Consider the following 72,089-nt stretch of genomic DNA (forward strand, 5'->3'; position numbering starts at 1 on the left):
TTTTTAAAACCTAAATTCCAACCTACTGCATTCCCTCGTAAATTCAGAATACTACAGTGCAAGCACACAGTATCTGAAGAAGCAAACCCAGATTTCCAAGTCATATCTCACATGTTTATTTACTCTTTCATTTTAGTGCACTGTCTTCAGTCACACAAAAAACCTCAACTCCTGGTTCAAATTAGTCTCCTCATTATTTTTTCAATAATATTTGCATGCCTAAGTAGCATTTAAGTGAAATACATTTAAAGTTTCTCCCATATCAGGTTGCTCAAAGACTGGAAAACATAATCTTCGCTTCCATTAGAAGGTGCAGTTGAAACTTGCTGTTCTACTTTCGTCTGAACTTCAACATTTTCTCCTCTAGAGATTCTCTCTCTATGTCTACATTAAAGTCCACTGAGGAGAAACAAAGCATTCTAGGTTATGGATTTCTATTGGTATGACTGAAAGGTCAGCAGACATACATTGACTGGAGAAGAGGAACTGTATAAAATGGTTATTGTGACTTGATGCTGTTTTTAAAATGTCATGAAACAGTTGTGTCAGTAAGAGACATCCTGTGAGGAAGGAGGAAAAGTAAAATACCACAGTTTGCCTTTTTCTTTTTTTTTAAACATTGTTTTAAAGGATAGAAGGAAGATGAGAATCATTAAGAAATATATACTGGATATAATGTTCTATCCAATATACCTGCTCTGAAAACATGAAGCTTCATATTAGCCAAAATGTGTTCTGTTCATGAATCTTAGTTAATTTTGTACCTGTGAAAATTAAATTGTATGGATTACATATGGAGAATTCAACAAAGCAACATTCCAAATGGAAAATTACAGATATAAATAATCCTTTCAGATATCAGAAGGATAAATGCCTGATTACATATTTTGTTGTAACAACAGCCAATTCTGTAAAATGAAAGACTTTTTAGTAGGGGAACTCTGTTATAGCAGAACTGGGTAACATCTCCTAAAGATAGGACTGATGCAGCTTTTCAAACCTTGCTGGAGGGAAGAAATCTTGAGAAGAGAAAGTGTTCTCTGCTAATTATGCCAAGAAATAGAAATAAGCACTTCCAGAAAATTAACACCATTTCTAAATCAGTTCATGGAGACTCTCCAATTTCTTGTTCACTGTGGCAGATTGATGTTACTTTCTTTGTCACTGTCAGTGGAAGGAATATACCTATTGCTAAATGCTGACAAGAAGGATAAGCTTCCCTCTTGTCTTCTTGAGCTGTATCTTGCAGAGCTCTGTTCAGCTGCTGGTCTGGCTTTAGACATTTCAAATGTAGGGCTGCTGGACACTATAAAAGACAGTATAAATCACTTGAAAGCGAAGCAGCTTTTCTGCTTGACCAGGGTAGCAATTTTTCTTTCAGTACCTGCAGCCTCTTCCCATAATAAATACAGCATCCTAAGACTTTCTTAGAAGTGCCATCTCCCGTCACAATAAATTTACCTGGTGCAGACCAAGTGATGTGGGCAAGGTTAGGACAGATGCTCTCTGCAGAGGCAATGGAGCCAAATCAGGTGCTGGTTTCAATACAGCTCGAGGCTTGTACCACAAGATGTTTCTAAGGAGTGCATATTTTAACAAATGCATTATGTTGTGCCTTGTATGATGTGATGCCAAATCTGAGGAAGGACTTTCCCTGTGGCAGGTAGTAGCATACATCCCTGCTGCAAGGAAAAACAGCTGAGAGAGAATTTCCAGCTTCAGGCAGAGCTTGAACATAGCCGTACCAGGGGCATCCCTCCATTCTGGATGAAATAATGATGCCTCACAAAAATGCCATATGGGTATTTTGTCTTCTTCGATTTGTCTGATTGGTTGACAAACATTTTAACATAGAATTAGGAAGACTGACATAATTATTCTGTAATTTTAGGAGCTATGCAAGAAATATGCAAATTCTGGGTTGGCTTCTACTACTATAACTTTGCTTTTATAGGCTCATCTTTTTATATCTTCCAGGCTGTTGCTCAGCAACAAAAATGACACAGAAGTTATTCACATCCATCTACTGGAAAAGTCTATCCAAAAGGAGACAAAAATAAGTTATTCAAAAAATCTGAAAAATCCCATTCTAAATGAACTATCCATCTATCTTCAGCTGCTACCATTCTTTTTCTTTTCCTTTTCTCACATCAGCTGTGCTCACCATTTTTCACTTCAGTGATTGGGTACACTTACAGGAGAGGAAGACCTTTCTGCCTAGGAGGAAAAAAGTGTTCCTAATGTTATTTGTTGTATTATTTCATCAAAGTAGATTGGAGGACAAAAAGGAAAGAGGTTTGGATCTGTTCAATGCCTAGCACTGTAATGAAAGTAAGCTTTTCCTTTACGTGTCCCATTTTCATATATGAAAACTGGGACTTCAGTATTACAAAGTCCCATTGGGAAATGTCACTAATTTGAGCTATTGTTTATTATTGGTAGCTTCACATCAGAAAAGAATAAAAACTACTGGACTTAATGTCTCCTCTAATAAACAGATATGTACATTAAAGAAACCCACAACAAAACTTGCAGTTACCACCAAGGCAGAAAGCATGACAGGAATACACTAAAATCCTATAACAATTAAGATTCTGTTTTACATTTGCAAAAAATGTATCATAATAAATCCTGTTTAAGTTCAAAACTTCTACAAAAAAACATTTTTCACTGTAAATTTTATGTTTTCTATCAAATAAGATAATAATAATTATAATATATAATAATAAGATAATAATAGCATCATTTGAACCTTTTTTTTGCTGTAGATGCTTCTGTTCTCTCTTCATATGTATACAAATAAGGAAACTTTTCTTAAATGTATAGAGTGAAGATAATGTAAATTTCAAGGTCCAGAGGTCACCTAGTCCAAACCCATGCTCAGAGCATGTTGGTGGGTTTTTATATCTAAAACTTGTGGTTTTAAGGAGCATATAATTAACCAAGAATTCACAAGATGAGTGAGCCAAAACTGGGAACCAAAAAATAATGTAAGACTTCACATTTCTGTATTCATTTAGCTTTTTTTATTTCATATTTTTCTGTTTCATTTTATTTTCATATTTTTTTCTATTACTTTTAAGTAACCAATCTCATGGTGGGTAGAGAGGTGGAGTAGATGATGTTTCGCTTCCTGGTTAACATGAATGATGTTCCAACGACCAGGAGACCTTCAAACTGCACTGGTTGCACTGGTTGAACTGGCATGCTAAAGGCCTTGGCCCAGGTGGAAACTCTGGGGCATGATGCAATAATTTAAACTTGCCCAGCCTTGTTCAGAAGATAAGAGAAGTTGACCTCCAAATACTCTTTCCAAAATAAACACCTTTATGACTCTTAAAATGTAGTGGTTTTCACAAAAAAATAATTTTATCTTCTTTCATAGGATGTAATTTCTCCAACAGCTGAGATTTTTAAGATATGATTGAGATTAATTTAGAGTACAAGAAAAATGCTGCAGTCTAGTAAACCTGGTACTAATGATAGTGTCAAATAATTATTTTAACCTCTGGAGTCATGGTATCAGTTAATGTTTTACTCAAAAAATGTAAGCTGTTAAGATATTTGTATTTGATATTTTGCAAATATTTGACATAACAGAACGACTAAAACTTAGAGGTCAGCTCTAATTATATACATACATACAGCTATATATGAATAAATCCTATACTAAAAATAAGATGAATAGCTTGTTCTCATCATTGTGTGTTGTGTGAATGCGTCAAGCTTTCCATCTCAGTCGAAATGCCACAAAGGACAGGGACACATACCACTGCTGTCAAACATCTAATATGGGAAAGTGATGTCCATGTTATTAAAAAACAGCAATAAGTATAAAATCGCTCTACATAAATTAAGACCTTGTCTTAGGTTTCCTAGGGCATTACCACATGGTGCTCAATGATCTAGGAGATCTTTTTGGTCACAGGTAGTTTACTAACTATAATTAATGTGTGAGGTTTTGGTTCAGCTGGCAAAGATTGGTTAAAGACTGGTTAGTGTGAAAATCTAGTGTGACAGATTGGAATCTTATATTGTACCTCATATGATGTCATGATTTGACCCCGGCCACTCCTTGCAGCCACTTGCTCACTGCCCCCAGTGAAGAGTAAAACTGAGAAAACTCATGGTTTGAGATAAAGACAGTTTATAGGGAAAGCAAAAGCTATGCATGAAAGCAAACAAAACAAGGAATTAAGTCACCACTTCCCATGGGTGAGCAGGTGTTCAGCCTTTCCCAGGAGAGCAGGGCTCCATCACACAGAAGAGAAATGTCATGATTCCAAATGTCTCCTCTCCCTTCTTCTTCCCCCAGCTTTATAAGCTGAGCAGGACACCATATACTGTGGGATATTCCTATAGTCACTTGGAGTCAGCTGTCCTGGCTGTGTCCCCTCCCAGCTTCTTGTTCTCCCCCAGCCCACTACTTAGTGGGGGGGTATGAGGAGCAGCAAAGGTATTGACTATATGTGAGCCCTGCTCAGCAGTAGCTAAAAACTCCTGTGATATCAAATCTGTTTTCAGCATAAATCCAAAACGCAGCCCCATATTAAGGGGAAAAAATCCTTGCTCATTCCTCTCCTGTGTAAATATACAAAAGTTAGTTTTTAAACTTGACTGATCAGCGCCATGCACTGAAATACCTGATAGACCCCTTTTCCAGAGCTACCTGGTGGGGTTTTTTTTGTTTTTTTGTTTTTTTTTTTGTATGGTATTTTCAAGCTGGAAAAAATATTTGCTGTGAAAAGGAAATCATTAGACATGAAATGTGTGCATTTGCAATTTATCTGGTTGCATCCTTCAGAATACTATTTCCAGTTTTCCACTGACATATAAATGGATTGCACAAAATTGCAGCATAGTATATCAGTACTAATTTGATTCTATTGTTCTGTTGGGTTTGATATTGGAAGTTAATTTATAAAGACTTTAATATTAGTCCTAGTTAAATTATGGTCATTGCTTCACCTACATCCTTTAGTTTCCAAAATAACAACTTATAGGTTCTTTGTAATGCTTTAAGAAGGATACATGGTGATGCTCTTACAAGGTTGTGCTTATGTGAGTGGTATAATTGTGGTCTTCTTAAATCACTCCCTAGAAGAAACACAAGACAGCAACCATCATCTTATCTTTCCTGCAGGATCTTTTCTTGAGGAGAAGGAGAATGAGCAAAAGACAATGGAGGGGAAATGGAAAGGAAAAGGTTGAAGCAGCACAAAACCTGTAGATTTTTAAAGGAAAAGTACGTATAAAGCTGGTACTAATTAAATATTTCCAAAACTGTGGTTTAATATAATTAATGATTTTTCCAGTAGACTTAACTGACAATTATGTCCCTGCCTTGACACATGTACATGAATATTTATATGCACAGTTACAACCTGTCATCAGCAGTTCTTCATATCCCACAGACATCTTGTACCACATGATATTCCATAGAGTAAGTATGAAAAAGAAGTTACATTTAACAGGAAGCATTTGTTCCTGGTTCTCCCCTTCCCTGCTAGCTGTTTCAGCTCCCCTAATTTAATCCCACTTTCCTGCAATAATATTGGCAACACCCACAAACTTCTGAGCCAGCACAGGGTAACAATTGCCTGGCACATCCTGCTCTTGCTGTGCCCTCTAGCCCAGGGAAACAGCTCTGTGTTCACCTGAGCCATGATGCCAGGATTCTGGAGTGTTAGAATTCCATTCTGTATCTTGATATCCACTAAGGATGTTGTAACTTAAATTGTGAGGGGGGAAAAAAAAATCATCAGTGGAGTGTCTCTCCGCTGCTCTCCCCTGTGGTGGTGGTTTTTGGGGGGTTTTTTGGGTTCTTGTTTTGTTTGTTGTTGTTGTTGTTTTGTTTTGTTTCGTTTGGGTGTGGGTTTTTTGTTGTTTGGTTGGTTTTTTTGTGCTTTTGGTTGGTTGGTTTGGTTTGGGGTTTTTTTTGTTTTAAATTTATTTATTTAATGATTGGTGTTTTGGGGTTTTTTTGGTGGATTTTTGTTTGTTTGTTTGATTGGTTGGTTTTTTTTGTTTGGTTTGGTTTTTTGGTTTGGTTTGGTTTTGGTTTGGTTTGTTTTTGCTTTTTTGGGGGGTGGTTGGTTTTTTTTATTTTTTTTCCCTTTTTTTTTTTTTTTTTTTCAAAAATCAAAGATATGTACACCTGTATTGCTCAGCTCAAATTATAGTTCTTCCTGATTGCTTCTGTATGAAGCCTCACAGTCTTAAGTAAACTTTTCACCTTAGTACACCAGCAAAGGCATCTAATATCACTAAAAAAGTAAATGGAAGACTGCATGGTTCAATGCAGATATAAATTTGTAAAATTGAGGATTCTTTCAGAGGTAACATAATGCTGATATTCTGTCTTACTTAGTGATGTCAAGTACTAAACTGATATGGTTCTTTTCCAAAGCTTTACATTTGGAGATCTCTTCACATTCTATTACAACTTCTGTCTTAGCTGAGCTACTGCCATTTTAAAATATTGATTAAATTTCATCTTAGCACAAAGATCCATTTGTATGCATTGGCATTTTAGTCAGCTCTCTGGTTCAAATTTGCAGCTTTTACCCAGGTGTGTATGAAAAATATAGTAGCTTGAAATGCTTTTCAGTGTGATTCACCAATTAATAAAACCCTCTCCTTTTTTCAAAACATTGTCACAATATTTATAACTTCTGCTATCTCAAAGCTGGGTGTTTTGTTATGGATGTATTTATAAAAATCCTAAACCTTGTGTTATTCTGAGTGTTTTCACTGCATCACAGAATGACTGGGATTGGAAGGGACCTTTGGAGAGCATTCATTCCAATGCCTCTTGCTGGAGACTAAAATGTTATGGTTTATAGCTTAAACATTTTTATGAAGGACTTTTGCCTGTTATAGCAAAGGTGTGTAACAACACTGCACCACCAACCCCCCCCCCCCCGATGGGCCTCCTGACTGAAACCCTGAACAGTGCATTAAACCACCAAATGGAGATAAAATGACACTATTGTTTGAAGCATCTGGAAAAGCATCCACAGCAGGGCCCAGAACCTTTGAGGCGATCACAGATCCCTACACCAAAGCGGGGAAGGAGGAGAGGGTTTTGGGTGTGTGCCATAGCCTCTGGCCATATGCAGTGAACACCCATCCTCCACTGGGCAGACTGACCCCTGGAAGGCCACATCTGTGTGAGGGACAACCATGTGAGGGACAACAGAGGGGGTGTCATGACCCATCAATGGCCACCCCTAAAGGGGTCCCCAGACCCTGCACCAGAGCACTGCATGTGATACTACAAGATGCAACAGATCCACAGTCTCGCAAGAGATAGCGTCAAACCTGTCCCTCGCCAATGAGATACCTGCTTCTTCCCATCTGCCCAAACGTGTATTAAACCACTGGATTCAATGCTTTTGGGTGCTGGGCTCCAGGGAACCTTCATCACCAAGAAGACCAGATGGAGGGAAGCAATGAGATATCCTTGGGACCCTTGGAAAGGTGATATGTTTCTGCTTAGTCTCTGTCACTCTCCCTTCCCCACACTCTTTGCCTCTTTCACTATTAAGTAAAATATATAATTTTTTTGGTATGAAGATCTGACCTTATTTGGGTTTAATCACGTTTCTTTGCGCATATTAAAACCTTTCTGGGTTTTGTCCATTTTATTCACAGAGAGTTAGTTCTCTTACTCCTCTGTAATTAAACAGATTGTAGCACTCTCTGCCCAGGCTGGGTCACCTTGAGCAGATGACATGGAGCCTGTCCAGATGGGTTTGGAATATCTCCAGAGAGGGAAACTCCACTACTTCCCTAAGCAGCCTGTTCCAGTGCTCTAACATCTTCGATTGAAAGTTCTTACTCATGTTGAGGTAGATCTTCTTGTGTTTTGGTTTATGGTCACATCTCCTCGTCCTGTCACTGGGCACCACTAAAAAGACTCTCACACCAGCCTCTTGGAAGCCACCTTTAAGATATTTATATGCATTAATGAGATCCCCTCTCAGTCTTCTCTTCTCCAGACTAACCAGGCCCAGATCCTGCAATTTCTCCAGATAATTCAATCTTCTCACCATCTTTGTGGCCTCTGTTGGGCCCTCTCCAGTATCTCCTTGTGTTACTTGAAATGTGGAACCCAGAACTGGATACAGCACTCTAGATGTGGCCTCTATAGAGCTGAATAGAGGGGCAGGATCACTTCTCTGAATCTGCTGGTCACACTCTTCCCAATGCACTTCAGGAGTTTCCTACAGTTTAAATGAAGGACTCATTTTCCAGTCACTACAACGAAAGTGAGTGTCTGACATTGATAACTACTGCACTCAATTTCCATTCACTCTATGACTTTCAGTGGCCCCTGAAAGTGTTCAACAAATCTCAGCAACCTAGGTTATAACTTGTTGGATTAAGTAAGACCCTTAGGAATATTCACTTTATCTTGAACTACCTAATGCAACCAAGGGACCACTTGATGAGGATGTACAACTTTCTCTCCATAGTATTAATAAATTATGCTATCATAAATTAAACTTTTAATATGTATGTTACTATAAGAAGTAGGACTCCTTTTGAAAGGAGTGGTAAAGTGACTCAAAGGAGAATTTTTGATGCACGTTTTCTCCCTTAAGTGTTCTCACTGAACCACTGAACCTTCCTATGCACATTCAGCTACATATGATTGTCACTGTCATTCCTAAGAGAAGGTTATAAAGAAATCCTCTTAGGAAGGCTTCTGATAAAAAAAAAAAATGAGCAGTTTATAAAATTATATTGAAACAGAGTGATAAATATGCAAATTAAACTTGCCAGGTGGCAGGAACCTTTTCAATGTTCCTTTTCACCTTTAGATAGAGTCTGAAAGTCTTCTGCCAGTCTCTCAGTCTCAAAGTGATTTTGAGGAATACTTGATGAGCAAATTTAAAATTGAAAATTTAATTTCCAAGGTCATTCTTATACGTTAAATGAAATACTTCAAGAAAAAAAGTACAAATCAGGTATGAACACTGGTAATGAAGAGAATGCAAAGAGGAGAGGGAGAAAAACTCTATGCAAGGGTGGAAGTAAAAGCCAGAGCAAAAAAAGAGTTAATGAATACAAAATCTTTAGAGTGCTCATAACAAGTCAGAAGAGTTGTTGTTGATCTGTTTCAGCACATATCCTTCCCTCACTGTGCTCAGGAGTAAGACAGAGAACTCAGAACAAACCTTCAGCTATTCAACAAGTTCTTTGCATAGGTTGAGATTAAGGTTTTTGATAGCCAACAATAGAAACACTTTAAGGCAAGCTAACTTTTAAAACTAATATGAAATTGTGTTTGAAATAGTTTCAACACTTGTGGCAGGTTACAATGTTATATCATAGTGGTAATTTACATTAAGTTCTGAGAAAACAAATTCGATGTTTAAGGAATGCTGTGACTATATTTTGTCTCATGAAGTTAAAGATGAATGAAACAATCTAAACTGAGAAGTATTTTACAGGTATTCTCATAATTATTGTTACTGCTTGCTTCCAAAAACAGTTTCAATTGTATGTACAATATAATGTAAAAGATGATGTGATTTTAAGTTGTGTTATTAAGGCCTGTTTGATTTGTTCAGTGATAGACAATACAGAACTAAAAGCAGGGCAACATTAGTATAAATTGGCTATTTATTTTCCTTTTTGTTCAGCAGAAGAAAGTAAAACTGAAACACACACATTTTAAGTGAAGAAAAAATTGAACTAATTCTGTATTACATCTAATCATCTAAGATTTGATATGGTTTAAAGATCTCTTTCTTCTAAAGCAGAAATTTTGCTAAATTAATATCCTAGATGTGATATCAAAAATATTTTGACTTCTTAACTGTCATCTTACATGAAAATAATGTTTTCAGATGTGAATGTGTGATAAGGATCCATGATGAGAAAAACCCCAATATCCTTATGTTTTTAATAAGGGCTTATCTCTATGGAATGGTCTGTTTTCAGGGGTCAGGTTTAATTTCCTGTCAAATACATCATATAGGCATTAACAGCAGTCCTGTTTCTTATTTTGTGTTGGAATAGGATTTTTCAATATTAGACAGCAGGTGATGCATCTAACTACAGCTTGGAGAAATTTTTGCATTTCTTAATTAATAAACCTTGTTTTTCCAAGGATATGACCTGTGTGAATTGTGATTTAGATAAAGGTTTCCAATTGTCTTCCTGCCTAACTCATGGTTTGGTTCAGTACTTGGCAGCTTTTTTCTGCTTTTGCTGAAGTTCATTTCACTTCTTTACAATCAGGTTTCACATAGCTTGCTCTCACTCTAGGAAAATCTGGAATATAACTACTTTGTTTCCTGAAGAAAATGTTAAAGTTCATTTCAGAACCTAAATGCTACTATTTCTTATCATTTCATAGGGACATGGTTTATATCCTTTGACTAAATCTGAGTTATCTAGTTGCACTTTAGGAATTCTTGGTTTTCCTCCATGAAATGAGATGATAAACACAAGATTATATGCATCTCTGCTATGTAGTGTGCACCTCTGCTTCTTAGACATAGATGTTCATGTGCATATGAAGTGTCAGTCCTGTCGTCTGGTGGTTTTTTCTGTTGCTTGGATAAAACTTCTATTTACCAGCAATGCATCTCTTTTATTCTTTTACCGTATTTCTAAAAGATCTTTGGCTGTACCAAATGAATGGACATATTTATTTCAACATTCAGATATGCTGTGTTGATAGATTCCTCCTAGTTCTGTAAACTAAACAGTGTGTTCCAGTGGAACATATTTTACTATGGATACCTCTTAATTTCAAGAGAATCCACAAAGGGACATCAGTTGGGCCTTTGAAGAAATTAAATTATTTTTTGACAAAGTAATAATTTTCATCGGAAAACTTATTTTACCAGAGTATTATTGAACTTGTAGTAAAAAACTGAAAGAAACTTAAAGAAAACAAGTGTCCCCAGCACAGGGAGGACATGAACATGTTGAAACAAGACCAGTGGAGGCTGTCATCTTGGTGAGGATGGAGCTCTACTATAAGGAAAGGCTGAGAGAATTGGGACTGTTGAGCCTCAAAAAGAAAAGCTTCAGGGTAATCCGACTGCAGCCTTTCACTACCTGAGGGGAGCTGACAAGAAAGCTGGAGAGACACTATTTACAAGTGCCTGGAGTAACAGGAAAAGGGGAAATGGCTTCAAACTGAAGGAGAGCAAGATTTAAATTGGATATTAGGAAGAATTTTTTTATTGTGAGGGTGATGAGGCCCTGGAACATGTTTCCCAGAGAAGCTGTGGCTGCCCCATCCCTGGAAATGTTCAAGGCCAAGATGACTGGATCTCTGAAAAACCTGATCCAGTGGGAAGGTGTCTCTGCCCATGGCAGAAGGTTTGGATCTAGATGGTTATTATACATCTCTTCCAACCCAGTTCATTCTACGATTATCTGATTCATTCTATGATTTCAAATAAAGGCTTTGCAAAAGGGTGTGATCTAAATTAATTATGTAAACAATTATGAAGTACAAACAGATGAATGTAATAAGAATATAAGAATTGAATAATGAGGAAAAGAAATAATAATCCATAAGAATTAGTGAAAAACTACATTCATAAAAGAGAAATTTCACTAATCAGTAAATGCTGGTAGATGACAATCTGTACTATTCCCAGTTCACTTCTAAGCCTTTCCTGAAAAGAGGTAAAGATCTGGAACTTTGCTGTCATGTTAAAGAAAAGGGTAGAGCAACACTCATGTCTGACAGGAGCTGTGTCTGTCAAACATTGCATCACTAGCAATGCTGTCTGACTTAATAAAATGTGATAAATAGAGCAGAGGCCTCACTGAGGGCTTAGAATTTACTATACTGACAAATGACTCTTAGGTCATCGCTGTTCTTAAAAATTATTTATCTTGCAAACAGAGAGATTGGGTTTGGGGTTTACTGTGTATGCCTTTCATGGAATAACTTATGGACTTTTCAAGGGTAACCTCCGAACCTTTTGATTGTAACAGAGTTCCATTATGTTATAACTTAGATTGAAAATCTTTCTCTCTGTAAATGTTGACCCTTAAATGCTGTAAAAGCCATGTAGACTCTGAATAGTGATAGAGAATATCATTATTGCCCAAAAATGGTGGACATTTCCTGAAGCACAGTCTGTTCCACTGACCACAAAAATTCCATTTGAAGATAAAACCATACTTCAAAATTTTGTCCAAAATAGAATTACTGGATGTTTTCTATTTTAGACATAAAATATCCATTATACCTTGTATTACATAAAATATAACTACACTTGCAAGTTATTGAATCTCAAATGTGAAATAGATAATAGTGAATTAATTTGGTATTAAAACCAAATTCATTAGTTAATGTCTCCTAAATTTATAATCTTTATAGACTGCAGGGATAAATGTATTTTTGTGGCTTAGGTAAAAAAATAGCTCAATTTTGCCACAGACACTACAGATGCAATTTCCTGTTCGTTTTGGAAAACTCCTTTGCTGGAGTTTTGCTCAGCGTTTCCGTCAGCATTACTGCAGCCATCTCTAGGAACTCCAACACCAATATACGGGCTAAAACAGAAGTTTTCCATGTTGTGGAACTAACATCAAATAGCTAATGATTTCCCTGAATACATTTTTTAAGCATTCTTTGGCCTGCCTCCTAGAAATCCAACTCACTTTTTCCACGTCTTGAAACAATTTTAGGCACTCTACTTTGACACGTGTCAGAAACCATTCCAGTATAACTGATCCTGTAGGAGTGGTCTTTGAATGCCAAATATTTGACTACAACTATGTAGGTTCTTTCTTGAGACTGTCCCTCATGGGCATGGAGTGTGTGTGTGTCTGGGTGTTATAGTCCAAAATGCTTACTGGAACAGCTCTGAATTTTCTATGTGTTTCAGCCACACAAGAGGATAGGAATTACAGCTGAATAATGCATGTTTACTTTTGTTTGGATTCAGATACTTATTTCCTTCTTGAAAGACTGTTTTAGTCTCCGCAAAAGCTGTTCAAGCTTTTCCTCAGCTCTGTGGGACTTCATCATCAATCATGACACTCTGAGATGGCAGGCTGCCACAAGGGCAGAAGAGCTGGTGCTGTACTGTCAACTGAAACAAGTGGCTTGAGTAGCTTTCCATTAGCATATGGCTGGACCCAGACCTCTGTTTATTAATCTGATGTTTGGGCCAAACGACTTAGCAGCAGGATCAAACTAGTAATGAATGCACTGGAAATCATGGAGTGTGTGTATATTCTGTGTACAGTCATTAGCAAAAGTAGGTCACAGGCCAGTAGCTCTGCAATGTTTGACTTAGTGCAGGCTCTGTAGGGAGAAAATGTCATCATTACTAAAATACAAATACAGATTCCTTTGTTATGTACTCAAAATTGACAGCTGTGGCAGAAAGGAAGCTTAAAACAGCACAGGAAGGACCCTTTTGGAAAACAAGATTTAAAAGCCACACCAACAATTGCCCCCAAAATCAAACCAAACAACAAATTTCCTTTTTGTCTTTTTTCAGCCATGAAAACTCTAACAATCTGATTCTGCTCAGGACCCTTCTCAACATGGCATCAACAAACATCACAAGAAGATTCCTGCAGAAACCTCTAGGGAACTTCTTGATGGTAATACTTCTAAACCTGAAGCTAAACTTATTCTCTGATGCTTTCTTTAAGCAACTTGTCAGCAAAAATTGTAACAGACTTTTGTTCAGACTGAGGACTTCCATGCAACTTTAACTGAAATAATACTTACTTAAAAAATAAGAAAAATATTTGTGATTAAAATGCCTTCAGATTATTTTTAATGGCAAAGTATTTTACACAAGGAAATCTTTCTAGGAAGAGAGGATAGATGACTAGCAGAACGTGGGAGGAAGATAAAGGTTAGGAGTTAAGAAAGCAATGATCCTCCTTCTTGCATATTTTTGATGCAGCAAGGTGTGCTTTCAAAAGGCTTAATTTGATTTCTGATAAAGTTTTTCTATCTTTTAAACTAGAAGTGTAGGCTGCTTTTTTATTGACTATTTGAGAAGTTCTTTCTAAGTTAATATCCAATAGTTTATATAGGTCATCATTAATCTTTTACATATTTCATTGTCATTACTGACCCTTCCTTACTACTACCCCCTCATTTTTTAATGAAAAAGGATATTCTAGCAAATTATTGTTTATTATAAAAGACATTTTTTTTTCCAGTATGGATAAAAAGCAGTGGACAGAAGTGATTTCTAGGGATTTCATGAATTCACCAATACACCTGACCCAGCGATTCCCATTTAAATTAAACTAATTATCATTTCCATTTTTTTATGAAGCAATTTAATTGTCTCGCTACCTGTCTCTTTCCCATGCATTCAGTTGTGCTGAATGCTTTTTCTTTAAACGAAGAGATCACTGAAACTATATTTTAAAAGGGGTGTAGATAGAGTCAACTCAAACCAGAGGCAGAAGAGCAGAAAAGGCCTCTGTTAGGGTGTCATTAGTTGCACAATCATTTGATAGCAGTTAATGGATTCATTAAATGAGACAAAAATTAATTATGTTCAAACCTAATGCAGTTCTGTTGTGCTCATGATGGAAAAAGTGCCAAGAAATTATTAGGGGAAACGGGACTAACAGTATTTACTATTTTTTGCTTTACATTTATTCAAAAGGGGGTTTTACAGGTTCAGATTAAGCAAAGCACACACCCTCATTTTTCAGACAAATTAATTACATTTGCCTTCAGGAAGTTTCAAAGGGAAAATATCAAAACAGGACTTCCTTCCCCCTCTTCACATCCCCTCTTCCCTGAAACAGACTCTTGCTAAAATAAACTAATTTCCTGAAGAATTTCAGTTGAAAAAACTTCATAGTTTGACAGCATGTTGTTTTACTGGATTTTACTGAAACAGCTATTATCAGCCTTCAGGGAAGGGAAGTGGTTAGAATAAATTAGAATAACTTCTTGCAGAGCTGGCATCACAGCAAGTGAGAGTTGAGAATTAAGAAGCATTAACTAATTTGTCTTCTTGTTTGGGTTTTTTTTGTAGCACTGACTTTGAAGACCAAAATTCTACCTAGACAGGATGAAAAACAACTCAGTTTTTCCTTCCTGGGGCTTGCAACCTTCCACGTCAACCTTCAAGATACCCAACCAGCTCTACACATGGACTTCCTTAGTCTTGGCGATCTTTCACCATGTTCAGTTGTTTTCCTACAGCTGAACAGCAGCAGCAACCCACAGAGACCAGCTGAGATTCTGAATTTTGCCCATTGCAAATTCAAGGTTTGCTTCTTAGGCCTTTCAGGTTACACCTCTGATTTAGACTTTCTCCACCAATTTATGGGGTGAAGGTTTTCATGCTGTGGTGAGCTATTCGATTAAACGACTGATTAATTACTAACTATTGAGCATTTGTTACAAGGGAATACTTAAGATATTCATCCTACAGACTGAGCAAAACCTTGTTACCAACTGCCAGACTCAGAAACACTTATCTAGTGGCAGATACCTGAAGCAAATATCTTTCCCTGATTTATTTCAGGACAGCAGCTGTCCTGGACAATATTTTAGGTTAACAGTTGGAATTTTTTAGTGTTGGGGGTTAGACTTGGGTTTTTTTACTTACAGAATTTTTTTCCCTTAAGTTGCTAGGAAACTAACTACTGGGTACTTATGGGTACTTCAGCAAAACAAAATAAATTGCCAAAGGAGAGGAATGCAGCATCTGGCTACACTTCTTTGGGTCTCGGTGAGTTTCTCTCAGAGGGGGAAGAGATGTGGTTTTGGGGGAAGGAAAAAGGATGGGGCTGGGGGCAGCTGCTCTCGTGCTCGACATCAGGAGGAGGAGGGTGAAGCTGTTGCTTACTGCAGGGAGAATTCACTGTCACCACCAGAGTCCAGTCCTAGGGATCAACCATCACCTGCTCGTGTGTCCAGGAACCCCGAGCTCACCTTTTCCTGCCCTGCTGGAGCTGGGCCATCGCTGTCCAGCCCCTGCTGCTTCTTCAGCACTGCTCTGGGCCTTTTCTACACAGTAGCCCCACACTGCCCTGGCTTGCTGGGATGTCCTGCAGTTCCAGCTACCATCGTGGACCTTCTGGTACATCTCATCCACCAGCCCAGGATTTCTGCTCATTCCTGCTGTTCCAGCTTGCTGCTCCTCAGAGTCCTGCAGGGGCACCAGGATCAGACTGCCCCAGGGTTTTGTGAAACAAAGCCTCTCCTCCATCCCTTCTCAGCTGAGAAGGCTGTCATGAGGTTCCTGGTTTCTGTTTTGTTGTTAATGCCATCAGTATTGTTATTTGTTTGCTTTGTTATACACACTGTTAAGAAGTGTTGTTCCTACCCTCATATCCTTGCCTGAGAGCCCCTTAATTTCAAAACTATAATAATTCAGAAGGAGAGGGTTTACATTCTCCATTCCAAAGGAGACTCCTACCTTCCCTGGCAGACACCTGTCTTTCCAAACCAAGACACTCAGCCAACTGTGTATTTCCAGCTGTATTCAAATATCTCTACTCCTTCCTCTGCTTTCTGTGAGTGTTCAGCATCACAAATAACTCACAAATAACCTCGTGGCTGCTTTTCTGCTTATCCACTCCACATAAAAAGAATTATACAGAAACTAAAATTATAAACACCATATAAAGTGAGCATTTTGTTAGTCATTACTGTGAAAACTTCTGTATTTTTGCTAGTCATTACTGTGACAACTTCTGTATTTTCATCTCAAACTAGGAAAATGCCCCAGTCATTCAATTCAATAATCAAGACAGGCTCAACACTCATGTCTAGAAGTTTTTTGCACCAAAGGCAATCCCCTTAAAGTACACATGTGCACACACATACTCTGCACTGGTTACAGCAAAGTAAAAAACCTTTGCTATGCTTTGATTAAAGGCTTCAAGACAAAATGATCTCTTTATTAAAATCAGATCTAATACTAAGGAACAACACAAATAGCTTTTACTCATAGTTGTAGGTCGCAAGTAGTGAGAGGAACAAGTTTCTGAGTAATGATTATATTTCAAACAAATGACCAGAGCAAGGATGATTTGTCAAGCTATGACGTATTTGTCTTCAAGTTTAGAAAATGGGACTTTAAAAACCATTTACATTGGGGTTTTTTTATTTAATACTGTTATTTGGTTTATAATATCTGAGCTTTATTCTTGCACAAACCTCACTAAATAAATAAATAAAATAAATTAGAGTTTTCATTTTATAATTCAGTTCTAAAGCCAGGGTTTTCAGGAGATTTCACAAAATAACAAGATTGCAAAATACAGCCACACAATCAGTTTCTTTTCTTATGACTTTATATCTTGCATATTTTTTCTTTTTTCATCATGGCACTGCATGACAGTCTGCTTTGTAGACCTACCATAGATTTTATGTAGATAGTGAGCACTTGTTTCCTTCTGTAACTCTTACCCAAAACAGAAGTTTTATGTTAGGAAATTCAATTCTGTTTTCTGCTTCCTGTAAATAAACACTTACTTCATGCATGAATTTCATTAAATAGACCCAAACAAGCTAATTTGAGTATCCAATACACATATGAGCCATTGTCTTGTCATCTGACAAGTAGTGTGAACAAACCTCAATCAGTAGCTTTCAAAGTACAGCTTTAAACATTTGTATTTTGTAAGTCCAGCTGATTTGATTAAACACAGTGAGAAAATCTATTTATTTTATTTAATGAACCAAAATCACACCATGAGATTGCATCTGTGAATAATGTTGTATATGAATAATAGTTTATTCCTACAAATATTTGGCAATACACAGGTAAAATAAATTTTACATTAGCATTTATGCCAGCTAACTAATTTTCTCATTATTTGGAGCAAGCAGAGAGAAAGGGGTAAACACAGTCAAAACAAATGTAATTAAGTTGAAAAATTGTTGGAAGATAGGTTATCAGTATAAATGCACTTAGAAAAAAGCCTTCAAATGTTATTTATGAAAAATTTTATCAACTGAATTATATTTCCCCTATAAAATCAAAGCATATTCATCTGATTGCCACATCACTGTTTAATATTTGATTTGAGTAGTAATGGTAAAGAGACACATAAACAAAACCCCTTCACTGACAATGTTATAAAAATTGAAACTACTGGAGAATATTTCTTTCAAAAAGACCAGTTATTTTGTCCAGGTCTTGCCTTCCAAAACAGAGAGAGTCACATGAGAAACCTATTATAGGGACCTGTGAAAAACTGAAAGAGTTGTTGATCAGTAATTAGAAAAAAAAAAAAAAAAAAAAAAAAAAACACACAAGCAAACAGAAAACCAAACCAAAACAAAAAAACCCACACCAAAACATGGCAAACCAAACTGCTATAAACACTTTATTCATGGATTACAATTGTTAAGTAAGACCCATTTTATTTACTAAAGACTGTAATTTGAAGCTTTATCAGAATATTTGTATTGATCTAAAATTCATTAACTTGAACCACTCTCTTATAAAAATGACATTATTAGTCTAGAAACTGGGATTAAAAATTAGAAAGAAGTTCTGTATTTCTTTAATGATTAAGAAAGGCAGCTGCAAATGTTTCATCATGAAAATTGAACTCCATTTAAAAGAAAATTATTTAAGCAAAATTAAATACTTAAACACTTATTTAAGCAAAAATATGAATAATTATAATACTTAATAACATCATTTAAGTTACATAAATATATATTTACTCTTTTTGTAAATGCTTGACAATGTTGAGAATTAAGCTAGAGATTCAGTGGACCTGAAGTTAATAGGATCCCACAAGCTTGTCAGCAGCTATGACAGATGCAGTCTAGACAGATGTGTAAGAGAAAGGTATGTAGGATAGATAATCAAGTGGGCTTACTTGACATACTGAGCTAGAGTTCACCAAATTTCTCCAGCTCTTCTTTTTCTCTTTTGCTGTATTTTCTTTACCCACACAACCTCCTTTATTCACAAAGTGAATAAAGTTTTGAAAGTATTTCCCAACTGCAGTGCTGCATCAGCACTTGCATATTGTATGATAATGCTCTTGAATGACAAGACCCATCATGGTGTAATTTATGCACGACTTTGTTTTCCCTTTTACTATTATTATCAAGCACATATAATGTCAACATGTTTTGACCCCTTGGAAATTTTTTTTACCTGTTTTCATGGATGTAAAAACAACTTAGATATATATGTGTGTGTGTGTGTCTGTCTATGTGGGTCTGTGTCTGTGGCAGTGTCTCTGTGTGTGTGTGAATCCCACAGATTAAATTCTTGAATTCCCAAGGGAAAGTCCACTACCTGTTGGCAACAAAAGATATGAATGGATATTTTTTCTCTGAAAAATTTTTCAGCATCTGGACTAAACAAAACTGTCCTGCCCCAAATCCTCAAATTAATAAAGAAATGTAAGAAAAGAACACTAATTAAGAGGCTGATCAAGTGTTGTGTTTCAGCATATAGACTCTTGAAATGGAGAAAATGGGAGAACTGAAGATTTGGAAAAGACTTTCACTGAAAAGAATTCCTATATAAACTGGTCTTGGAAAGAAGATGATTCTGAAACAGTGAAGATCTTTGATGGAGGAGAGATCCTAGAAGTGAGAGAAGATCCTGGACATCAGGAGGCTGTAAGAAGACCAAAAAAAGAGGGATGCTTGGGGATCTTGAGGGGGAACAGCTGAGATGGGTAAGGACGAGCAACAGCACAGAGGGAACCAACCCAGTTTTCCAGAGACCTTCCTGGGCCAGGAAGGATCTCCTGCAGTGAAGGGATGGTGAGACTTAAGGAGGACAAGACCTTCAGGGCAGGGTGTGACTGAATGTGTGAGGTAATCATGCAGGGTAAAAAACCCTGAGTGCCCTTTTCTTAAATAAGCTCCAGTCTCCAGATCCACTCTGGTCTGTCATTTTCTCTATCTCACTTGCAACACCTGGCACTCTCTTCCCTCTTCTCCCACTTCTGCCCTGGCTTTCCCTATTTTCCTAGTGCTTGCAGAGAGTTTTTAATCTTTTTTTTTCCTCCTGAGAACAATAGCAGCTGTGGCAGAAACCAGTTCAGGCCTGCCATTGTCTGTTTGGCCCTGACACAGAGCAGTTCTTAGGATAAGTATCCCTTTCCTCTTTCTCTGGTTCCCTTTACAGCAGCCCTTATATTCTTTGTTGCAACCGTGTCATGGCCATTCACTTCCATCATTATCAGCTGCTATGTGATCATGCCACATAGCTTTACCAAGAAGGAAGAGCATGAAGCATGCAAAGGTAATTTTATATATGATGCTAAAATAATTAGCTAGTTGTTCTTTTTACCCTGAAGTGAAAAAATGTAACCTAGAGTTTTTGTTCCCAAGTGAGGCCACATGGACAAAAACTACAAAACCGTTTGTAGCAAATAATAAGCCTCAATATTTTAACAGATCATTCATCTGAGCAATTTTTGAACAAACCAGAGATAGTTTTGCTTTGATGGTGTCCTGGTATGCATATTTAAACAACATCTACAGTATATATTCTGTGCAAATAGTTTAACTGGCTATAAGTCTGGGCTTTCAGTGACCCAGCAATGATTTTCTTGCTAATGCATGCATTAAAAGCAAGCATGGAAGGTACACACAGAGAAAAATTATTTAAAATTCAAATTAATCTGCTAAACTTTTTTTTTTTTTTTTTTTTTTTTACATTCTATATGCATAGAAGGCCAAATCAACAGCCATGACCTTGTGAGCCTCTAAATGTTTCAATTTTTTTGTAGTACAATTAGTTAAGACCAGTACTTACATTCCATAGCACTTCACATTGAGGATAGCATAAAGCATATTAGCAAAAACATATAAAATTGAGTACCTTTGTTTTTCTATTTTTCAATAAACTCAATACTGACTTTCTGCAGAAATTTCAGGGGTTTGTACCGTGGAGACTGAAGGCTGCAACAGGAACCAAAAAGAGACCATGCAAACTTTTGGTTGTAATTTTTTATACAGATATGTGTCAATACTATTTCCTCATCCAGCTTTAACACCTGAGACATTCATAGTGGGAAAGAGTGTGGATACATTTGCATTGCAGACCACAAAGCCTGATAAGGCAGGGTAACCTTGGGTTACTCTCACCTCCAGATGTTTTGTTTCTGGGGCCTCAGCTTGCTGGGCTGGAACAGTTCAGATACAGCTGCTACTGTGCAGTCTGCACAATACTCACACCCATATTTTGTTTTTTTTCACTTTAACACTGTTCCTAGGAAAAAAATGAAGTTCATTCATTTTTGGATTAAGCCTAACAGAAAATAAAAAGAACAAAGGAGTAGCTTGTTACAGTCCTGCTTTTAAAGTAATTTGAAATGCCTCTGCCCGAATTAAGGTGCAAGTGAGACCATATGTCAAAGTCAATAGTATGGATTTTATTTGATAGTAAATAAGAGAGAGAGAGAGAGAGAAAGAGAGAGAGAGAGAGGGAGACAGAGAGAAAAAGAAGAGAAAAAATAGGAAAAAATAGGGTGACAGAAAGCTAGACAGATTAAAGAAAGTATCACCACTCCATGGATCCTGATGATGTCCTGTTGATCCTCTCCAGCTAGTCTTCTTGGTAGTGAGGGTTCTTTTTCTCCAGAAAAAATAAAGTCTAATGGATTAATATATGCACAGGCCAGGTGAGAATGCTCAGGCCCAGGTACTACCCCCCCAGGGGGAGGGAGAAGTTTGACACAGTCTCTTGCAGCAGACTCTGGATCTGTTGCATCACATACAATGCTGTAGTGCAAGGCCTCAGAAATTAGTCTGGAGAGCACTTTGGGGGGTCACTGATGGATTATGGCACCCCTCAGCTGCCTCTCACATGAATGTCCCATGGATGTGCCCTTTGGGGTTGGAGGTTTCACAGCTGGGATGGTTTGTGTAAGGGAGGATGCAAGTTCACTGCCTCTGACCAGAGGCTACACCACACATTGGAAACCTTCTCCTCTCCCCTCACTTGGGGGAGACTCTGTGTAAACCTGTCCTCTGTGGTCTGCCCCACCCCAAAGCCAGCCAGGGATGATTCTCAGTGTAGCTGGGTTTGGCTTTCTTGTGGATGCATTCTTCTGCCTCAGCCTGAGATGACTGAACAATGGTGTCTCCTTTATCTCATCTAGGTGACTTCACTCACAGCCCAAGGTTCCAGTCAGACATCTTCAAGGAGGGGTGGGATTCTCTGGTTTTAACTTTTTTACACATTTTTCCTACAGTGGGCAAAACTCCATAACAATTTTTAAAGCATGAACCATTTCAGTCTCTGACATCACTGGAAAAGTGAAGCAAGAAAACTCACTGTGAGGTTTGAGTCCCAGAAAACTGCTCATTCCAAAAATATCTGTTGTTTCAGATAGGCTGATAGCCTGTCCATAATAAACTGTAGCTCATGTAAAAATTTCCTCTAGGAACCTGCAAGTGTGACCCAAATCACTCTGTTTCAAAAACTGTATAAAGCAACAACCACAACGATCATTTCATGACACAAGACACAGACTATGGCATCAGACAATTTCATTAAAAATCAATAATTCAGCATGCATCAATTTAAAGTGAAGTAGCATCACACTCATCAAGCTCATTTTGTCCAGAAAAGTAGTGCCCATTATTTGGAGAGATTGATGTCAAAAGGTGATTTTGACCCTCAAGCTGCCTGTAGTGTTGAAGTCCACACTGACTGTAATCAATTATCAGTACTATGTAGCATCCAACAACAGCCTAAGCACAAGGGCAGAGTTAAAAAAGAAAGACATTGAAATATTTAATTATAAATCATCCTTAAGTGACATAAATAAGGGTTCTTTGCCCATACAACTTCCAAAATGAAGAGCTGTTACATGAATAGCCAATATCTGAATGATTTTTCTGATTCTTATAAATCTGAGCAAAAAAAGCTACAGATGTGAAACTGTCATACTTACAAAATGGAATCTAGATCTAGACAAAAGCCAGATAAAACCAAAATATATTGGCAGGACCTTATTAAAAATTTGAAAAAATTCACTCTTTCAAAGTAAACTTTGAAAGTTAAATATACACATTTTTTCAAATAATTGGTCTTTATTCCTTCACTAAAGACTATAAAAACCTTTGAACTAAAAAATTTACTTTTTTTTTAAAAGAAAGGATGGTTAAAACTCCTCATGTAGTTATTAGATTATGAGATAAGCAACCTAAGATTTATGTTTGGATTCTACATAGAATTAAGCATGAGAAACAAAATGATGGTATATGTATGTATGCACCAGAAGTTCAAAGAAAAGCTCATTCGTGTTCTGTTGATTTTGAAAAGACTGTTATTGAAACCAAATATGTCAGATTAATACACATTTTTGAATGCTTAATGGTGACATGAAATATGCTGCTACTGAAAAAAATGAGTACTTGGGGAGAAAGTAACAATACAAAAATATTGTGAAGCTGCTAAAGAGTGTAACATCAGGAGAGATGTATGCCAAGGTTGCCTACTTTATGTCTGTAACAGTTCAGCATAGATGCAGAAAGTATAACAATCTGCAGAAGACTCAAAAACATTGTAAATGAGACCTTTAAATGACGTTAATATTAATAGCACAGTGGGTACTGGTGACCATGTTTATCATTGACTAGAGCAGAATTCAGGAATTCCCTGTGAATGGCAACTCAAGTGGTTTTAGAACAGTGAAAAATGTTAAGAAAACAATAGCAACAGCATGAAAAGATGCCAACTGAATAAAATCAGCAAGAGAAATTCCCAGATCTTGCTGGACTGACTGAATAGGTCTCTCTATTAATAATAAAATGGTAAAAACATAAGCAAAATAACTTGACAAATCTCAAAAACCTCCACAGAGTAAAAAATTTTGATTTCCACATCTGCTTAGTATGACCTTAGTATGACCTTAGTATTGACCTTCTTCTGAAGATGCTTGTATAATAAAAACATTTGAAGGTTCTTCTACCAGGTGTGTTTTCTAGGTATTGATTTTAAAAATTGTACTTCTTTTCAATGTGACTGCTCTCATACCTTCTTCCCTCTCTCTTACTAATGGCCTGACTAGAATGCTTTCTTAGAACCCATATCTTAACAGAGAGCTCTATGTCTTCAAAATATAGCACTAAAAATGGAATCTTCTCTTAGAGACACTGATTCAGAAAGTTTTTGCTTTGGTTGCGGGAAGGGGGTTGTTTTGGTTTTTGCTTTGTTTTGATTGTTGTGGGGGGTTTTTTGTTTATTTATTTATGTATTATGCTGAATATCCGTTTTCTCATTAAAACTCTTCAGAAGAGAGTGTTCAACCTGCCTCCACAGTTCTAAAAATGTTATTCAATCTCTCTTCCTTTCCATTTGGTATTTGCCCTATTTATTAATATTATGTTGTAAGAAAAAAGACTCTTTGAAAATCGTTATATTCGCCAGTTTCTTTCTTAATAATCTGTGTAGCTGCATTCATCAGAGGGAAAATCATGTCTAAATAATCAGGATTCTCTTTAAATTGAAGTTGAGACTAAAATCTTTAGATAATCTAAATGTCATGAATACATGTTCATACAGTATGAAAGGCTACAGTAGCTACACAGACTTTTACTTACTTGTCCTTAAGGTTTCCATTACAATTCTACAATTCAGTTACTACATCCTGACTGTAGCCATCCTTATTGTAATCTTCCATAACTGCTGTGAATAGCAGTTTCAACAGACACAGAAGTCAATTAGTTGAATTTATCAACTTGGTGAGTTTTGGAGCTGCAATTTTCCTTTATTTCTTTTCTGTCCCAATCAAACTTTAAGCTTGGATGTTTACAGGAGCAGTTTCATTTTTATCTGTCTATTTGGCTGAAATTGAATGAGCTGATAAAATGGTGCTTCTCCACCCGCTAAAACCAGGTGAAAAATAAACCTTGCAACAATGACAATTTTTATTAATGATTCACATAAATATCTGCATCATTAAATCAAGAAGTACAGCTGGGTTCATTTTACTGAAAAGATAGGAAGTAAATAGCTAGTAAGGTTACTTAAGATACAGTACATTGAAACAAAAAATATCCTATTGCAAAGTCAGATAAAAATCAGTGCTTTAATATTAAAAAAAATTATCGGAACATCTATAGTTGAACACAATTATTGCCTTATTATGCACTGTGTTCAATTTATGCAATGAATAGATTGACTTCGTGCAGAATTAATTGGAAAATGAAATTTGAGTATGGGAGGAAAAATCTTACTCCAAATAAAAATACAGATTTAGCTACTTCTTTGCAAACCCAGAAATATCTGAGGTAGGTGGTTTTTTTCTGTTTATTTGGTTGGTTTGGACTCTTTTTTATTCTTTGTAGTTTAATAAATGAGATATTTAAAATAATCTTGCCAAAAAGAGGTGGACAAAACAAGGAGGAATTTTGTAAAATCTATTGCCAAACTGATCCATGGTATAATACCCTCTTGTTCAGTTTCTAAAGGAGCAATTTGTGAGGCTTTGGTCATCTTGTCTTTCAACATAGTGCATATTTTAAGAAAATACTCAGTACTCTAAAGGTAAATCCAAAAATTAGAAAGGAGCAGTTTCAGTGCTCTGTATTTAAGAAGTCAATATGTATATTTTTTAATATAGCTTAATTTAAAACCTCAAAAAAGGAGGATAAAACAATAATAACTTCAAAATGTGATGCTTGTATGTAAACAACCTACTTCTATTCAAATACATTGGTCCAGGTGATGCCTCCTTGATTTAAATATATTTTAACTTATGTAATTAAAGCATTATTCTGATCTGTTTCTAAAACCATGTATCTCCTACACTTATACTTGTCAATTCCTAAGGTCTGCTAATGCAATTACCAAAAATCTCTCCATGAGTATAAGGAAAAAGAAATAGCAAAACACCTCTATACTCAACACCCCACTTCCATAATTTAGTATTAAAAGCCCTGTAAGCCTTGTAACAATTTCAAATTTATTTTTCAGGTGTGGAGTTACCAAGCACGAATTTTCCAAGTGATCAGTAGTGTATTATGTTCTGAAAATGAATCTTTCTGCAGGCTAATACACAATTTCTGACTAGGAGGGTGGCTTTAATTTAGTTAAAATCCCAAATTCAGAGCACAAAACACAAAGCTTGCACTGAATCTATACTCACTATGGGACTGAACTGAAATTCATGATAAAATGAAAATAATGTTATAGGCAGTGAGTCATTAGGTTATTTTCATTTTCACCCTCTAGTGTAGTAAAAAGAACATTTGAAGGAGATGGATTTTGCAGGTAGTGAAACATTTAAAAGAACAAGGGAATTTATGCATAAATGCTTTTGAGGGAGAAAAATAAGAAAACAGTAAAATTACTTAGAAGACCAGAGAGACAAAAAATATGAACTGAACAAAATTGCTGGATTTCAAATGCTGGCAACAGTATACCAATGAAGAAACACATAGAATTTTTAAAATGTAGTACCAGCCAAGAAAGGCAAGTGGTATGGGGAGGTGTCTCTCACAAAAATTTATTTTGTTTTCTTTTTTTCTATTCCCCGTTGAAGGAATGTTGAGTTGGCATTGAGATGCTTTTTGCAAACTTCTGCAAGCAATTACGTTACGTGCATTGAAAGTTGATAAAATCTTTTCACTTCTTTTTAATGAACACATTCCTCTTGTGGGTTTTTTTGTTTATGGAATTAAATCGAAATACTTTATTCCCTGGCGCTGCCTTTATGCATTTTAAATAATGCAGTAAATTTTCACACATTCTGCAGTGCCCCAATACAAGGTTAAATATTCAATTCTTCAGTTACATTTTATAGCAAATTGAAAGGAAGATGTCAGATGAATGAAGGTCCATGGTCGTGCAAAGGGAAACCTCTGGGTGATGCTTTCATTAGTGCCTCTGTTTTAAGGCTCAAATGGCTTTGGAGCTTTGGCCATTTTCATGCTTTTTAGGCATGTCCTTCTCGTCCCCAATTTTACCCAGATGCTGCTATAAAGTAATGCCCTTCCATGATCCCATTCATAGCTCCAATATTCTTGCCTGCTATTCTTTAGCCACTACATGAAAGACTTTTGGTGAATAGCCTCAGTCAACTCCCTGAAACTTCTTTTTATAATGTCAAGACCTATGACTTAATCTGCTCCTTTATATTTTGATTTTTCCCCACTCTGCAAAGAAAGAGCCTGATTACTTGAGAAGGCAACCAAAGCCCAATCATCTGGGAGGGATCAGGAAGATACTGCCTGAAAAACACAGGTTCAAAGTTACTACTTTAGGCTTCACACTGCTTCTCTTTCTAAAATACAAACCCAAAACCAAAAAAAAAAAAAAAACAGCATGAAAAGGATTTTGTAAGAGTTTGTATAAGAGCTCTGTAAGATTATTTACAGATGTGACTAAAAGGCTGCCTTATGGGGTTTCACAGAGAAGCTCCATCCCTGGAAGTTTTCAAGGTCAGGTGGGATGGGTTTGAGCAGTCTGGTCTAGTGGAAGGTGTCCCTGCCCATGGCAGGGGGGTTGGAATTAAATAATCTTTAATGTCCCTTCCAATCCAGGCCATTCTATAGTCTATTTCATTTAATCATATTATATCTTCTGTGGATTTATTTAATTATTATTATTATTGTTATTTCATTATCAATATTTCCAAATTATTAAAATAGTTTCATTATTCATTATTATATAGTATAATAAAGTCACATTTCAAAACATAAGGACATTCCAATACTTAAAATAACCAACACACTTTTTCTGAATTTCTGTACACTGTCAAAAATTCATACCAAATCCATCAAACCCACACCTAGTATCCTTCTTTTATAATAATTAAAATTAAATGTGAACATTAGGTTAATACTAAGAACTATGCAATGGTCAACGAAGTGCATTACTTAAAACATGTCTTGGCTAATGGTCATTTTTGTGTCTAACTTTTTGTAAGTAAGAGCTTGATGAATTTGTGGCGGCATTTGGATTCTCTATACTAACTACAATAATAGCAAAGATAAGAATGGATTTAAAATGTTTTTAAGTTTCTATGTGAATATAAAAGCTTTGCTGCCATAATTGCAGTGTTATTACTTTGTGTTTGTTTAACATATTCCAGGTAAAATAAGTTTTAAATAAAAACATATATGAGTAAAAATCGCTAGGATATATAGACAAGCAAGGCTAAAGTTCTACTAATGTGAAACCAATGTTAACTGACCCAGCACAAGATTTTTTTTAATTTCATGTGAAGAAATCTTTCATTTCATATTCTCAATTCTTTACTACATAAGTTATCTGTCATGGTAAGATTAACTAAGTGAGTCTGCACTTAAAATAATCATTGAGAAAAAGAGTATTTTTTTTAATTCAAAGCACAATTTCTTGTCATTGTTTTTGGGAGCAAGAAAGAGAAAAAATTAGACTTGAAAACAGTTACAACCTTAATCTCTCTCTCTCTCTCTCTCTCTCTCTCTGTCTCTGCCTCTCTATATGTATATATGTACCAAATCTGAAATTATATACATAATTGGATAATTCATTTGTATAGGATTTTACTTTTGCCAGGGCAAAATGCTGCAGTGTCAAATCTGCATGTCAGGCTCTTTCTTGAATAATATGGATTCCTCTTTTTTTCTGTAAAGCAAAACACCCTGCTATCAAAGATATATTCCAAATTATATGAGGAAACACGATGACTTTTGTCATAAGTCTTTCCTTTAAAAAAAAAAGCAATAATTTGTCTTCTTACATGACATTTTCTCAAAACTCTCTAGATCTTTGGGATAGACGTCATCTTACAAAGAGGATTAAAAGAGAAAGAAGGAATTGAGAACTTGAGAAATCTTCAATACATCTGTTCCCATTTCCTATCTGATTTTATACTGCCTCTTGAGATTTGGATAAACATACCCCTTGTGATTCATTCCCACTGAGACAATTTAAGAGAAAAAAAAAAAGGTGTTGTCAGATAAGAATATCAATGCAGAGTTTAATTAAGCCATAAATTATAGCTACACTTTCTAATTGTAACCTCAGTCTTCCTTTTCCCTCAGATTTCAAATACATTGTATCTCATTTTTAATGACTCAGTGATGACATTTGATTTATTCTTTCATTGTGACTTATTGAGTATATAAAAAGGGAATTAGCAGCTGTATTCAGGGTCAGCTCTATTTTGGAAGGACACATTTCTCAGAGTACATCTCTGGTGCTTGACAGTGTGTGGGTTGGACTATTAGCACAATGAAAAATAAGGTGTATTTCAGTCTAACCTCCAGCTCACTCTTAAAAGGAGAGAAAAGAAAACATTGAACAACAGAGAAGTAAAGAAGAAAGTGTGAAAGATGAACTGTAGGCATTTCAGAAGCAGATGGGAAAGTGTTCTAGCTGTTTCCTGAAATCTCTTAGAAATTACAGAAGAGAAAGGTGTTTTGATGAATGGAACATTAAAAGTGTCAACACTTAAGATTTTGTTTTCCTTGGTTTGGTGGGTGTTTTGATTTGTTAGGTTCTTTTGTTTCTTTGGGTTTGGGGCTTTCTGGATTATTTTTGGGGAGGTTTTTTTGTTTGTTTTGTTTTGTTAGTTGATTGTTATGGTGGGTTTTTTGCTTGAATTTCTTTTTTTTAGTGAGTTTGACCATTTAAAATTTTCTGCAAAATGCCTGAATCATTCCATCTGCATTTTAGAGTAAATTCAGTACATAAGTTAGCAGAACAGTAATAAGGAGCAGAATAATCAAGGAGCAATGGAATCAGGAAACAGAAGCTCAAGAAATTGTAGGAGATATAGGTCCAAAGTTTTGTATTCACTGGCTTGAAGTGGGTTAGGAAGAGACTGAAAAGAAGTAGCCCCTCATGGCTGAAAGGTAGTGGGTTCCTGGATACCTTTTCAAGCATCTCCTTGATATACAGGCTCTGAAAGCAGATAAGAAAAAAAAAAAGGGAACTGGCAATCACATAAGTGTTGCTGTCAGGGACAAGAAAGAACAAAGCAGGCAGCAGGAAGGTCAGCGGGAAAGCTCTCCCTTTATTTCTCTGACTCCAACTTATATACCTTTGACAAGCAGGCCAAAGATTGGCTACACAGGAAGCCACCTCTTCAACCTCGTTGGTGAACATCACCATCAATCATCTTTCTCCTTTGAAGATTTGCTTCAACAGTCCCCCCATGAAGTTAATGAGGGGAATCCTCCCATATGAAGACTGGCTGAGAGAGTGGGAGCTGTTCATTCTGGAGAAGAGAAGGTTCTGTGCAGACCTCAAAGCACAATCTGGTATTGGAGGGAGTCTCCAGGAACTTTAGGGACAGGGAGTAATCCATACAAATTGAAAGAGAGGAGAATTATGCTAGATATTAGGAAGAAATTCTTTACAGTAAGGAAGGTGAGGCCCTGGCACAGGTTCCCCAGGGAGGCTGTGGATGCCTGAACCCTGGCAGTGTTCAAGGACAGGATGGAGAAGGCCTTGAGCAACCTGCTCTAGTGAGAGGTGTCCCTGCCCATGGCGGGGGAGCTGGGACTAGGTGATCTTTAAGGTACCTTCCAACCCATAACATGATATGATTCTATGATTGGTGGATCTGCAGACTTTCCTTTTTGATGCCTTAGGAATGTCCAGAGGACAGCTAGAATGGGAAAACTATTAGGTGGGCTCTACTTCTTCAGTGCAATAATGTCCTAGTTTGAAAGACAGATGTCTGCCAAGGAAGGCAGGAACCTCCCTTGGAATGGAAAATGTGACCCCCCCCCTTCACTTCGAATTATTATAACTTTGAAATTAAGGGCCTTTCAGGCAAAGATATAAAAAAAACAATATCAGTTACTTACAGGAGTGTATATGGATAACAAGGCAAACAAATACCAACAATGAGACCAGCAACAAACAAAACTAGAAACCTAACAGCAGACTTCTCTCTGCTGTTGAGCACTTTCCTTTGGTGTAGTTATGGTCACAGCTGACAGGGGCACTGGTGGCTCCCAGCGGGGCAGGGCAGGTGCAATCATTCCCCCATGGCAAAATGAGCTGCAGCAGGAACCTCGGAAGCAGCAAGCCAGGATGAGATGATCCCAGAGTAGCAAATGAAACGTATCAGAAACTCCACCACTACAGCAGGAGCCATGGGGTGGCCAGTTGTCAGGTTCCAGTGTAGCAGGGATGCCCTGAAGCAGCAGCAGATGACAGTGGGGCTGGGCAGGGAATCACTCCTCTGGGTGGCTCACCAGCGATGGTTGATCCCGGGGATGGGATGTGCAGGGAGGGGCAGCCCCCAGCAGAGAATGGGGTGTTCCTGGTCGCTGGTCTCAGCGCAGCACGCACTGGCTTTGGGTTCCCAAGCAGCAGAGAAGCAAGCCAGTCACAGTGCAGAAGGAGAAGAAGCGAAAAGGAGCAGGCAAAACCCACAAGACAACAGTATCTCTGGTCAGAGACAGCATGCTGAGTGGCCCTTGAGCCGAATCTGACACCTGGAAGCACGCAACCACCCCTCACCCAGGGGTTTATTTTTTTGGATAAAAACCAAAACCAATAACCAATAACCAAAAAAAAAAAAAAAACAAACAAAAAAAAACAAACAACCAGACAAAAACCAACAACAACCAAAAAACAAAAAAGCAAAAGCAAAAAACAAACAAACATAAAACCCCAACCAAACGAAAAATGAAAACCAAACCAGGACACCTCATCATTAAGTCAAATAATAAGGACAAATTTCCAGTGTGAAGGAGAATATTATCTGTTTCTGATGCCAATACTCTCTGTAGAGCCATTAGTGTGCACATTGACTGAGGTCAGAGTGTGATTTGAAATTTGTTATGTATTTTGAATATAAAGTTGTTCCTCATACCTAGACTCAGATCAGTATTAAGCACACTTAGAGTATTCCACTAAAAACTCTTACAGCATTACTTTTAAAGGCTGTTATTTGCTGTGAAACAATCACAATTCTAGGCTGCTCCTTGTGCTTTAGGCATATAAACAATATTTACGTTTAATGCTCAGTAAAAAGTGGAATGGCATTTTACAAACAAAGGCATGAACATTGTATAAGTCTTTCCTGTGTTAATTATAGCCCATACCTTGTTGGTCTCATCTGCAACTGAGACTAATTGTCTGCCATATAAAGTGACATGCCTATTGATTTTGCAAAGGCTGAAACAGGCTAAACTGTACCCTCTTTCTATGGATATAAAAAGCATTGCCTGACTATATTGATTGCTTACCCCACAGAGCAATAGCAAATTGCTATTGTGGAAACATAATGATGCTGAACATTTGTTGCACAGATGATAGGGTAATGTTTAAATGCTATGTGTCCTGTTCTTTGTAGATTTGCTAACAACATCCTTAATAATCCCTCTTCAAAATACCACGAATCCTGGAGCAGACACTAACCTAATGATACAACATAGTTTATAGACCATAGGATTTCATAAATTCAGATTGAATTAAATGCGCTATTTTTTTCATCATCAAGTAGACTGGATGCCAATTTTGCATAATATTTAGTAAGACTTGGGTAGGAGTGAAATAAACTAGCTACAGCAAGATTCTTTCATCTCTTTTTATATATTTGTACTTTTGTACTTACTTGGCATATAGTCTATCAAAAGCAAAATAATGACTTGAGGAATTATTAATTACCTACCATGAAAAAGACAGACTGAATCTGCTCCTTGCATCCTTCTAAGAGAAAGTTTCATAACATTTTTGTACTTCATTTATCTGACTTTGGTATTATGGTCTGATTAAATGAGGTTTGAAAATATGGATAAGTGGCATGAATTTTATTTAGCTGGGTGTTAATATTGGAGTTATGCAAATTTATTTGTACTGAACATCCAGTTAGGATAAGAACTACCAATTTTTTTCCAGCAGTCCTGCCGTGACAGAGGCAATAGGATTGGTCAGGTATTGGTGAAACTGTTCTGACTATACCAACAACCTTCTTTTCCTCCACATGCTTAGATATGGCATCCAGGATGAGCTGTTCCATCAGCTTCCCAGGGACTGAGGTGAAGCTGACTGCCTTGTAGTTCCCTGGGTCCTCCCTCTTGCCCTTTCTGAAGGCTGGAGTGAGTGGCTTTTCTCCAGTACTCAGACACCTCTCCTGGTACCCTTAACCTTTCAAAGATGATGGAGAGTGGCTTAGCAATAACATCTGCCAGCTCCCTCAGCATTCATGAGCACATCCCATCAGGACCCATGAATTTGTGGATGTCAGGATTGCCCAAATGATCTTTAACCCAATCCTCAATGAAGAGAAAGCTATCCTTTCTCCAGACAAGGGAAGAGAGATCTTGACTCCCAGGTGTGCAGTTCCTGAGGGTTTGCCTTAGCAGTTTTATTGGTTTGGCAGCTGGGTGAGAAAGTGACTCTCATGGGTGCCTGGTGTTGGATCAGTGTCAAACCATGACAGCAGTAAAGAATAAAGGAAAGAAAGCATCCACCTTGTCTATATCCTCTATCACCAGGGCACCTCATTCAGTGGCTGCCACACTTTTTCCTCTGGTCTCCCTTTTGCCACTGGTGTACTTGAAAAGCTGCTCTTGGTGTCTTTGACATCCCTTGTCAAATTTAATTTAAAGTGCACCTTAGCCTTCCTTGTCTCCATCCCTGCAGAATGTGACAACATTCCTATATTTCTCTGATGCTTGCTGTCTTCTGAATTCCCATTTATGGAAACTTGAACATTGTTTCCCAAGGAATTCATACAGTGGTGGCTTAAAGTTTTGGGTTGGTCATTTTGGGGGTTTATTTTTGTGTGCCTGTCTTGATTTAGTTTAGTTTATTTCTGGTAGGGGATAGAATACTAGTTGCCTATTATCAAAATAGGAGCTGAAACTGGGTTCTGTATACAGTAAGAGACTACATTGAAAGATGGTATGAAAGTCTAAACGTTATGAAGTCACAGATCCTTGAGATGCTTTGAAAAATTCAGTTAGATATTTGGAATATATTTATTATTAGAGTATACTATGATAGCATATTATATATTAGTATGCATTTTACATATTTGATATATTATTCTTATATATCATTGTATATATTCTATTTACCAAAAGCACACAGTGATAGGAAAAGGGGTAATATTAGCCTTCAAACTAAAAAAGGTCAAGTTAGGACAAGGGGGAATGGCTTCAAACTGAAAGAGGGCACATTTAGATTAGATATTAGGAAAAAATTCTTTTCTGGGAGGGTGGTAAGGCACTGGCACGTGTTGGCCAGAGAAGTTGTGAATGTCCCATCCCTGAAAGTGCTCTAGGCCACACTGGATGAAGCTCTGAGCAATCTGATATATTTGGAAGTGTCCCTGCCCATGGCAGGGAATTGGAACTAAATAATCTTTGAGATTCCTTCCAACCCAGACAACTGTATGGCTCTATGATATGTTTAGTTAATTCATGAAGTCAGTAAATCATGAGGAAAATATTATCTTGTTTTTCTATTTCCCTGCAAAACATTCTTCTACCCCTATCACAATGCAAACTTTTTCTTTGAATTCAATAAATTTTCAAACAAAGCAATCCTTGTTGATTTAGTTTCCTCTTCTGACCTGAACTGGCTCATACCTGCTTTCAGAAGTATTTCAGCAAGGAAAACTTGTGACCTTTATACAACCTCGCACTGAGTAATGTAGCAGTGTAAAGGAAAAAGATTTACAGTTTATTAGATGCTTGCATGCAATATTTCTTCCATTTTCATATAGCAACTCTATCCAAAGCATGGGTGCTCTTAAACAAACTACAGGTTTTCTTTTTTTAAGTCAGTGAAAGATACAAGGTAGTTCCTACTGATTTTTCATTTCATTATGAAGAAGGAACTCAGGCCAAATAAAATGTAAATTGACAAGGAGAACTCCAAAACCTTTGCAACATTTGGATCTCTTTGTAGTAAAATTCAACAGCCATATCCAGTTAAGAATTTCAATTTACTTTCCTTCATCTTTGGCCACATATATATGTATATGTTTTAAAAAATTAATAACCTGTGTCAGAATGTTTATTTCAGATATAGATCTGGTCATACAAACAGTGCTACAAATACTTTTTTAAGATATAAATTCCACCTGTTGATGCAAGCTCTACCAATGTTTTTTAAGACCCTGTGCTTATGTGAAAACTCAGGTTTAGCATGATCTTTGTGCCACATCTGTGCACAGGATGAATTTTACCCTTTAAGTTAAAGAACATGCTCTGTTCTCTCTCTCTTGCTTTTTAAAATGTGAGTACTCATGAATATTTGAAAATTAGAAATTAAACTACTTAATCATGAAACAAGTTGATAAACCTGACAGTTTCTAAATTCAATTTTTAACTTTTTAATGTTTCTAGCAAAGTCTTCTTCTTTCAAGAAAGTCACCTTAGCAGATGTTTTAAAAATTGGTTTCTAAGCCATTTTCCTACAGATTAAAACCCGAATCTCATAGAAAACAAAAATATAGGAAAAGTATAGATGCCAAATTAACTTCAGCTTTTAAGGCTGACAATTAGAAAATATGTTATTGTTTCCCTATATGCATTAAATGACACCTCAATGCAGGCAGTGTCTCTCTTGTCACAGAGATCAGCTAAAAGTTTTGTCATTAAAAATATATATTCATCTTTGCAGAAAATATTCAGAAATAGCAATTAGCACATGGAGAGCAAGGAATTTTGCCTAAATTTTACCTATGACTTCAGTTTTGTACTGAAAAATAATAAAAATATACATTGTCATGAGGTAATTTTTTCTGTTTAATTATCTTGAACAAAAGATCAGAGAAACTTGAATGCTGAAGATAATTAATCATAGCAAATCAGCATTGCCTCAATGGAAGTTTAAAGATTATGCTTTTTTCTTACATGAGGATCTAGGTCAGCAGATGTAATACTTCTGAATATATGAATAATACTTAATTTAATATTCCAGAAAGTTATTCCTCATCATGAATTTGTTCTTCCTCTTGGGTCCATAAACAGAGTAATTTGGATATCTTAAAAATAAATAGGTTCATTGTGAATATTTTCAACTCAATTACCATGAAAACCAAAACAACTCCCCTCTCTATAAGGTATTTGAGCTTCAGACAAAGCAGGAAAGTATTTAGGAAATATTAGCCTCCAGTTAAGGTGAAAGAATTATTAATTATTCTGGTGATGGGGTGAAGAGGGACAATAATGACACTGATATGCAGGGTGCTGACCTGAAACCTTTTTCTTTGTAATTTCTGCCTCCCTACAAGTTAAGACATAAAATTTTTAATTCATTGCTAGACAGTGAAGGTTTACTCACGCTGGGTACATGTGAGACCATCAGTAATTCTGTATGTATTCTCAGGAGTTCCTAAAATGCATTGATTGATGTCATGTAGCAGAGTTGGAAGAGTTTTTGAAAAACAAAGCCTACTCCATTAATTGATATTTTATGACATGCCTCCTATATATTATTACTGGTCAATTATTATGTCCTTTTTTTGTTTGGATTCGAGAGGCTGGTGGGGAGGAAGAGAGACAGAATTATTTACCCAGATGGATATTTCTATCCATCTATTGGGAGTGACAGCTACTAAAGTATTTTTTAAAAAATTATAAATGCATTACTTATTCATGATGATTCCCTTGAAAAATATGATTAAAAATAATTCAGTCCCTCTTTACGACTTTTTTATTATCCCAGAATGTCCCAGATTTTCTTTCACTAGGACCTAATTAATGTGTTTACTTTGGGGTCAATTAAATCATTTAAATTATTTGAAATAAACTTCTGAGAAGTGATTTATGGTTATTTTAGGATTTACAAAGTGCAATTTTCTTTATTACCTGGCTGAGTTGCCATTGCTCTCATTTGAGATATTATAATGATGCTATAGATACATATACAAACCCAAATGCAATTAATAATTTATTATATTTTTACACTCTATTTAAACATAATAATGGAATGCCACTCCAGAACAGTTCACCTGAGATTACACTTACAGTCATTTAATTTAATCCTTATATCTGGGGTTTGAGGGTGCAGTACTTGCTACTTAGAATCAGGAAAAGAGCCACAATAGTGTTGGTGGGTATGATAATGTGATCTTTTTTTGCAATGAAGTTAGAACTACTCAGCATTATACAATGTTCATATTACGTATCTTTGGTGCACTGTAAGAATGAGCTGGGATAAAAGTATAAAAATTAATTGAGATTTGAAAATATTTTCTGTAAGACTACTTTCAAAACTGATTACCTAATAAATATTGAACTATACTTTTTTCAGTACTGCTTGACAGTGAACCTGGAGGAAAAGACTTCCATATCCTCATAAAAGGACAGATTTAAAAATTAGTGATATAATGTTATTTACTCTTAATTTATCAACTTGAGCAAAATAGGCGCTGACAACATTAGAAACTTTAAAACAGTTTCTCATTTCATGAGATCTATTTTACTCTGATTTGGAACTTCTATAGAAACTGGCAGAGACTTATGTTTCCAACCTGAAAGGGAAAAAGAACTGCTTACAAACATGCGTGCAATTCTATAATTTCTAGATCAAAACAAGAGTAAAATCTCATTCTCCATGCTGCAGATCTGTTCAAGAAGCAATAACGAATCCTTCTCAAATTTGTCTTTCTTGAATAGTCTAACTTAGGAATTATTTAAATATTTTACTAGTAAGTTGGAAATATGCTTTGAGGAGAATATTTTCATTCTTGAGTGACTGTTAGATAAACAGGAAATGCCAAGAAAACACAGGGCAAGCAGAATGTGTTCCTAATTTAAAATACCAGAAGTGTTTAAGAATTAAATGACACATTTGACAATTGCATTAATGAGTACTATGAGAAAGGGGATGAGGTGGGAAACAACCACATGTATATACTGTTGATTTTCCTTACTTTTATTAAATTCATATTTTCAAATATCTCCTGATGATATATTATTTTTCCTAATGAACATTAAGTGTCATTCCAAATTGACACTTGCCTCTGATTAGGATATGATAGTTATTGTCTTGCACTGCAATATTGGAAGGGAAATTTTCTCTCTAAAACCATTAGCAAAATTCTAGATGCATACTGCTCCTCCTAATTTATGTCAGAATTTTTCTTTTCATTTGAAATTTCTTTGATGTTTTCATAGCAACCCACACAAAATAGAATCTAATGACATAAGTGTCCAACAAAAATCAAGAAGGAAAAAAATTAATACATAAAATGCTCTAGTAAATCTCATGAGTTTCCTTATCATTACATTTTGAAAACACTCTAAGAAATAAAATTGAAACATATCCAGTTTGTATTTTTCTGCTCAAATAAATAAATATCTTGCACAATAGCATCAATAGAACTCTTTCATAAAAATGAACTTAATCTGGAAATGCAAAGCACATTGCAAACAGCAGTTAGTTCATTATTAACAGCATAATAATTTGGTGCTGCAAAGATAATTTCCTAGAGAATTGAGAACACTTTAAACACCATAGTCACTGTAATGAATGTTAAAGATTATCAGCACCTTCCAGAACTGTACTGAATGATACAGAAATCACCTATGCACTCTAAATTGTGATTTGAAATCTAATGTCATTGCAATTTCACTGTTTCTAGACCATACTATTAATTTGTTATGTTTATTTGAAACTAAATTTAAAGATTAGGTGTATATCCTCCCCTCTCTATCTGAGTACTATTTTACAGAGACAAAGAAGGGCAATTTTTTAAAAAATTGGATCAAAGGAAGAATGAAAAATATTGCACAACATAGTCATAGGCATCGTGACTGATAGAGTCAGTGCATATATAGAAGTATGCTAGAAGAAATAAGCCTTTTTTGAATTTCTCTCAAGAGAGAAAGAAAAATCCAAAATGCATAGTATCCTTGTGTTGCACCTTAATCTCAATTCAATATGTTAAAGAAAGTCACTTTATTTGCAACCTTTTTATCAAGACCTCCCAAACTGAAGAAAGTTTATTTTCTTCTAGTTTTGGGGTTTTTTCTATGGTATGTTGCTTTGGTGTTTTTAATTTAAGATGATGTACACAAGAAATATTTTTCTCATGACTGGAATATACAGTTTATTTCCATTTATTTTTTTTCAATAAGTTTATGTAGGCATCTCTCACATGGGAAGCTACCATTAACTGTCCTCACTTTAAATGAAAATTTACCTTCTGTGCAAATCTAAATTTATTTTCACCTTCATCGGTGTGAATTAAATGTAATCAAAACACTGAAATATGAAACTGGTCACATGCTGCAGACCAGTTTAGTAATTTTTCATACTAATTTAGTATGAAAAATTAGTCTTTTTTACATAAGGAAGTATTTGTCACTGTGAATTCAGGTTGCATAGTCGTGACATAAAACCCATATACAATATTTTCTATATTCTGTTGTATATTATAGATTTTTTTCTTTTTCTTTCTAAAAGAACCTTTACTGCCTGACTCTTGAGTTACACAGTGCAAAAAAAATTAACAACTGATTTTCATTTTTCAGACAAGACACTGTAAGACATATTTTCAAAACACAGATCTATAGATAACATTCCATATAGACAGCATGGGAGTTCTAAATCATAATATGATAAACATAACAATTACTTCTGTGATTACTATGTGTGAAACAATTTGAGCAGTAATGAATATGGTAAAACTCTTAATATTGCTTCCATTATGTGTATAAAATTAGCTCTCAACAAAAGACCCAAAAATTATATTGTCAGATATTTCATTTTATAAAATGTATTTGATTTTTAAAAGGTGCACTTAAGGTATTATTATTGCCTCTCCACTATAAAATGAGTGATAATTGATTTCTCACTGCAGTCACTTTGTTTATATTCACCCCTATTTTTCTGCAACAAGCCATTCTATCCTTTCATGAAAAATGTCAAAAAACATTTTGTTTTCTCCTTTTTTCTCCTTAGTTCCCACATGAAACTTTCGAATAACAAGAAAAAGAGAACAGAAAAAAAATTGGAGATGTCAAATGTTCCTCAGATGTTTCACCAAGCACAACTTTTCAGAAGCAAACATCTGTAGGAAATGAAAAAGAGAAACAATGATGGATTACATGAATAATATTATTTGCATTTTTCAGTCTCTGTTCTGCGCTTCCCATCTGCAAGTATTTAAAAATGAAGCATCTCAAATACAGACATATAGCCCTATATTTTCTGCCTGCATTTATCATCAGGGGTTGGACAAGATAATCTTTAAGGTCTCTTCCAACCCTAACCACTATCTATGATCTTCCCCCTAAATCCAAAGATATGAAAAGTCAGTTGCATCTGCATTAAAATTTACTACTACAGAACCCATGCTCTGCCAAAACTACTCAATAGTTGCACTACCTGCCAGCTGTGCAGTCACAGAGGGGTGCACTGGTGAATACTAGGCAGTTAAGCCCAAAGGTCTTTGTGACACATGTTCTTGTAAAAGTGCGTCCAACTCCTCTCCCTTCCTCGCTCACACATGATCATTGTGGTAATCAATGCCATTTCTAGTTGTGTTTTCTCAGTCTGCATGGTGGTTCTTCTACCAACAGACAGGCAAAGGATTAGATGAAATTTGGAGAAGAGAAAGGGCAATTTTTACTGCCTTTCACAATAATTTGATCCTAATCAAAAATAGCCTTTTGGAGAGGTGAAGGATGTGGCAGGCAAAAGAGATTTGCAGGAGTGAGCTGGAAAACTAGGTCCTCTGAGGACAGAAAGAGTATGGAAAGGAACAGAGAGGGAGATCCACAATGAGGAACCTGGAACTACAGAAACAAAAGCTTCACATGGACTAGAGGAAATTGAAAAGACCATCTCTCAGAGGCACTGAGGTTAGTGGAACCAAGTTTGGAAAACGGTTTTTCCACAAGAGATGAAGAGGATGAGAAGCTTGTATAAACCTTTTTAAAATTTCTTCTCTGATCTAGTCAGAATCAACTGACCCAGTTTTGCACTTTCTCTCTTTTATCTCTATAAATATTATAGCAAATATTCTACAGAAACTTGTTTTCTTTGAAGTTAAAAGCTCTTTGGTCTTCTTAAGGTGGCTCATTATAAGACTATGATTTTGGCCAACAATTCACCTCAAAACTGTGATTGTCACACTACATGCAGACACACTACATGCTTAGAAGAAGCTGTCTTAGCTGAAGAAGAGTCTTATCACAGAATTTCAGAATGGGTCAGGTTTGGAAGGCCCACAGTGGGTCACCTGGTCCAACCTGTCTGTTTAAACAGGGTCATCCCAGAGCAAAAGCACCAGGATTGTGTCCAGATGGGTTTGGAATGCCTCCAGTAAAGGAGCCTCTACACTCTGGAAAATCTGTTCCAGTCCTCTCTCACTGCTCAGGAAAGAAGTTCTTCCTCATGTTCAGGTGGAACTTCCTGTGCATCCATTTCTGCCCATTGCCACTTGTCCTATCTCTGGGCACCACTGAGCAGAGCCTGGTCCATGCTCTGGCCCCTCCCTGCAGGCACTGACAGACACTGATGAGGTCCCCTCTCAGTCTTTTGTTCTTGAGGCTGAACAGCCCCAGCTCCCTCAGCCTTTCCTCATAAGAGAGATGCTCCAGCCCTTCATCATCTTCATAGCCCTCAACAAAATCCTTTTCAGTAGAAGAATAATTTTTTATTCTGGCCCTATGTCTGAAGGGTGTTTCAACAGTACTTTGGAGTGAGTTTAAGTCATACCATCACAATTTCCTGCATCAGCCTGTTCGCAGATAATACAAGGCCATGCACAGAACTGAAAAGAGATCAGAATGAAGATTGAGATAAAACCTATAATTTCATTCTTACTGGATTCTGCAATATAAGCAATTCTGCTGCTTTTTCTTTCTGTTTGATCTGTCTCTTTGCACTAATTAAATATTTTGCATTCTTAGAAGGTAAATGTGATTATTTACACTCACCTCTCTGTAATCTTTTTGTAGGATTATAGGACATGTACTTCTACCTGGCTAACAAAGTATGCTTAGAACCACATGAATAAAAATCTTACATAATTGTATGTCTGTCATTAGAAACAAAATATTCACTACTCCAAAAATAGAGCAAATGTTTGGTAGAAAGACATATCCATTGGATAAAGGAAAGGAAAGCTTCAAGAAAACTTGCAATGCAATGACATGCATCAAACTCTTTAAAAGAATTTCAAATATTTAAAGCAGTTCTTATAATAAAAACCTTTATCTATGATGCATTAACACATATTGGTACATAACTTTTTCATTATCACTATTTTTACACTGCACTAACATTATTCACATTCCCAAAAGCTCAATCAAACTGCACATGCAGCTCACATTCAGGGTAAGAAAGACTTCTCAATATTTTCAGCTTTCCTCACATAAGTAGAAATTTATTCCAGAAAAGAAGAATCGGCTGTGAGGAGGCATGAAGCCTTTACTGAGTGAGGTTACCTATAACTGTGCAATCTCAATGTTTCATACCTTCAGCCAACAAAGACATTTAGGGCATGCAGAGGTAACATGGCTTTTTCACTACATGAGCACTACTTGGTGTGGCAGATAAAATTTTTAGGACATCAGAACAATTTGGGGTCTTCAGCAGGTCACAGCCAGATTATGAGCAAAAAATAAATGGAGGTGACTGAAATCTTGATAATGAGAATTGAAGCCTTGACCTCCGTCCCATCTTTTACACCCATGAATCTCAGTAGGCGGGGCCAGCTGTCTTTTAGCTTCTTAGAGTCCTCCATGGTCTCCCAAAGCTGCGTGTTCTTTATTCAGTCCAGAAAAGACTTTATTCTATTCATAAAGGTCCTCCCTGATGCTGGAAAGGTCATACGCTGTGGTGATGAACCTGACATTGTCCATCCTGTCCATATGATGAATAAGATGTCTGATGTACAACTTCAGCAGTTGCCATTAGGCAAAGTAAGATTTGCTTTGAGCAAAAGCTGATATTCAGGCTCAACACTTTGCATTACATTTTAGTCACCAAAATAATTAGTCCACTCTAGCAAGGAATGAAATTGATATTAGAGATAGGTAACATTTACATAAAAACAAGCAACTTAAAGGATTGAAGCAAATTATGATGTTCCTATCCAGCTGTTGGTTTTCAACATGGTTTTCAGGAGAAGCACAGGTATTGGGTATTGTGGAAATGCAAGGGAAATTGTCTAGGTGAACACTGCAATTGTCTGTCCCTAATCTAATTAATTCAAAGTATATTTTAAATTTTTATTTAATTTTAGGTTTTTAGTAATTGAATTCTCATTGGTTGAAGCAGAAAATCCCTGTAATAGTAATATATTAATAAAATATTTAAACATAATATTTCATGTATATTTTCTATGTTTGCAGTATTTGCATGGTTACAGCAGTATGTCTGCTCTCACAAAACTTATGACAAAGCATTTTTTCTGTCATTTCCATGGTGCATAAGAATTCCTTTAACTCCTGACCTTCTCTTGTTCAGAACTCAATTCACAATGACAATTTTATATCCTATATTGCAGAAGAAGCATTGCAAACATTAGAAACTATATTTCTTCATATATTAGGTGGTATTGGGAGGGAGTGGAGAGTGTGGGCATGACCAGGTTGCTATTCTTTACCACCCACATCATGTTGGGGCGGATAGTTTTGGGGGAAAAAACAGATGAGCACACCCTGGAAGACTATTTGCATAACTTAGTAAAAAAAAAATTGTATATCTTTGTAAATATATGGTTTATAATTTAAACTCTTTGTGCTCTTCTGGTCTATACCCATGACTAGATAAAGCTGCTGCATATCTACAAATTTCAGTACCTCACAGTCTGTTAGAGTTATTATATAGGTATTAGACCAGATTTTCAGGTTTATATCAGCATATGGTTATTAATTTCTTCTCAGCTATACAACTGAGGAGCTGTCATGTCTTTCCTTAATGAGACAGATGGAATCCCAAGTGTCTTTGTAGTGTAAAGTACTATAGACATAAATACATTTTTGCTTTATTCTTGTCTAAAATACATGTTTTAGTTCAGGAGATGTTTTTGGTTTGTTGATTTTCTCCCTTGAAGGGGGAAAATATTCAGATAGGAAGAAATAGTTAAAGACAAGATTGTGCCTGCTGCATGTGTGTATATGTTTCTGTACATATCCTCATGTGCATATGTACACTTTTAAGAAAACGTAGATGCTTATTCGAATGCTGAGTACTATAACTTAAATCACATACAATACTATGTAGTTTGGTTGAAAATTGTGGGGATGCAAATTAATCTGCATAGTTTTTCAAAACCTTTTCAAAGAGTCATGAATATTAATAAATACACCACAATTGAAATACTAGAGTCTAGCATTTATGTCATTATGTCACTGGAGAATATTAAATTAAAATGCATCATTTTTTTTCAGCTGTGATAGTTAGGAATTTTGTTGAGTTTGGAACTCAACAAAAAACCAAGTGAGGCCATGCAGGAATTTGCCTCTGCACATGCTAAAATGCCCAGAGCAATTCAACTGTGATTCAGAACATTGGATAGCTATTCAGGTTTTAATTTTGAAGCAATAGAAATTATATTTTAACAGAGATCCTAATTTTTTTTCAGTTACTTTTCAAGACACTTTTGCTCCCAGAAAAATGCACAGTGTTAATACAAACAGTAAATAAATTAAAACAAAATAAAAAATTACACTTGACACAATTTCAGAGAAAGACTGTAATGCGAAATTAGTCTAATTTCAATAATATGCCATTTTATTGAGAGATATTGTGAAATAGAGATTTAAAAAGCCACAAGTAAAGGACAGCACCAAGCCCAGGATCGGTGCTGGGTGAACCTTAGATCCGGCAGCATACTCTGTGCTCCCCCATTCACAAAGTCTGCCTTTGCAGGACCTACTTATATACAGTTTTTCAGCCAGAAAGAAGGTTGCCTTAATTTCATTGTCTATGCATTCATTGTTTCATATTCATATTTTTTTTTCTTCCCGTCTCCCGGTCTGATGAATAGCTTTCCAGGCAGGGCTGGACTCTGATTGCGTTTATGGGAGCTCTGCACTGGGATGCACACCCAGGCCAATGTAGATAAGATTTCCATCAGGTGTTGATTACCAGGTTGTTGACAATCTTATTTTCTGAGAGGACCCCTCTCCTGGTAGAGACACCCTTCTTTCTCTTGCAAATGCATTGCTTTCCCTGTTCCCAGCAGAGGCTTGCAATTTCCCAATTACTTTTTATTTGATGGAATTAAAATTATTCAATACCATATATTTCTATAAAACACAAATTAATTCTCCAATACTTATAACAAAGACCAACTTCAGTAATATAGCTATAAATTCAGTGTGGAACATACAAACAGATTTACAAGGACCAAAACAAATCAAATCAGTGAATAATTCCTTGGTCATTGACAAAAACTGTATTGTGCCATCCCTTAGTATATCTGAGTTCAATTAAATTGACTGTTTGTGGATGCATTGTTTTACAGCGAAGTAACATTTAACACCATAGGACAAATCCCTTTACTAATGCTGTGAGCAGTAATTCTTTTTGATTTATTTTACTAATTCTGAAGTACATATGGTATTATTTTATTTTGTATAAAAAGTGCATATCCCATAGAGATTAGTGTTTATTTATAATTCTTCTATCTTCTTTTCCTTGATTACCACTTTTAGATATTTCAGCCTAAAATAAATGCCAAATAATATTTGTCTGTTAAAAGTTTTTAGGGTTCTTGTCCTTCTAAAAGTGAGCCAGAGTAGAAAGAAGAAACTAACTGCACTGAGAGTGTTGTCAGAGTCAGGTGGGGCTGCCTGTTGAGGACAGTTCTGAGAAAAGAGTCTCAATTTATCTTCTGCAACTTTCAACCCCTTCATAACACAGTAGATGGAAGACCCTGAAAATTGCCTGGAAAAGCTAGACTTACTGAACTCAACACCAGAAAATTATAAATCCTTAAATTAAAGACCATGCTTCTGAAAAATACCTGCCTCTTCATACGCATTCATGAGCGTAGAAAATGTAAAGCGTTCTACAAAAACTTTTGAAACCAATTTGAAATTTGGCTTTTTGACCTTTTGTCTACTAGGAATTTAATGCTAATATCTCCTAGTATTTAAATCAGGAGTCCAGCCCTATACAGACATGATGTCCAACTTTATTTAATATCTTATTATTCATATATTAGTTTGTTGTTTTCCAAACATTTAGAGAATTCATGCAATGAAAAATTGTGGTATTGCAGCTGAACTATCATAGACTAACTCTATGAAATTTCACAGCTTTGCAAGATAATTGAAGTCCTACTGACTTTCATACAGCTTGGATTTCATTCCATGTTTTTCATGGATCAAGAGACAAGATGTTCAAGTTGAAGTGTGGCAGTGTTGGGCAGATCTGGGCTACACATTCCTATACCAGAGGAAAAAAATTGCACTTAATCTTTTAATTTTCAGTTATTTTTAATTAAAATACGGGTATTACAGCTGTGTTTATTGGCTAAGTTCACAGAAAGGGAAGTCAGGAGAATATATTGTGCCTTGATGTTATGACTAATTTCACATCCATATTTCACATCCCATTATAAGTTTTCCATAAAATGCAGGTTGCAGATAGGCTTCCTCACATGTTAATCTATATTTCTCCCTAATTTTCTCGGGTAGCTAAAGAGCTGGACTGCAGAGATGTTAAGGACCCTGAGAAGTCTTTATTGTGAGTCTTACAACTTTTGCAGAATTTCTAACTCTTGTGAATATCAACTAATTGTAACTCACTGATATTTCATTTTCCTAGAATGATTTACTGAATCTGGATATGACTCATGTCCTGAGTTAATAAAACGTCAATATACCTGAGACCATGATTCATGATGCACTTCCCTAATTACTTTCCTTACAATTTGTAGGTATATAGCATGTTTTCTTTATCAACTGAAAGTGTGGAAAATGTATATTTTAATTTTTAATAACTCTTGTCTATACTTTTTCAACCTATTAAAAATAACATTGTTTGTGGAGGGATGGCAGAGATATCTGAGGGAGAAAATAATCCTATAATATATTTGTTGTAGAGCTATAAATTAGCTTCTGCCTGTGCACAAATTGCCAAGTAAAGGCATTAATGAGATCTCCTTAACCAACCATTGTTGGCTTTGGCCCATGTTTCCCACTTTGGATTTCACCTGTCCTGTTTTTCCCAGTCCATAAATTCACTTGTCTTCATTGCAGTTTCTTAATTCTGCCTTCTATGAACATATCATTGATATTATTTTTTAAATTGAATTTAAAGAATTGCAAGGAAATGTCACTCTTTGTTCATAGCTTGGCAGACTGAATCGTGTTCTCAGGTACGCTGGTATTTCTATTAACTCACGACATGACTCATATCTACGTTCAATAAATCATGAAAAGGAAAATGAAAAATCAGTGAGTAGTGATTAGCTGATATTCAAAGTAGCTAGGAATTCTGCCAAGGTTTTTAAACAATCAGAATAAAGTCTTTGCAGGGGTCCTGGTTTAAGCCTGTTGCCCTCTGCCTTCCCTGCAAAGGAGCCTATTTCTGGCAGCATCTGCTCCAAGAAGTCTCCTCCTCCTTTTCTCTTCCATGGCATTAGCAAATTTATAGTCATTAAGAGGGCAGGAGGCTGTGACCCCATGTTCCCTTTTGACACACGGTTTACAGCACACTTTGTGGAACACAGAATGCCACACTTTTTCCTGGAACTACTGATCCATGACTTTTTTTTTGACACTAGGAAAATAAAAAAGAAAGTAGCAAAAACCCCCATCTTTCATAAACTAGGCTTGACTGACTACTGAGAGAGTGTGAAGGGTTTGAGGTTAATTTTCCCAAATGCATTTATTTTGAAATCAGAGCCTCTCAATGCTGTGAAAATATATGTACCATAACACTTTAAATGTCTTACAGTAACAGTGATGACAGCTTAAAAGAGGATATAAAAAGGGAAGTAAAAATGATTTAAAGCTCCAAGTATGTCTCTGTATATGTGTACGAACCTACTGCTGTAGTTAATTGAACCCATTCTGATAAACTGGAGAGGAATGTTCCAACTTCAGGTGCAAGACAGTAGTGTGAAAACACCAGGGGCTGTGCCTACCACACTCAATCTAAAAAGGTTTCTTTCTGAAATAAACACTCTAAATTTCCCAAGCTTCCTGTAATTATCATGTTCTTGCAGTGCCTTACATGAGTCTTCACATCAGCCAGCTGATACAGTAGCAGTGATACTACTTTAGAAGTACTGATATGAATATTCTGATAAATCCCATAAGAACAGAATACAGGCTGATTTTTCTCAAAAATGGAAATATGTTGCTATCAATTAAAACCCATCTTTTTTTTGCAGACCAGAATCTGCATTTTAATGTGTATTCAGGAAGAAAGATTTAAAGTATTTTTCATGGTCCCTTGAAATACACGAACTATTTTTTAATTGTTTTGTTGATATATTTTTGGGAGATTCATATATTGCTGTTTTCCTTGTACATGGTAAAATGTATAAAGAAAAATTAGTTCCGTATTGGTTTTGCATGGCCTAGTTTATAGTGGAGGGGGCAGGTCACAGAGGTGGCTTCTGTGAGAAGCTGCTGGAAGCTTCCACCATGTCCAGCAAAGCCAGTCCCCGATGGCTCTGAAAATGGACATGCTGCTGACCAAAACTGGGCCAATGATAAAGGTTGGTAATGCCTCTGTGACAGCATATTTTAAAAGAAAATCAAAACGAAGTGGGACGCACAGTTTTAATTCCAGCCAGGGAAGAGGAGGTGGTGAGAACATGTGAGGGAAAAGACATGGAGACACCAAGTTCAGTGAAGGAGGAAGCGGGAGGAGATGCTCCAGGTACTGGAGGCAAGATTCCTCTGCAGGCCATGGTGAAGCACTTGTGCCCCTGCCCCTGCATCCACAGAGATGCAAAGATCCACCCACAGCCCCTGGGGATCCATGAGGAATGCAGAGATCCACTCGCAGCCCTTGGGGGAGATGCCCATGCCAGAGCAGGTGGATGTCTGGAGGAGGCTGTGATCCAGTGGGACACCCAGAGGAGAAGAGGGCCCCCGCTCCCAGGCTGGAGCAGCCTGTCCTTGCAGGACTGCACCCTGATGATGGGTGAGCCATGCTGCAGCCCTTTTGGGAGGAATGTCTTCCTGTGAGACTGAAACCATTCTGGAGAAGTTCACAGAAAACCGTCTCCATGGATGGGGTCCCCACGGTGTAGCAAGGGAAGTAATTCTTTCCCTGAGCAGTGCAAGATGATCCTAGATGATGAAATGACCAAAACTCCCACACCCTGTCTCCCTGCACTGTTTGTGGGAAGGAGGGAGGGACTGGGGGAAGAAAAGGTTGTTTCAAGGCCTTATTTTACTTGTCATTATCCTCCTCTGATCTTGTTAGTAATAAAGCCACTTTTTACCTCTAAGTTGAGTCTATTGTGCCTTTGTAGTGTTTTCTCACAGTCTTTATCTCAACTCATGAACCCTTTCTTAATTTTTTTCTCTCCTCTGCCCAGCTGTGGCAGGGGAGGGTGAGTGATCAGCTTTCATGGGTGCCTGGCATTTGGCCAGTATCAAACCACAATAGCTAAATCATTCACTTGAATTACATTAAAGTACTACCAGAAAAACAAGTTGTCATTTCATATCAATATTAGTAGACTGGAGTGCTAACTATTGGCACAACTAAGCAGTAATAGTATTGCGTCTGCTATTCTGTTTACAGCATTTGCTTTGGGACTAATATACTCTCAAAAATATTTTCATCAGATAATTTATGTTTTTATGTTATATTTGACACATTGTATAAAGGCCATTCTTAACCATGTTACAGAAGAATAACATTACTTCAACTTGTTAATCTGGATATAATCAATCAACATACAACTCAACAAAGAGCAATGTGGTTTTGTTCAGTACAGTTCCTCCATTTTGTCATATACTTTTTCTTAAATATGACTTATTATATATGACAAATATGCATATGTACCTATGGTACTTCTTGTACTTCTTGTACTTCTTGTTCTTAAGCCTGACTGTTACAATAGAAATGAGAATATGTGAGCAATCCTTTTATTATCTCCAGCTTTTCCTTCATCTAAATATTGTGCTGTTAGCTAAGAATTTTGTCCTTTTTTTTTTGTGTCTGCACCTTTCCCTTTTCAAAACAATTATGATGCCACACAAATTCATTTGATCCCTTGACTAACCTTCACCATCTTACTACCCTCAAATTCTGTAAAAGGTGAAAAAAATCAGAGTGCAAGGAGAAAGCTTGGATTGTGGTAGCATTACTAAGTGGAAAGTAAAACTTTATCTTTGAATGGCAGAACTCATGTACACTAGTCATATGACGATATTTTTGGCACATCTCCTTTTTTGAAAGACACATTGAATTCTTCATATGTGTGGCAATAGAAACTGAGAATAGGTATTGCATATCAGATGAATTATCTTAATAGGAGGGTGAACAGGTCTTCTATAGTTGCAACATGAACACTATTAAAGGTATAAATTAATATTCTGTTCATGATGTTTAATTAGTAAGAAATAGAGCTAGAGAATTTTTCATTACAACCAATTGTTATTAATTGTCACCAAGGCTTCCTAATTATTCACTTTGGCTGGAAGCTAATTAATTTCACATCTTTTGTGCTGGTTAGCAAAGAAATATGTTTTCACCCACATATACCAAAAGGGAAGAAGAAAATGATTCTTTAGAATGAAATTTTAGCTTTCATAGAACATATTTGTTTCAGAAATCACAAAAATTGTACTGATTATTAAAAATAAATGCTTGAGTTGTGTGTCTTGAGAGGGGGATAGGGTATGGTTCTTGAAATATAATAAACAGTTTATGGTATTTTTCATTTCTTTTTATTTTTTTTCTTGAAGATAAACTTTTCTTATGCAAATCATAATGCCTTATCTCCTTTTCCACCTTGAAAGAGTTGTTTATTCAAAGAGAAATTGTTGCATGAGGGTCTTTTTTGCTTCATGTTGGATCATACCACTGTCTCTCATTTCACACAGCTCTTACCCAACTTCATGTTTTCCTGATTTCTTTTTCTTTTTACAGACCGATTAATTCCCATTAAATTAGTAGCTTGTCACTTGGATAAGTTCAGACTTCAGCTTGAACAAAATTATTTTCAAACTTTAAATTCAAATGTTCAATTTACTTTATAGGTTCTCCTTTCATGTCCATATTTCTTTTGGAGTGCACCTATCTTAGCAACTTAACACTGAGAGATATTTTGTGTGTGTGTTTGTGTGCATATGTGTGAGAAACCCTCTATGATTTTTAATTGGTTTCTGTTTTTTCTTTGGTCTCAAAGTTGTTTTGGTGCATTTTATTTGAATTTCTTTTGGAGGAAACTTTCTGTATGCAGTGTTGTATTGTAGCTCAGATCTGCAGAAGAATTGCAGATTCAAAATGTATGTATGATCACATGTTAGTTGATCTTAACTGGTTGTCCTGCAGGTGCATCAGTGTGCTATCACTTTATACTTGATGTAGCTTGAGATGACTCATGTTTCTTAGTGATCATCGTTATCCTCTGTCATACCTGTGTTCTGTGCAGAAATGAAACAAGGAAACTATCATGGTCAGGTGTGAACCATCATACATGAGCTGCATCCATAAAAGCAAATAAATTCAGCAATTATTTCCTCATCAAACGCACTGCCATGAGCAGTGCAAAAGCAGTCAAGCTGTGAGATGAAGCACATCCAGGTTGCAGTGGTTGAGCTCTCCCCCATCTTCCCAGAAGTACTATGGGGGCTTCAAGATCTCGAACTCATCATTTTCCTCACTGGCAAAGCCTGACCTGGAGCAGCATGAAGAAAGCTAAGGGCTAGATCTGCCTCTGCAGCCTCCAGGCTAGTTTGCTTGTGGGAATTCATGGCCTCCAGGTGGGACATCATAGCAAATTCTAGCAGGGAAGTTGATGTGAGGGCCTCGGCAGTTGGGTCATCTGAGGAGGCAAGGCAGAGGCACAAGTTCTCAGTGGCCAGAAGCAGCACCAAGATGCCACCAGTGACCCTAGGATGATGAAGGCGACAAATATAGATTCCACAATAAGGAACAGCAGGGAGATGGGCACTGCCACATCATGGGGGCCATCTTTGCCAGGATGGCCTGGGTTGAGGATCCCACCCTGCTGCCAATCGCTGCCACAGGTGCCCTGGATGAGGCGTTCTTTGGCACTTGGCAGCAGTACCAGCTCCCTGGCCAATGTGGTGACAAACTGGAACTGCCTACGTCCCTCTGGCTGCGCACTCACATGTTCCAGACTGCCCAGCACTTGGGCTCTTTTTCACTGTCCTGGCACCAAATGAACCAGCACCAATCCAAAAAATTTCTGCCTCTCTGCCCCTGCCTTGTAGTTAGCTACAACAACTTCTAAGTGCTCTCAGGGGAAACTTCTGCAACCACCAGTGGATTCACAGACATTCACCTGGTTTCAGACATCCTCTGCTTGAGAAACAAGAATCTAAATATTTATTCCTGCGTCAGAAATCTTATATGCTTTTGCTTCATGGCAATTAGATGCACAGACAGTTTTCAGCTGATGGAGGTGGCCCACATTCCCTGTTACAGCCTATTTCTGACAAGGTAAATTTTGACAGAGCATTCTGTATTCTTTTGGAGAATCATGTTATTCAGAATTATCATTCAGAACATCAACAAACACATTTTAGCTACTGATTTTATCAGTCTTATCTACTTGCACAGTTATAACAAACTACCTGAAAACAAATTTATAGACTGATTGCATTAAGATTTGGGCTAAATCTGATTTTTGTCCTTTCACTTACCTTAACTAAACTTTTACTTCTAAATATTTTCTGAGATTTAAATATCTCAGAACTTTTGAACAATCTATTTCAATGGTAATTTTTGTCTTTTAATGCTTCTTAAACTACTTCTTCAAATATCTTATGTGTTGCATGTCTAAATACAGAGCCAAAACCACCACAAAATAAAATGAGATGGTAAAAAATTATCTTTATTTTCTTGATTTGTATTTATTTTATTTGAAGTCTCATGACAAACCGGGCTGTGGAGCACAGAGTTGGATCAAATGTCTGCATGAGAATTAATTGCTGTTTGAAAATCTGTTAAATCACTGTGATAACTTGGTTCTGAGGCCATGTAACATTAACCACAGACTTACACAAGTATTCATGTGAGAAGTGAAGAAGTGATGAAAACGTTGGTGTTATCATTGGAGAATGGGAAGAAGTAAAAGAGGGGCAAATTAACAAGAAACCTTGGTTATGGCAAGCATTAAATGTCCATGTTTTCCAGTAGAGTGGCTCTGGATGTTATTTAATTCTTACCTAGCACAGACACATGTACACATTTGAGTGAGTTTCTCTGTAAATGTTTAGCCATGCACCTCAGTTTCTATTTTGTCTCCCAAACACTTCTCTGTAAATCTCACTTGTTATATTTTTTGCTATTAAATATGGATATGAATCTGTGATATACCTTAAATGTAGCAGTGTCTGTGCCTGTGTCCCCTGGCTCAGCCAGCCCTGGCACCACGACAACTCTAGGGGCTCTTGGCTGACCAACAGCAGGGACACTGCGAAGGCAGGAGATAAAGGCAGGACTCTTCAGAGACAGGGCTACAGAGTTTATTGGATCAGGGGATCCTCACCCCAGGGCTCTGTGTCAGAAGAGACCCTGAGAATGTGAGGGCAGCAACTTATAAAGGGGGGTGGGTCTCAGGGATGGGGCACAGCGACAAACCAATAACAGAAAAGTAAAGAGTGACTCTTAACATGACATTACAGGTGCAACATCAAATCATAACCAAATAGGAGGGGTCCCTCTTGGTTCTGCCCCATCACTTGACGCCTCTCTTGGAATTTCTGGATGCAGGGAGAGGCCCTAGAGTGACTGACAGGACCAGAGGGTTATGTAACTAATGATTGACGCTTAACAAATATCTGAAAAACAACTTGGGGATGAACCAAGGGAAAGGAACAGGAGGAGGGTACAAAGAACAAACCATTTTACATTAAACATTCTGGAAATAACTCGTATAACAAAACAAGCAAAGTAAAATCCAAAACATGCACCACCACACTTAAAAATAACAAAAAAAAAACCCCACCAAGTATTTTTCTTGGAAAAAAGTTTTCTTTTTTTTCCCCAAACTTCCTTTGCTAATCTCATTTTTTAAGTTTTGTTTTTCATCTTTTTTGCATCTTATCAGACTAGTGTTGGTTCATTTCATAGGTACTCTTATCAATAGTAACTCATTAAAGAAAACACACCAGGCTGTCAATGAAGGAAAGTCTTTAAAAGCAAGAAACAGTGGTGAAAATATTGGTACTTGTCTTCAGTTTGAGAGAGGGATCAAACTGTGTTTGTTTTCGTCAATACAAATAGCTGCCCAATGAAATATGGTGTAGAATTAGTTTTGCTCCAATTTACATATCTACACAGAACCCTGAATTATCTTAGACCAAATGCACATAAACCACAGCAAAATACTGGTATGGAAAGCCAATGTTAATACAAACAGTGACTCAAAAAAAGTTCCCTCTATATAAATAATAAAAAATATATTTATATTACTGTTTTCATGAACAGTTTTAAATAGTTTCTTTATTGGCCAATTAGTCCAGGAACACTGGAAAATCCCAATCATCCAAACTATCCTTATAAGCAACTAATAAAGCCAAATCCCTTTTTCAGCTAATATCAGGATCCTCTCAGGTCTTTTAAACCAATGGATGGAAATGAAAAGTTGCCATGGCTGAACCAACTGCTCACTGCCCTGGCCCCCACAATTAGGACAAGGTGGAGAACTGTAAAAACAAAGGTAAAATCCACAGGTTGAGATTTTTTTTAAAAAATCAACAATCCAATTTAAATTTAAATATAATCTAAAAGGACTTAAAGAGCCTGTCAAGGTCATAGAAGGAATTCTCCATGAGATAAACTGCCATAGAAAGATCTTGAGATAAGCTCAGAAGGGAATGTCAGGAAGGTCGTAGTTCCAGGCCCGGTAGAGGTTAGATCTAGTTAACACTTCCTGATTAATGTACCCAGACAAAAATTCCCCCTGTGGCAAACTGAGTGAAAGGAAGCAAGTGTTTGTACACATGTCATCAGTCAAAGTTATGGGACCAAAGCCACCTGCAACCCCCAACAAGCACCAAAGCACCCCCAGACTCAATTCTGGTATCTTCCACCAGAGGACTGCCCATGATCTAGTGTTACAGCAGACATTGCAAACCCTCCCCCTGCCAGGGGAGGTACCTGAGCATTCCCACCTGAACCTAAATGTACATTTAGCCATCGGACTTTATGGTATGGACTGTGACCATCATTTCAACCAATGGGCATAGAAATTGCAAAAAATCAAGTATCACCACAAGATACACAGTGGTGAGAGCTTTCCTCTCCACTACTTTTTCTATCCTTTATTTCTCCTTTTTTCTTTTCCTTATATATTTTCTTAAGTGAAATATTTATCATTTTTTATTGTTGTATTTCTATAGATAATAACAAGAATGGTTAAATACCTCCTTCCTACTGCTAGCAAATTGTTCTAAAATAAACCTGCCATGGCCCTTCAGTGTCATTTTAGTCTAAATCATCACAAGGGATCTATTAACAAGAACCTCAGTTACCTCAAGGGCAGATTGTAACATTATCATCACCAGAGAGAGAGAGAGAGAGAGAGAGAGAGACAAAGTGGAAGAAAACCAAAGTGATGCCCAATGCAATTGCTCACCACCCACTGACCAATGCCCTCCCCATGCCACAGCAGGAATCAGCAGCCAATTCCCCTGAGTTTATACCCTCAGCATTATGTTCTGGGGTATGGAACATCCATTTTGCCTGTTCAGGTCACCAGTTCAGGTTAGGCTGTGCTGCATCTCAGCTTCTTGTGCATCTGCTCACTGGCAAAGGATGCTACCATGAAAAGTTGATGGCTTGGGTAATCATGACTTAGCAACACACAAAATAACAGCATATTATGAACATCATTCTCATACTGAATCCAAAACACAGCCTTGTGCCATCTATCAAAAGGAAAATTAACTCCATCCCAGCCCAAACCAGGACACCTCTTTATGACCTTGATGACTGCTAGTGAAATCCTCTGTGTACTTGTTGTAGGAAAGCTTAGAAAGCAGCTCTGTATATCACTGGGTTTACTTTTATGTGCACTATTTAAAAATTATATGTATGCTTCCATTAGATAAGGAATTATAGACAAACACATCCTTTAATAAGCTAACATTATAAAACAATTAACATCTTTAGTCTCTCTCTGTGATGTAAGATTTTCCAATATGGCTTAGCAATTCATCTCCATGTACAGAGAATGCAAGCTGTTTCTGAAGAGTTATCCCTTTCTTATACAGCTTAATTTACACATTATTACAGTGTTTTAAGAGAAAACAGCAGGCTTTTAACTTGCAATCACTTTTCATAGCTATTTAAAATTTCAGATACCTTTAACTTTTGCTGACTTCCTCAGCAGGGATTGCAATGCTCATTTAGTTCCCTTTCCATTAAGAATTGGGAGCTACATTAGCCCTAAAGTCTAAACAAGATGATGGCGCACAAACATAAAAGTTTAAAAATCCTCTGTCCTTGGGATATTAGAACCACAAAATGACAAAATTCTTCTTGGAAAAAAAGACTCAAAAGAAGTAACATCTCTAATTCAGAAAGTGAGACAAACCTCCATATTTAGGAAACAAATTTAGGTATGAATAATCTTATCCTTTTTTTGTTTTCAATTTATTCACAGGTCATTAAACACATTAGGCTGATTTTCTCTAGATTTTTTTCTTTTATTATGAATGATTGCCTACATCCTCACAAAATTACTTTTAAAATCATTAGACCCAATACAATTTCCTTTATGATTGTTTTAATAGTATAGTGCTCTAGGCACTTAGTTTTGAAGCATTTGCAAGTAAGAGTAATAAATTAAATAGTCTAAAGTTTAATAAGTTGACCATTTTTTCTGAGTACTTACCTGTCAGTCAAAAGAATTCAACATTTCAAGGAAGGCACTTAGTAACTGAAGGCTTTCATAAATGCTTATTTATTAATTTGCATCTTTGCAATGCTTGGAATCAGAAACATTCAGAGAGATGTGTTTTTCTGCTATGGAAAGGCAGTGGCAATGCTCAGTGAGTTCCTAAAGGGGATTAGGAAAAGTAAAAGCATGTTCTTTTCAATTTATAAAGCACTTTATCCTAAATTCTGAGTGAATAAGTCTAATTGCTTAGAGAAAGCATCATGATGGTTTATTTCGTAAATATTCATAAGATATTGGTCTGTCTACCACAAGGCCTCCATGGCTTCAACACGTTTTCCATGGCATGGAAAAAATTTCCATGTTTTTCCAAACAAGCTCAGCCTGCATTTCCTCAAAACCAAGTAGATTTTCCACTGATATGAGCAAAACTTGGATGAAATCTCCAATAATTACCCTTGAATGACATTTGTAAATGGGACAGAAACATACCATCTTCTTATGCCTGGAACAGCTTTTTAATTGCAGCTTTAATGAGTCTTTCATGGACTAGACTTTAATGAAAAATAACTCATAGGGATGCCATCAATTTGTCTTGTCATCATGACACATAATTTTTCTTCAGAAATACTTCAAAACCGTGACTCAAAAAAATTTCCAGTTCTTTCCCTCATACCTCGCAAAGGAAGGGAGGTTAATTTTTTATTAATTTTCTGTTAATTTTCCTAGTTAAATCCAGCTAATATGACTATCTCCAGTTTAAAAGTTATTTAAGTGCCTCTTTTACACACTTCAGGCAATTTGGTCCTCTGATCAATTCAGTGCCCAAACAATAAACACTGTGTTTTAGATAGGAAAAAACCTGACTATACTAAGAAAAAGTTTTTGGAATCATTTATTAAAGACAATAATAACTTTATCATATTTAATAAATTATTCCAAACACTTAAAAGAATTTTGTTAATAATTTACATCTATTTAAGAGTAATATAAATTAATAAACTAAATGACTTAGCTAATGATAGAGCACATTTTTCCATCTTTTGTATTACTTTTGGAAACACCCCTTCAAAATGTTAAGGCTCACATAGTTTATAAATTTGGTGGAGGACAGTCACTTTTCCCAAGTAACAAGTGATAGATTGAAAGGAAATGGCCTCAAGTTGCAATAGAGAAGCAAGTTTTTTTTTATTAAGAAAAGTTTCTTTACTGAAAAAGGGTATTTTGGTTTTGGTTTGTTCATCCAAGTCACGGCACCATTTATGTACTGGTTTTATGTCTGCCAAATTTTGTTTACCAATTGGGAGATAGGATTTTGGGAGAAAAAAGGTGAAACAGGCTTAACTTAAAAGTAAAACAGATATATTTTATTAACATACACTAAGAAAAAAAAGAAAGGAAAATGAAACTTTCAAACACCTTCCCTCCTACTACAATTGTTTACTTTTGCACTCAACATAGAGAGAAAATGATGTCTCAAGTTAGTTGCAACTACTTAAACACAATCCTGCACAACCTTGGGAGAGGAGTCTCTCTAGAGTTTATGGAGATATATGCCATAAGAAAAGGTTTGGTGGCTCTCAACGTCACAAAACACCAACTGCCCGGCATTTTGTAGATTCTGTTCAGTCCCACTCATTCAGCAGTTTTCCAAGCTGCTTATGGGCCTCTGCATATTTGGGGTACCATTTTAAGAATGCTTTTCTAATATTAATCAAGGGTTCTTTTTTTCTATCTCTAAAATCTCAAAAGTCTCTATATCAAAAGAAATAGAGATCTCTTTTTGTCCCAGGAGCCAGGGACTTACTATTCTAAATTCTCAGTCAAATCTCATTTATATCAGTACGCACAACCCTTTGGCTAGAACTTGCATTCCCCCAAACAGCATTATGATATCACAAGATTTCCATTTCTCTGTGGTTAACACTCAGAAAAGTCCAGCCAAAAATGTCCACTTCCTCTATCCTTTTTTTCCAGTAGTCTTTATCAGTTCTTTTGCTGACTTCATTTCATACTGTCTCTCTGCAATTTAAATCACTGTCTTCCATGGAAGAAAAAAAGGGTTAAAGTCTTTGCCCAGAGTCTTTTTTTCTCGTCTCCAGCTGACTCCTGGAACTTCAAGGCTGCAGGTGATGGTGGAAGAGGGAGGAGGAGCATGCTCAGGAACGCTGATGGACAACTCTCCTCCACCCCTGGCCAGATTTAAAGCAGCTCAAACTTGGATCAGCTCCCTGGAGCTCCGGAGAAAAGTTCTCAAAAGTCTCTCCTCCCTCAGACCAGAGGCTCCAGCAGCCAAGCCAAGAGCACAGCCACCATGGCCCTTGGGGCAGGGCCAGCACTGCGACCTGCCATCCTCCTCCTGTCCCCATGGGAGGGGCTGGGGACAGAGGGGACACTGCTGGGGGACAGAGGGGACACTGCTGGGGGAGAGAGGGGACACGGCTGGGGGAGAGGGGACACTGCTGGGGACAGAGGGGACACTGCCAGCCTCGGCTGCTCTCCCACAGGCAGTGGCCCTAGCCGAGGCATGGCCGAGGGGATGTCTATCCTGAACCGCTGACTTACGAGGAGATGTTAGCTCCTTTCCAGCCAGAAAAGTAAAAAAGGACCAAGTCTCTTGAGATTTTTGATTTAGGTTTGGGCTCTCCAGAGGCATGGAAAACATGCCTATTTGTCAGCCAAGCTGTCAATCCATTTTATAACATCCTTAGGGAAGTAAAACCCCTCACATTCATGCTAAACCACCACAAAGGGTTATCCAGCACTAGAACAGGGTGACCAGGGAGGTGGTTGAGTCACCATCCCTGGAATTATTTAAAAGATGTATAGATGTGGCACTTGGGGACATCATTTAATGGTAGGCTCGGTAGTGTTTACAGTGCTGCACCTCATGATTTAAAGGTTCTTTCTAACCTAAATGAGTCTATAAATCTAGGATTCTATATTGCAAGTGTATAAATAACTTCATTCAAAAATACTGATACTCTCTCCCATACATTACTCTGTGTGTATCTGTATTAGACGACATGAGTTTGAGATGATGAATGGATTTTATCTTAATTTATGGGCACTTAATTATACAGGTTCTATTGTATATACATGCATATATGGCATATTATATATACAATATATATAAATAAACACACATATGTATAGTTGTGTGCTGTATATTCATTCCATGAATAATATTAATTTCCATGTATAATATTAGCTGGAAAAGGAATTAACCCCAAGCATCTTTTTAACCTCAAAGGAAGAGATAATTGTCTTTAATGGTTCCACATAACAAGTATGCCAGTCAGAGGTTACTTACATTAAAGTTCATCAAAAGAGAATTTGGAATCAAAGGGCCTTCACATTAGAAGAAACTAAACAATGTAAGTAAGCAAGATTGTTACTTGAATACAAAATTTCCAAACTGTAGTTGAGAAAGTATAATGAGCACATTTAATGAGTGAGGTTAATGTGCAAGAAGAAGCAATTCCAGGGCAGTTTTTGTCTAAGGGATGATACTTAAGGAATTACTATAAATGGCTTTTAACCTTCATTTTATACATAAAGTATTGCATAACTACAAAAAATTATCACAAATACTGAAAGATTATAAACCTTGTTTTACCTTAAGACACAACATATCACAAAAAGAAAAAAGAAGTCCAGAAAGTGTTGTATTTTTAAATTTGTAATCTTACCATACCAGAATGTACAACTTTTCTCTGACATCATGATTGGCATTGGCATGACAAAGAAACCATGGTAAATAGTAATACTAATTCAGAGGATTAGCAATTTTGAAAAAAGATCAATGTGTACAGAAATACAAAGATCAGCTTTTCTAACCGGGATTGCATCTGTTAGATATTTATGATTATCAAATAAATTTTTTCCCACTTCTAATTATTTGCCTATTTAAATTACTTTACAGCAAACATATTCTTTCTTGTACTACTGGCTTCCAGTGTCTGATGATATAAAATGTATCTGTTAACATTTTTCTTTATCAACAAACAATAGATAGCTGCTTTTTCTGGACTGTCACTATCAATTATTACCTTGACAGCAATGTTTAGTAGCCTCAGAGAATACTGTGTACTTTTTGTTCAAGGCACAAATATATGACATCACATAGCTAATGAGTCAAGAATAATCTGAATAGGAATGACAGGAGTCAAGCAGATGCAAACAAGGTCTAAAGGCATCAATCAATCAATGGAAATAAATCTAGGTGAGGTTTTTTTGGGTTTTTTTAAATAGTTTTTAGTTATGGTTCTGCCACCATGTGGTTCATGGAATCTTGCAAAAATGAAGTATTCCAAAGCCTGGCAAACTTCTTGGAACACACAGGTTTCTGTGTCCACTAAAACAACCCCCAAACAATACCGACTTAACAAAAAACAGGTTTTGGTTATTTAGGCTGCACTGGAAACTTCTTGGAGATGACTGGCACAAGAAAAGTTGTTGCTATGCACGGAATGTTTCCTGCATACATCAGCTGGCCTGTTGTTATGCTGAGGTTCTAGTTCACTGGGTCTCAGCTGAACACAAATATGTGTTGGAATCTAAGGACACACTGAAGTCAGAAACCAAAGGAACACCTAGGTTGTGTTCACTCAAGGTTAGAGAGAAATAAAACAATTCTTCAAAGTTCATTAATTTGTCCAGAGTCTGAAAATAGTGAACTCAGGAGTTCTAGCCAGTCTGATGATAAGTAAGCCAAAATATACAACAAGCAAGATCATGGACATGAGGACAAGAATAAGCACTCCCACAAGAGAGGAAATAGCATTGCAGAGGAAAAAAATTAGAATTGCAGTTCATCTGACCAGAGGGAAGGTTTTCTTCACAGTCATGTTAAAGAAGGAAAGCCATCGATTAGGATATTCTCCAGTCCTTTTTCAGATGGAGAATCCTATCTGCTACCACTAGGCATCCAGACTGTCTCTTGCCTGTGAAGATGGCTTACTATTGCTACTATAACAGTCAATACATATAAACTTATTTTGCAAAGCTCCCTTAACCAAGGTGCAAAGTCCATCCTTTAAAAAAATCATCTCACTGTGATCCATAATCTCTTGTGATGTGAGCTGTTAAATCTTTCAGCTTTTGTATACTTTTGTGGATGGATTTGGAATGGTCAGATAAGTTCATACAACATAATCTTTCAAATTCTTCTCTACTATGTTCATGTGCCAGTAAAAGAAAAACAACTGCTGCTCTATTTTGAAGGATGGAATGTTTAACACTGTTGACATCTCTCAGCATATCACTGATTGCAATGGATGTGGAAATGGTTTGTTTACTCAGACAACACCGTACCTCATCTAATTGTTTTAATGCTATTGCTGAAGATTGTTGGGATAAAAACAAACCTGCTGAAACTCTTTTTGCAGTGTTATAGGGCCTAAAATCACTATTACAATTCTCTTCATATTGATGGACAAATTATTTTTTTCCTCTATGTTTTTTTCTTAGTGACTTCTCTAGCACCAGGTGCTATCACAGTCAGCTCTCCAATGGTGCATTGACCACCTTCAAGACATGATGACAAGCCTTGGCCAAGCCCTATCTCCACAAATTAACCAATATCCTTTTGGTAATTGTCACAGATAGTAATCAATCCCAGAAATCCCACCCTAACTGTCTGAAAAATTACACCAAAAAGTCAAGTTCCTATATACAAGATATCGGAAGTAACATTGTACTTTGGAGGATCACTTTCTTACCAATTACTAGTGGAAAATGTAAGGCAGAAAGAACCAAGAATCTCCAGTTCTTGGGGTTCAAAAAGCACTTTATGAAGTTCTTTGGTCCAAATGTCCCAACCACTTAATGAGATGGCTCCCGTTGGCAACCTCACCTAGTCTACAATTGAGTTGCCTTTGGTGAAAGGATCATAATATATAGGTATTGGGCAATCCTTTACTGGCTAGACAGGATGATAAAGGCTTTTCTGGGTTCAAATTGGATAGATATATGGTATCTAAGACTGCTGCCTTGGTAAGGCAATCCAGGCAGTTCTTTTGGGTTGTTCCACAGGTAAATCTGCACTGCAAGAAGCAACTGAAACTAGCAAGCACCAGTGTAACAGTTGATTTAGCTCCATAGCTTTCATGAGCTACTTTTTGGCAAAAGGCTTTTCCATATATTTCAATTTCCAAACTCTGCTTTTGTATTTTCCTAAAATTTATTCAGGGACTGGCCAACTATAGCAAGAAGGGGTAATTTTACCTTTACAAGTTCAATAGAAGAATACACCTTTTCTGACTTTATGACATAACACGATGGATACCACACTTCTGCCAAGAGAGCTCTATGAAACCAACAATTCACACACTTTTTACATTGACATAAAATTTATGGTTTGCAGGTTCTCTAGGTAGAACAAGGAACGTCAGGCATGAACCACATGGTGGCAGAACACACACAGTCTGTGTGTTCAGCTCACATCTGCCTGCTCATTTCTCTGCTCTTGGAATTGTCAGTATGTTCTTGCAGGTGACATGGCTTCACATTCTTTGCTGGAACCCACTAAGGTCCTACACCCATGGAGACACAAGCATACCCTTTGCCCCAGGTTATTAACCAAAATGAACCTTCAATTTGTCTTGTCTCGGAGTTTCTAATAAAACCAGGAGGATTTCATTTCAATTTGGCCTGTGTGTTATTTGAAAAATGCCTAAAAATTGGTGGGTCAGATTCCACAGGTTGGATTCTGTATAAGAGCTGTTCAAAAAATTGAAAACATATAAAGCTTTGCTCAATTTCATCTGTGGTGTCACTTCTGTTGGTCTAAAATTCATTTTAGAGTGTGATGTGTTCTTTTGATAATTGCTTGACTTGTGGGAGAGTAGGGAATTCTGAAAGTGTGGCAAATATCCCAGTCCATTGAAAATGTGGCCAGTTTTTGGGCCATATAAGAAGGGCTATTGTCTGTTTTTCCTTCTTGAGGCACACCCAGTGAAGCAAATACTTTTAGAAAATGTTGACCAGCATGATTGGCTGTTTCTCCTGTGTGGACAGAGGCAAAAACTGCACCTGAAAAGGTGTCTACTGATACATGGATATTTTTTAACTTCCCAAAAGATGGGTACTTGGTGATATCTGTTTGCCATAATTGCAGACTTTGCAAACCCTGTAGAGACAGCAGGTTGACAGCTCCTGTAGAGACAGCAGGTTGCACAAGCTGACAATCAGGGCAAGTATTAATGATAGCTTTTGCTTGCCTTTTGGAAATGTGAAACATTCGCATAAGTGCTTGTGTATTTTGGCTAACAAAGTCATGATTCAGTTTTGCTTGTTCAAAAATGTTTGGCAAAGTGTTTAAAACAACCATTGTCAGTTTATCTGCTCTTACATTTCCTTCTACAATAAATCCTGGAACCCAGGAATGAGCCCTAATGTGAGGGACAAAATATTGATTAGTTCTGTATTGCAAAATTGTATAAAGACATGAAACAACAATATATATGAAATAACAATATAGAGTATCATTGCTAACATCTTTTAAAACTGATCCCTCTATTCCTTTAACTACATTAGCAGCATAAGCAGAATCTGTAATTAAATTTAAAAGTTCTGAAAAAAACTGAAAAAACTAGTGGCCAGTTCAACAATCTAAGAGGAGCCCTTTATTGTTTGAATATCTGATTCCCATGCTTTGACTTTTTGATTTTGATTTTGCCATACTATTTCTGATTTGTGTGTTTTCCCTGATCCATCAGTGATGAGAGTTATAGCACTCAAACACTCTTCACTTAGCATGGGTTTTTCTCCATAACTCAATTTTGCTTCCAAGAATCTGTGGCCTGGATAATGAATGGAACAAACATCTGAATAATTTAACAATGCATTTTGAAAATCATCTGAATTTTGCAATGCCTTATCAAGATAGTATCTTTTCATAGTTAAATAAATAATTGCAAAGTCTTGGCCAAGGTTAATAATCTCATCCTGGCTCTGATTATGATTTGTGCTCTCATTTCTATGGTTGTGAAAATTTTCTTTAAAGACCTATAAGGAAGAAAAGCCTACTCCATTATTAACAAAGGATCTTTTTTAGAAGAGTCCCATTGAAAAATGAGACCATAAAGCTGCTTTTTTTCTAACACTGAAAGAAAAAAGGGGCTTCACTGAAACACAACGGTGTGCTTGTCTTTTTTGAAAAGCTTCTGTGACTTTTTCAAGCACTTTTTTGAGTCCTTCTATGAGATTTGATGTCATGGGCTCCCCTCAATAAGTCAAAGAGTGGGGCAAGTTCATCACTGGTAATTCCTAAAACAGGTCTGACCCAATTAATCTCTCCTAAAGGCTGTTGTAAATCTTGAAAGGGGTTGACAGTGGTCTGAAGTTGTATTTTCTGTGGCTTAATTGTTTGTTTGGTCATCTTCCATCCCAGATATTTCCAGGGTGATATTTCTTTTACTCTTGATGTAGAAATTTCCAATCTGGCATTTTGGACTTCAGTGATAACGCTGTCATGAGTTTGTTCCATCTCTGCCTGTGTTGGTGCTGCAATGAGCAAATTGTCCATGTAGGGTAGGATCATTGCCTGTGGGTGTTTCTGTCAAGCTGGAGACAGAACTTCTGCAACAAAATATTGGCAAGTTGTGGGGGAATTCTTCATCCCCTGAAGCAGGACTCTCCAGTGATATCTTTGGTTCTCCTCATTTAATAGCTGGAACTGAAAAAGCAAATCCAGGGACTTCCTCTGGATGAAGTAGAATGTTGAAAAAACAGTCTTTTAAATCTATGATGGTAAGAGGCCAGTCTCTGGGAATCATTGAAAGAAAAGGAAATCCAGGTCGGAGTGGTGCTATGTCCCCTCTCATTTCATTGTTTTTCCTCAAGTTGTGAAGCAGTCTCCAGGAATCAGAAGTCTCCTTGTGGATGAAAAACACTGGTGAATTCCAGAGGCTATTTGTGGGCATGATGTGATCTTTCTGTAATTGCTGCTTTACTAATTTTTAAGGGCACTTAGTGTTTTTTTCTGATAAAGGCCATTGATCAACCCAAACTGGGTCATCAGTTTTCCATGACAGCTTTAGAGTTGTGGGTTATTGACTTATCTTCATCAAAGGCCCACCTATTTTTGTTCCCCACTGGGATCGTACATCTCTCCCCCATACTGTGATACATTTCTGCACAACAAAGGGACTAATGGTCTCTGTCTTCTTTTCAGGACCTAATAGTAATCATGAATTCACTTTGCAAACAGTGGCTCCTCCAATTCCTGTGAGTGCACGCACAGGTGTTACAAAATTCCAACCACTTGGCCAAAACCTATGTCATTATGATAATGACAACTGCACCAGTGTCCCACATGCCTGTGATGTAAACTGTTTCACCAGGGTGAGTCATGCTGCAAGTTAGCTATATTCATTGGCAAAGCAACTGCAATAGCTATAGGTGTTTTTGGTTGAATTACTATAGGGACAATATATGGGAAAGCCAAAACCATTAGTTCTTCATTACAGTTTGCTGAAACAACAGCTGGAAGAACTGAAAGCCCCCAAAAATTCTGTTTCTGTCTCTACCTATAATTAAAAAGTCTTGTCCTTGATGTGAAGTACCAGTAACTCCTGTGGATTTACATTCATGACAAAAGTCCTTTCAAAAGCATATTGATTTGGAATTTGCCTGTTTACACCGTGGCACTGGGGGTAGCAAAGTGGTGTCACTTGAGAAATGGCTGGCGAAGTTATAAATGACATCTGATTCAGGTTCCCTCTGGATAATCTCAGGTTATTTACATTTTCTGGAAATTGATCTGCCACTACTTGTTTCTCCACTCAGTGGTGCTGGGCACTCTTTTTTGAGTTTACTGGCAGAAGTCTGTCTTCCATACCAAATTTAGAGTGGCACTGATTTGCAAACTGTTTCCCTTTTTTCCACTACTTTTTAGCTTTTCTTGTTATCTCAAAATAGTCTCTTTTAAGATGGCCAGACTTCCCACAGTTAAAACAAAGCCTTTTGAGAGAATGAAACTGCAAAGCAGAAAGGGTTTTTTCAAGGGTTTGTTTGTTAGCTTCTTGGTCCTCAAGTTTGACAAATGGGGAATCACCAGCTATTTAAACAATAGTAAATTGAAAACTGGGGCTACCAGTAGAGTTTTCCATTAATTTGTTAAGAATCTTTTGCCATTCCAAATCTCACAAAATGTACTGTGAATTACTTAAAATCACAGAAGCAATATCATGACAGTCTGAGGGTGTTAAATCATATGAATTAAAAATGTTACGTTGCTAAGATAAGGAGAGATCAGACCACTATCTTTGATGGCTTGTCTCAGTTCTTTAATGTTGTGATGTGACAGAGTCCCACTAGGGGTTATGGTTCTGTGTGTCGTATCTTACAGGCACAGCTAAGAGTTGTCTGGTTAATGAATCAAAATCTTTATCTTGCATGACATCACATCTGATCTCAGACCAATCAGGCAAAGAAAGGTGGGGGATAATTTTTCGGGTTGTTTGCTGGAGGGTCCCTGGATTTAGCAGAAATTGAGGGAGCCCTTGGATCAGACAGGAATAAATCAGGGTCCCTTTTTGTATATACAGGGACAGATTTTAACAGGGCAACCTCCTCTTCAGAGCTGGAGTGAGTGTCTGGTGTTTGATACAATTGCAGGCTTTCCTCTAGCTTCCCCCTCTCTCTTTATTTTTCCATTTCCATAACACCGATCAAGTTGCTTATCAGTAAAACGATTGCCCTTTTTGCTTTCAGAAAAAGCTTTGAAGCTGCCCTTTGTGCTAAGGAGATGGTCGCTTTTTCTTACAGTAACAAAGCATTTACCCTCCGTTTGAGGCTCAGCATCAGGGAAGGGGCAGGGGGTGGGGGGAGTGGTTGGGGGAGCGAGTGGAGGCATGGACTGAGACAGACACAGCTGGTGAAACAGAGGAAGGTGAGGAGGGTGCAGAGGCAGTGGTAGAGGAGATAATGTGGGGTTGTTCTGAGTCTTAGATTCTGCAGAGGCAGAGGGGACAGATGAGGGCACAGAAGGGTCCAAAGGTGGGGGCATAGAGGGTTCTAAGAGGATAATCAGGGCTGCAGAGGGATCCAAGGAGCCAGGTGGAGGGAGGCAGAAAGATCCAAGAAGCTGAGCAGAGAGGAGGAGGGATCTGGGGACCCAAGTGGAGGCAAGGAGGCAACTGCAGGTAGAGCAGACTGCTTAAAAATGTCCATAACTGCAAGACATACAGGAAGTTTTGCAGCGGTCTGGTCACAATTAATAGTGAAGGCATTATAAAGTTTCCAGTTCACTAAGTTGTCACAGCAGGTGATGGTCAGAGTGCATTGACCTTTCTGGAGAAGTGTCCTTAGAAGGACAACCCAGAGGTACAGGCACTTCTGCTGCTTGCTGAGTGATTTCATGCTCTTCAGTGAAATCATCTCTTCAAAGCCACGCTGAAGGAAGAGACAGAGCCTTCACATGGAGTTCTGCAGGAGGCTTTATTCATCTTCTTCCTCAGAGGAGTCCAGTGACAAAGTGCCAAAGGGCCAAAGGAAAGAGAGGGTTATACAGGGAAGGCTGGGGGCAGGGCAGAACATCTGAGCCAGTCTGGTGGAGGATTGAGAGATGGATCAATCAGGCGAAGGATTGTAAACAGACCAATCAGCTGGGATAAAAAAGAAGAAGTAGGGAAAGAACCAATGAGGTATAACTGATTAACACTTTTCCTCACCCTAACAGAGAGAGCTGTCTGCCAGGGTTTCTCCGCTAAGGGACTGTGTTTATATACTGTTTGGCATAACTGCTCTCTTTTTAAGGGAGCATGTTTATATTATTGTCTGACTTCTCTCCAGGGAAGTGTGTTTATAATAACACTGTCTGGCTTAACAGCCTCTGAGACATAGATTTGAAGAATGCCAGCTGATCCTTTATACTAGATAGAAGAAGATATACCGTATGTTAGAATGTATTTCAAGTAGTAATTTAGCATATATGATGTTGTATTTTAGAAGACATTTAGTGAACACCAAATGCTGTGTCTGTTGTCCTTTTGCATATTTTTAAGCACCACATATATTGGAGGCCTTGGCGATAAACAGAGGAAGAACTAGCCTAAACAGTGGAATAACAGGGCTAAGGGCACAGATGAAGAAAACAACACGACCCTAAGATGGTGTGTTCCCTTGAAAACATGCCAAAAGGGCCAAAGCACACACTGCAGAGATAAAGGTGAAGAGGTGAATGCTTGAAGATCACCCAGAAGACCATCACAATGAACTGAGCATGCCCAGAAGGGTGTGGAGTTAATTACTATACCAAGAAGGATGGGCAGGGTCAGGGAATGAATATGTATGGAGGGGGGGACTGTGAAATGTCATGCCTATGTAAGTTCTCAGGGAATAATAAGGGCGGCAAGTTCCCTGGTGTTCGTGCATGTCTTTGGTGAAATTATTCCCCATACATCTCAACGTTGATAAATACATACTGCTCTAACAACTATTATTAATTGTGGAGTTTTTTCCGCAGCCTTTCAGTCTCCACAATAAGTCCCACAGATCATGGGTGAGAGAAGACATAGGGTCTAACATTGTAAAGTTGTTATTTATTGCTCTTGCAATTCATATTCATGGATAGGAGAACAATTTTTAGTTTTAATAATTGTCTTAAGCCTTGATAGACGTCCCATTTTTCCCTGGACAATTCCTGTCCCATTATGTTCCTCAGAACTCACCTGTCAGCTGAAGTGGGTGTCTTTCTCAAACTCAGCCCAACTTGTCCAGAAAGCATGGGTAGAGGCGAAATTCTTTTTTGTTTCAAGAATGAACTAAATTATCTGCTCCATTTCAATGGATTTCTGCAAAACCTCATCTGAGGCTTTCCAACAGTTCAACAGATAGTCAATTAGCACTTCTTAAAACAAAACAGAGAGAGCACCATTCTATTGGATCTAATCTCCAATAATGGGACAGGGAAACTGATGAGTTTTTTATTTCAGTATTAGTCTCAGTGAAGGTAGAGATAAAAGATGGTAAAACAACAGCTCTCACCCTGTCTTTACAGTCTTTACTGTCTCAGTCTTTACAATGGACCGTGTAGAGCAGTACCACACGGTCCATTGTATACAATGGCCATGGTGAAGTATTACAGAAACAATTCTATGTCTTCAACAGTGTACCAAAGCAAAGTTTCTGTAATGAATTATTTCAGTTTCCATGCCATTGACATGTTTTTTTTCAAAGGAGAACTCCAAACCACTGAAACAATGGCACACTAGTAACATAACAGATCAATAAGCCTCAGATAATCAGAAAAAAAAAAAAAAAAAAAAAAAAAAAAAAAAAAAAAAAAACCAGAATTCATTGCTGTATTTGACAAATTTACAATACTAAGGATTCATGAGCAGAACCTAGCATTGCAAAACTTGATTGCAGAATCTGTTAGTGTATCTGTTTGTGTTTTTGTAAATTAAATGCAAAATTAGTTTGAAGTAAGTTGACAAGCCTAGAATGTTACAAAAGAGCTTGAAGGCATACAAGCTACTTGGCATTGAGTAGCAACAGCACAGTGATATATTCAGCAGCGTTCTGTTTTAATCACCTTATTTTTTGTATTTGGTTCTCACAGCCAGGTTTTGGTAGCTGGGGGGCTACAAGGATACCTTCAGTGAGAAGCTGCCAGAAGTTTCCCCCATGTCTGACAAAGCCCGTTCCAGTTGGCTTCAAGACAGAGGAGCCACTGGCCAAGGCTGAACCAATCAGTGAAGGTGGTAACACCTCTGAGAAAACATATTTAAGAAGGAGAAAAAAAATGCTACTGCACAGAAGTAATTGTCAGAAGAGGGAGAAGTGAGAACATGTGAGAGGAACAGCCCTGCAGATACCAAGATTAGAGGAGAAGGAGAGGCAGGAGTTGCTCCAGAGCTGAGATTCCCCTGCAACCCACAGTGCAGCCCATGGAGATGCAGCAGTGTCCCTGCAGATCATTGGGATGCAGAGGTCATGGAAGAGGCACTCACCAGAGCACATGGATGCTGAGAGGGGGAAGCCCGTGCTGGAGCAGGCTCCTGGCAGTGACTTGTGGACCCATGGAGTGAGCTCGCCTTGGATCAGGTTTCATGGTAGGACTTGTGACACTGTAGGGGATCTATGCTGGAGCAGCCTGTTCCTGAAGGACTGAACCTGTGGGGATGACCTATGCTGGACCAGTTTGTGATGAACCATAGCCCATGAGATACAGTCACATTGGAGAAGTTCCTAGAGGACTCTCCCATGGGAGAGATCCCCATACTGGAGTCAGGGAAGGACTCTGCTCCCTTATGGGGAAGCAGAGGCAAAAACATCCTGTGATGAATTGATCACACCCACTCTTCCTCATCTCTTTCTGCTACTGGTGGCCAGGAGATAACAATTCGGAAGGAGAGAGAGGTAGAGGAGGAAGGAGATTTTAAGACTTGTTTTAATTCTCATTATCCTGCTCTGATTTTGATTGGTAATAAAGTCTATTAATATCCCAAGTGAAGTCTGTTTTGCCCATTATGGTAATTGATGACTGACTTCTCCCTGTCCATATCTCAACTCATGACCCTTTTTTTACATTTTCTCTCCACAGCTGGGAAGTTGGGAAGAGAGCAGTTGGGAAGAGAAGGGATAGAGTGACAGCAGTGGGAACCTGACAACCAGCCAGGGCCAACCCACATTTGTCTACTGTCTTCATTTTAAAAAAATTCTTATTATTTTAAACAACAAATTCAAATTAAAAAAAAAGAAAAAAAACCATAATAGTTCCTACTCCTTATAGATCTCATATCTTCATTTTTCAGTCTAGAAAAGATTATGATATACTTAGTTTCCTGAGGTTATCAAAAAACTTGCAAAGCTTACTTTTAATTTTACTTGAGAGAATTACAAGAGAATTCATACTTGTAATAAAAATGTTGCTGCCTAAGTTTTGCATTTATGTGTATATGTCTATATAGATACATATGATACAACACTGCAAAAAGACATATAAGCTCTGGAATAGATGTCACTCGCCTTTCAACAAATTACTTTCCAAGTATTTGTGTATACTGCATTAAGTGCTGTACTTCAGCACTTAGAAGTAAATCAGTTGTTAATATACAGGATCCATTAGTATTAAAATTGTCAGCAAAAAGTAATAGCTCTGCATATTCAAGGTTATAAAAATATGTTTAGCTATGGAAAAATGGAATAATCAGTGTTCATTTGAAATAATTACTACTAACTAATATGATGCCTCATTAATTAAATATGCA

Source organism: Sylvia atricapilla, chromosome 2, assembly GCF_009819655.1.
Source record: "Sylvia atricapilla isolate bSylAtr1 chromosome 2, bSylAtr1.pri, whole genome shotgun sequence".
In the NCBI taxonomy this organism is placed as follows: Eukaryota; Metazoa; Chordata; class Aves; order Passeriformes; family Sylviidae; genus Sylvia; species Sylvia atricapilla.